Source organism: Platalea leucorodia (genome assembly GCF_965183815.1).
Source record: "Platalea leucorodia genome assembly, chromosome: 3".
NCBI lineage: Eukaryota > Metazoa > Chordata > Aves > Pelecaniformes > Threskiornithidae > Platalea > Platalea leucorodia.
Genome location: NC_138825.1, coordinates 33,283,082 through 33,355,170, shown reverse-complemented (window position 1 = coordinate 33,355,170; position 72,089 = coordinate 33,283,082).

The window sequence follows — 72,089 nt, the reverse complement described above, 5'->3', positions numbered from 1 at the left end:
AAAGGATCACTGCAAAAAAAGATGTCATTCCTTATTCTCACTTATCAAACTCTATTATCTTTTTCTTAAGCAATAATGTACTCGATTTTTTTCATCAGCTAACACCATAGCTCAATGCCACATTAAAAACATAAAAAGAAACTAGTATACAGTGTACACAGCAGTAAGTTAATTCCAACACCAGCAGCACCTGTGGCAGACAGCACATGCAAATTGTACTGTCAAAAAGCAATCTATAGCTCTTTCAGTAGCATGGATTTAGCTTGTTTGATACCAGGCAGTCCAGGTAATAACTGAGGAGGAGAAAGAATATGTTTTGAGGGCAACTGTATGAATTCTGCTTATAAATATCTCAAACTTATTGAGCCATCTCAGGAATGGTCCAAGTCATATACCTGAGGACTCTGTGTGAGTCAAAGACAGCTCTGAATTTACCGGTCAGCAATGTGTTACATATAGTTGTAACAAGTACAAGTAGATGGAACAATATTCCAGGTTATCACTGACATTTGAGACCGTTCACACGTTTTCTCTTTTTAGTCTGAGGTGGGGTTCCAGAGAGAGTTGTTTTCCAGCAGGCAGCATTAAGCTTGAAGTACTCAGCCCAAGCTGAAATCTTCTTAGAGCCTGAACATCTTCACACTGGGTACATTCATTTGACCATCCAGTGCTACTGCTTCTCCCATCTTTCCTTGGCCAAGCAGAAAAATTATCTTGTGGTATCACAAGCCCTATTCCAACACACACACACACACATTTTAGACCAAGAGGGACCCCTCTGTCTGTCTAGTTAATATAAATATCCCTCAGTAGTTCCTGCAGTGAAGGGAACTAGCCTTCCTCACTGTAGAAATGAATGATGTTGAACTCATTTATTTGCATTGCAGTGGTGTTTAGAGACTCCAGAAAAAAGTCAGGGCTTTATTGTGCTAGGCACTGTACACTTATTTAATAAAAGACAGCCCCTACAGCAAACAGCTCACAATCAATAGAGACAAGAGAGGTAAAAGATGGGAGAAAATATGCTTTTATCAAATTCCAGCTTTCAAATGCAATATCCGTTTGGAGTCACCACCTGAATGAAATTTAAGATCTGAAAAGCTACCTTTATTACTTGTATCCATAAATATTTATGGCAATTTAACCTCAAAATTCCCATGTGCTCAGGGCCTTAAATATGCATTCAGCACAAAGGGAATTCAGCATGCATATCTGAGAGCATAATGGTTTGAGTATTCAATTCGGTGTTCCCCTCGAAGAGCTAGAGCACTACTCAACTGAATCCTCTGCTCTGTAGTGAAATACTAGTAATGTATACAGGGACGTATAGCCAGCATATCTTGCCAGAGGCTGGCCATGCCTGTTTTAAACATGCCTGTTGTAGCCTATGCTTTCTTCCAGTCTCTAAAATACCACCTGCCACCCCAGACTCGTGACAGCTGAGAGAGTCCTGATGGAATTTTAAAAATAATAGTGCATATTATTTTGAAATGTATGAAATGCTATATATTAGGATGTAAATAAAATATGTTTGAGTCGTTCATTTTGCCTTCTGCTGCTTGACACATTACAGTTTACAGTCTTCAACTCCTCTATACCCCAAACTCAAGGACTAGAAAATTTCTCTTTATCCATGATGGCTGTGAAGTTTGTGTAATCCTGTGGCTCCAGGAACTGAGACTTTCAAGGGCAAACATAGATTATCAAGAAACTTAAAAGAAAATTGTCCTAACGGTATCATCCAGCAAGTTGCATCTGAAGGGCTTCTTTACAGCCAGCAGTACAATTATCATTTCACAGTTTTGTTTTAATTTTTCAAGACAGTTATTAATAACTGAGATTTAGATTAGCTATTAGGAAGAATTTCTTCATGGAGAGAGTGGCGAGGCATTGGAACAGCCTGCCCAGGGAAGTGGTGCAATCACAGTCCCTGGAAGTATTCAAAAAATGTGTGGATGTGGTGCTTAGGGACATGGTTTAGAGGTGGATCAGGCAGTCAGGTTAACAGGTTGGACTCAATGATCTCAGAGGTCCTTTCCAACCTTAACGATTCTACGATTCTATGATCTTTCTTCTGAGTTTGTTCTACAGTTCAGACATTTTCAAAGAAAGACCAGCTTGGACTAGTGAACCCTTTTAAACCTTGAATGGAAACATAAACTCCCACTCACCAATCTATGTCATTGTCTGTGCCAAAGCTGCTATATATAATTGGCAGGATAGCTTATAAAACTGCTATTCCTTGTTAGTGTCTTGTTAACAAAACCTTGTTTAAATGTAGCCCTGGTTAATACACTATGAGGGTTGCGGTAACTTGCAGGAACAGAGCATCTTGCCATATACCTTGTATTCCCATTTTGGATAAAAAGGGAAACCAACTATTTTCCTTATGCAGCAATAGGCTAATGCCAGTAGAACGAAGAAAATAAATTCCCCTAATCCTGATGCATCACCCTTTTTCTCTAGATACTTTTCTGCAGGCTTAGAAACAAGGGTGGACAAAAATACAGTGAACTTATCATAGGCAACTATGAGGTGTTAGTTAGGAGGGGTTTAGCTGTGTTTTATCTTATAGTGTTAGTGATTGTATGTGACTGGTGGGAGTACTTCTATCACTGAAGTCAGTCAGGTACAGTAAGTGACAAAGGAAGTAACCAAAGGAAGATTTTTCAACACATTGATATCCTCTATATGTGAAATCAGTGGGAATGTTGCTTAAATGCTGATAGTGTTACAGGGTTTAGAAACACAAAATTAAAAACATGTATACAAGAAACACAAGACTGTTAGCTGTTTTAAAAATCAAACTCATAAAACACATAAAATTCCTACACTTGGTATTTTTTTTTTCTGGAGTAGACACTGAAGAGTAGAAATGATAGTCTTTCACACAGATTAGAATATTCCTTAAGGCTTCTGTTTGAAACATTTTCCTCTAAAATTTTTGGCTAAAACAAGATTATTCAAAATTTTCAGATGGCAAAACCAATTTTTCCAATCCAAATGTACTTTTGAGAAATGCACAATTTTCCACAAAAAAAGAGAAAACTCTTTAATAAAAATTCCTGATGTGTTGTAACAAGCTGGATTTAGATCACCAGAATATGCGGTATTAAATTCTATTTAACTGCAGAGTAAACAATTCATTATTCAGGAACACTGAGATTCAGGTTCACGTGGGGATACCATAATTGCTTGCTGTGCCCGTAGTGAGCTGGGGGAACGTTTTTTTAAAGAACCTAAATAAAATAGTCTAAGCTGTGTGGAAAATGAGCTTTACTATCAAAAATCACTTCATTGTCTTTGACAAAGTGACCAGTGGGTTTTCTGTGAATTATCAAGTCTCCTAGATGTCCACATCTCTCAGGGACTGGGACTTCACTTGAGCTGCGCCAGAGGTAAAGTCTGAATGTCTATGGCAAAGATTAAATATCCAGTGAGTGCCAGAAGAAAGCACATACACAGAACCACCAACTCATCATTCAATAAATCTGCTCTTGTTCTATACTAGTTTGTTTTTGCTGAGTTCTGTGGATTTTATTTCCAAAGAAATACATCAGGAGCTGCAATGGGAAAATATACCTGTTCCCTCCACAGGGGAAAACAGAAGTAAAGGAGACAGAAAAGGTAGGAAGGATGAATAGATGGACAAACAGATCTACTGTCATCTTATATTCACTTTCTCTTAGTCTCTGATCCCCAGAGCTGAAGAGTTAATGTGGTTGATATCAATTGCCTTACTAGCTGCTGGGTATTTTTTAATAATAATAATCTACTTACAGATGGAGTGTGAATTGTCTGCAAGGTACCAAGCACCTGGGGCGTGAAAATAAAATTAAGCTTCTGACTTAAGTACAAAAGTGGACCTCAGAGCAGAACAAAAAAAAAAAAATCACAGTATTTTATTGGTGGCAGTTTGAAATACACAGCACAAGAGAAGAGGACAGATTCTCATACCCAATCTGCATTACTGATGTAAATTATTGATCATCATAGCTGGCTACTGATCAAAGACTTTATTCCCCTTTGGGAGGTAGAGGCATGGATTTGTTTAGAAGTGGGGCCTGGTCTGTTTTGCAAAACCCTAGTAAGATGTGTGTTACTGGGAAAGACATTTTGCTTCTGACAACACCTCTTTTTCCTTCACCTACTTTGTGTTTGCTTTGACTTTGCAGACTGCGAGCTGTTTGCAACAGGAACAAACTATTTCTGTTTGTATTTGCAGTTTACAATACAGAGCATCCCTGATTTTGATTGGGACACTTCAGGTTCTGGAGAGACATAAATACAAGAATTTAAAAGACAATTTTTTGCTTCTGTAAGTGTGTGCAACAGTGTTAGTTTATTCCCTGCCCCCCCCCCCCCCCCCCCCCCCCATGGTCCCACATCCATTTGCTGCATCTTGTTACACCTTGAAATGCTGGCATAAACTCTTCAAAGTAGGGACAACTTATTAACTGTTCACCTGCACAACACTGAAGGCATTACAACCTCAGTCTTTGATTTGTGTGACTGCATGCAGCTGGGTGGATATAAAACAAGAACACATAGAGTACAGCAAAGCACTACTCATTTGTTCCAGTGGAAGCCAAAGAGAAGGAACATGAGGACATGGAACATGAGGACATGTCACATACATACTCAAATCCCTTCCCCTCTCAGCTCGATGGAGGATCATCTTCCCCAGAAAGCTCTGCAGCAAGATTAATGAGAGGGGCAGAGTGCAACCATAGAGGACAATATAGTTTTCTCACAAAAATGGGAACTTTAACAACCCTGCTGGGCCACAACAATCAGGCCTTTTTAGAAAGGAATGTGATTTATAATAAATGATGTCCATAAACCCAATGAATTTGCTACTTCATATGCTCCCACTGATTTACATTTGGAACCTCAGTGGTAGCTAGCAAGCCTGGCAGGTTAACAAAGTGGCGTATTTCATGAAGAGCAGCAGTCACGCTCACAGTGCCTATGGGAAGCATAGCTGTCATGGCAATAAAATGATTAGTATACAGAGGAACAGAAGGGCACTCACTAGCCTGGTTTTAATCTTTTAAGTAATTCCAGCTTGTGAAGGTTAAAGGGATTGGCAGCATGAGACACTAGAGCTTTGTAGACATTCAGTTCCCTTTCTTTCTCTGATTTTTATTCTTTGCTTTCCTGATAAGATCTTGGCAAAAGGCAGCGAGAAACAGCTTCACTGTAATCTCAGTAGGTCTGGTCATTTAGGGAGGCTACCACTCATTATGAAGGGAAATGACAAGGCAAGACAGAGATTCAAAGGCAGCCTTGACAATTCTGTCCAAGCAGGAATAGTAGCAAATGAATATATTCATTTGGACTCTGTGCCCGACTCGTTGCTGACCCAAGGTCTGTGAGTATCATGAAGATCGATTTACTATATTTGTTAGTACAAACAAAGTCCTCTTCCTCAGGAAAAAGTAGGAGTTCGTCACAAAGTGGATTAACTTACAACTTTAAAGGCGGGTGGGGTGAGGAGGATGCCATGTGATTTAGTGAGGTATAAGCTTCATCTGCATCTTTTACTCAGGTTTGTCCTTCTAAAATGGATTTCCTTTGCAAGAAAATACATTTGCATTGCAGGTATAAACCTTTCCAGAAGTGTCCCAATGTACAGAGAATTAACATATTTCATAAAGTCCGGGCCGGTCTCCAGATGAGAACATTATTGAAATCCATTTGGTAGGGAAGAGCTCAGGTCCACAGTTCTGGCCAGCTTAGGTGTCTGTCAGCAGTGGGTTTGTATTATTCTGGTACCTAGGACTGAAAAGACACCCAGAGTTGGATTCATCTGGATAGTTACATCATAGCTGCTGACTCAGGGTGCCGTTATGGCCAAAGGAGAGAAGCAGGCAATTCTAGGTCACTATTCATCTTGCTCTAAATAGAAATCTAAAATACATCAGATAAATCACACCTCTTGCTTTTCCCATGTTATCTAAAGGGATCTTGAGATGAATACCAAAAAAATAGACAATGCCATCATAAAATCATTAGTTTTGACATTCTCAAATGAGAATGGGACCTGTACTCAAAACAAGCAGAGCAGTTTCATGAAGGTCCATGTACATGGAAAACAGGAGACCCAGGTTCAAGTCTTTCCTTCAGATCCAGTGTAATTTTGGGCTTAAGTTTCCCAAAGACAAAGGGCATAGACCTTTGACTAATTTGAGGTAGGCAGGTTACTTTCCTTTACCTCTTCCACATTTTCAAAAATAATCTAAAAGATCCAACTTTCATCCTATAGTATTGATCAGACTACCAATGTTTGCAGTAGAGTTGAACTATTGTTGACGTTAAAAGTGCTTGTTGATGAAACGCGCAAAAGATTCATAGAGATGGGTAGGTTTTATCCACCAGTGAAATTAAACTGTCTCATGAGAGGAACATGACAACTGTTTAACAACCCTCAGCAACACTCTGGAATAGTGTAGGACAAGTCCTAATGAAGTGAATGTTTCAGCAGCCTAAATTTAACTCCCTGTATGTGATTCTCCAGGTTCTTTGGTTTCTATCTTAGTTCTTATGAAAAAACCCAGAGGTCTTTAGTTACAGTAAGTAATCAGTTGCTTTCTGGTTCCACCACATCCCTTAATACAGTCTTCAGAGGCCTTGCCTTTTTTCAGTACTGACTCAGAGAGGTGACACATACATAAAATTTGTAGATGTGAATCAAGTAAGGCCCTTTTGTCTCAGCAAACTTGGGAATGCATTTGGGAGCACAGATTATGGTCTCAAATTCTGATAACTCTGGCTCATCAAGCAGCAGCCTCAGCCAGCATTTCAAACAGCAATGTTCAAATAACTAATGTCAACAAATCACGTTCATAAAAAATTATCAGCGGATCAAGATCATAAGGTTTGATTATTTAACAAGGAATTTATCCAACACAAACCAGCCACAAACAATATTTATAAGTGCCTTTGCGCTTTCTCATCTCCAGCTTTCTTTTTCTTCAACGAGCTGTGAATTGGTCTAGCAAGGAAAGACTTACACAGATATATAAACACAGAAGCAGGTTAATTTGGTATGGATCAGGCTCTACTTGAACTAAACATGGTGGTGAGATTCAAACTCCCTGGTTATATACTGCCTCAACGAAATGCACTTTAACGGCAAAATAAAACAGTAAAGACAGTGGGACTGTCCTTCTTTCTCTCTTAGGCATGGATAAGGTCACTGTCAATTTTTGTTACTTCAATTGAGAAAAGCAATGGGCTGGAGACAGTTCACAGGGATGCAGTAAGTACGATCAGAGGCTTAGCGACCATGGCCTATGGGAAACACTGAATGAGCTGAGCCTTGTCAAACCAGAGACGAGCAGGCTGAGGGGAGACATGCTAAAAGTCTGGCACAGAGAGGAAACCAATAACCTTTTTTCAATCACAGAGAGAAGACAAGTAGAGATCTCAGACTGTAACAAGGGAGAGCTAAATTAAACATTTTAAAAGTAAAGATAATGAACTGTTGAAATAAATAGATTATCTGGGGAGTTGTGGAGCATCCATTGGTCCTTGAAGAATAGGCTGGATAAACATCTGTCAGGAATCATTTAGGCAGAGCTTGTCCTGCCCATGGGGACATAATATTTCTGAATGGCAGCTTTCTACTTTCAGTTATAAAAGAAGAACACTTTCTAGTTTCTTATGGCTGTTTTAAATTTTTTCTTACACCAGATGTCTGGGAAGAATGGGGCTTGCTGTGGGAATCAGCAGTTTGGATGGACAGAGTGTGACTGCTCAAAGAAACTCAGTTCTGGAGACTTCTTCAGTCAGCCCTGTTTTAATAACCCTTGTCCTCAGTCTGTCTTGGCCATGGCAATGAGGAGCCCCTGGGAGCCAGACCACGGAGCTCCTGGAACCTCAGGCCCTGTTCACACACCCATGTGCAGGCACACAGTCAATCTACCAGAACGGATTTAATTGAAAAGCGGCTTTATTACCATCCTCCTCTGATTAATTCAGAAATGTGAAACTAAACATAAGGATGTTGGGCCTGATTTTCATTTACACTAATAGCTTTGATACTGCTTTCCTCCTAACAGGAAGCCTTAAAAAGTGGGTAAAGAGAATTTGCTGTCTTTTTATATTGACAAAGTGGGGGAAATTGGCCATAATGCAAATAGGAATTGAGACTACTGAGTACTTGGACTTGGTTCTTATTTTCAGAGTAAAGCCTTTCTACTGCTTTGGTGCTGTAAGGGGCTTTAAGGTGAGTATTAATGAAGTGTAATTGCACTTCGCAACACTCTGCCCACACAAAGAGGTCTTAAAGGAATCTCAGTGTAAATGAGAATCTTGCCAATTATAGCTAAACTGTGTCGGCTTAATTGTAATGTGGTTATTCAGAAACATTTTAATCTTTTCAAAAATGCAGAGGAATTTATAGCTAAAATAGGATTTTAAACTGTTCTTAGCAGTAGGGTAGAAACAGTGCTGAATGAAGAGTCCCTTCACTGGAAGCTTCCATTTCCTGGGATTTGCAGCCCACCGGTGAGCATCTTTTAGTCAATCTTTTCCCTCCTCCGTATTCATCCTTTAGGGAAGAAAGACAGTTTTAGCATTAGCTACTAAGCTTTGACTGAAATTGCTGCAACCTGTTCCTTGAGGTCTCCAGTTTGATCCCAGGCCACTCCGGTAGTTCTCACACTTGTTATTCTTGAAATCCCTCACTCAGAGGCCAAGTCAGAAAATTATTAATATGACTCTCATTTAAGGAAAAGACTCACCTGCTGTGCCCAAGCTGAGGAACTGTGTATGTGAGAGGGAAGCAGCCTCCCTATCAAGGCTGCAGAGAAGCAGTGAATCCTAAGGAATGAGACAAACAGTGGTTTGTAACATCACAGATAATCTGGAGTTGGTTGTTCTCTCTGAATCTGCAAGCCAATGCACCGCTACTGTCTTATTTCTATATCCCCGTGATAGGGATTTCTTATCTGGACTTTGGACTGAGCCCAAAATTTGAATTGTACTGTGCTAGTAGAATTTCTGGGCATTCACTTCCAAAAGAGAAATAATTTTTTGTCCTTCTGTTTTCCTGCAGAACTGAATATCTCTGGATTCAAATGAGAGCACCATCTCCTCATTTTGAACTTCTTGCTTCTCTGGCTGCTTGGTCTCTCTGCAAAATAACCTTCCTCTAACAGATCTAGTGCTATGACAGGATGAGATGGGACACAAAGTGGCTATGGTATCTGCTGGAAGTGGACATGGGGAATGAAATAAAATTAAAAGAAAACAACTGAAAAGTAAATAGGCTGAAGTCTGAGATCTGGTATTTTCAGTAATTTCTTCTCTATATAGGAGACTTCCACTAATGCTTCTAAGCATCACTAGTTAGAGCAGAACATTTGCTAGCATGGGTATGCAACCACAATTATAAATGGATACTGCTCTTTCTGTCCTGAAATGGTGAATTATACAAAGTGTACTGACTGATAATGGAAAAGGAGATAAATCACGCACCAGCCTCCACACAGATGAACAGCTCTTTGCTTCAAATCCGAAAATCCTATTTTAGTTTGACTTTTTTCTTATGCGGGTACATATCCACCAACTCAGCTGGTTTCTGGATTTGTCCCCAAAGAAGAAAGGTAACAAAAACAGAGCAGAGCATTTATTGGCTAGCCCTAGAGAAAGTTCATCCTGGCAAGTCAAAAGAAACTCTAATTGTGCATCTGATTCTCAGTGATTCTTGAAAGTGTTTTACAATCTAAAAAGTGTGGGAGACATGTTCAAAGGCGTAAGCACCAATCAGGCACCCAGCTGCCATTAAGAGTTATTAAGAGTCAGATATCTGGCTACCATTTGTGACTTTGAAAATCTCTTCCTGCATCAATTACACTTACTCCCACTTTAGAGCTGCAGCGCATAGCCAGAGTGGCATAAAATATCCTAAAGAAAATGAGCACCAGCCTAAGTAGGGAAAAGGAGAGCAAGCAGTGATCTACGGAGCTCACGCAGCCAGCAAGTGCCTAGCTAACTAGGGTGCAGTCTGGGAACCAGCAGTAAATAAATGGGCAGGAGAAAGCAATGTGCAGAAATGGAATGAAGGTAATGAAGAGGAAACTGAACCAGAAAGCCTTTTGAGCTGGAAGTGAGTGTAAGTACCTAATGAGTGACAGCGAAGAAGAAAAAAAAGAGTTGCTGGCAACAGGAAGAATGGATGGGTCACTCCAAACGGCTGTGAACATGGCAGGGAGAATCACAAAGCTCTTGCTGGAGATGGGGCGCAGCATGAAGGACTTGCTTGTGGATACACACCATGAGAACAGTGTGTTGGACCCAAGGCCTGGAAACATGACCAGAAGCAGGAACTCTGATCTCCCTACCCTACTATCCCTCTCAGAAAGGGAACAAGGAGAGCTGGCTATCGTTGCTGTGACCTCCATCTGCTAGAGACAGAGAACAGTGCTGGGCAAGGAAATGCTCCTCCATGTGAAGCATCCTTTCTGCTGAGCAAGGAAATTCTGCTCCACGTAAAGCATCCTTTCCAAGTTCAGCCCCCAACACTGTACTTTGTATCTTGATACCCAAACCATCCCATTCTTTTTCTTTCCTTTTCATTTATTCTAATGTCTTCTTTTTTTATTGTGTTGCAACAGCAGCACTGAAGACACAGTAATTGGGTGTCTTTTGTTCCACAAAGAGTCTGAAAAGTCTTCCCATGGTGCCAGAGCCACTCTGTTAAGCGTGAAGGCTCCAGACAGCTGAAGCCTTATCCAACTGTTAGAATGTTTACCTTAAAAATAAAAATATATGTACAAAGACAGAGAGGAAAAAAGTGGGGGTTCAGAGGAAGAGAGAAATGAGGATGAAAAAGAGGAAGACTGGCAAGAGAAGAACAGAGAGAGGGAGGCTGATCTCATCACTGTGAATTCCCAGAGTCTGGTGTTTTACCCACACCTCCATGCACACAGCATTTCAATCACCTGCTCTTATTTGGCAATTCCAAAACCATGTTAGTCTTACTGAATTCTGAGAGAAAAAGGCATTTTCCAGAGATGCGACTCCCAGGGATTCTGTAGAAAGTCAAAAAGAGCACCTCCTTAAAATGCTGAGGCTGCAAGAAGCAGATCAGACAACAAATGTTTATTGCAAAGAAGAAGCAGCACGTAAGGTGGATCTTCTATAAGCAGAGGATTTCTACCATTCAAGGAGGATCTTTCCAAAGCAAAAACCTGATATATCAGTGTCCTTTTTACCTAGGAATCCATATGCAGAGTACAGGCCCCAAAGCAATTTATTTTCCATAACACTAATGTAAAACTGGAATGATTCAGATAATCAAATTAAAACTACAGATTTCTCTGAACTCAAGGCTGGCAAAGTAATTGTGCCATTTTTCCCTTCTGGTGATACTTTCTCTTTCAACATAATGAAGCCCTAATTGTGTAGTAATACTTATTTTATCACAATAACACATACCTATGGTAGCGTTCCAGCTGTGATAAGAGTCCAGTACAGAGAATGAGGCAGCCTCTGTATTTAGGATAAGTCTGAATACATGAACGTAGAGGAAAGATAATCTCCCATTCTGTGTGTATAATATCTTTCCTTATATATATTGTGCCTACACAGAGAGAACTTTTATGATTTCACTTTCTTTGTATTTCTCCCATGAGGACTGCATCCTCCACCATATTATGGGATAATCATACATAACAGCAAGTGGATCTAAATGAAGGCAGAATGGCAATACATTTTCAGCTGAGATTTGGGGAAAAAAGATATCTGAGGGATGACATTGGACACATTTGTCACAAGATTAAAAAATATGTTGTTCAGATAACAGGTAAAGGCTGCTGAGTAACAAGAAGGCTGTGTCAAAAAGGAGGCAGCACTCATGCCACTGGTGCTCAGGCTGTGAGAACAGAGGAGTGAGATGAGCAGAGAGCAACTCACAACTTGTTACAGACCTAGTAGAATAACTGGTCCTGTGAGTAAGACCTCAGACTGAAGCCACCACTCCAAAGTACATCTACAGTTATTTTGCAAGCAAGGAAAACAAATGCAGAAATGAAGGTCTAACCAAATGAATAATTCCTATACTGCAGTGGAACAAAGTTTTCAGTGAACATTTTTTTCTGTGTGCTTTTGGAGAAACAGCTAGATTCAACCCAGAGCAGGTTCTCTTTTTTGGTTGGTTTTGTTTTGTTTGTTGTTTTTTTTTTTCCCACAAGAGAAGGGGTTTATGAGACACCAGACAGTGCAATAATATAGGCTGGATAAAGAAAGGGTGTGGGCCACATCCTATCCAGTAAAATATCTGGAATTAATTGCTGAGCTACGAGTCATGAGAGGGCATCTAGAAGGACTTTCTAAGTGATATGAATGTTTAGGGGTGATAATGCAGCTGGTTACTGGAGTAGGACCCTGCATCTCTCCCCTAACAATTAGAAGCAATAGAGTATGTGATTAAAAAATCTTAAAATACTATAACTGAAGTGTTCAAAAATGTAATGCTTCATGTGCTGTGTAACAAGGGCTGCCTATCTAACTGAAATGTAGCAGTATGCCTCTGCAATATTTTCAGAAAAGCATTCACTCATTGCTAAGCCACCTATTTGTTCAGCTATCCTAAAATGCCCTTGCATTTTCTTCTAGCACTGAGTAAACCTTAGATCATGTCTCACCACTCACAACAAATCTACAGGACACTACAGATTTTCTGGGGGTCTTATATCTGAAGTACTCGAAACCACTGATTTCACACCTTTTTTATGCAAAGCCATATATAATCTCCTCTTTCATTTAAAGTCTTGGCTCAGATCTAATCAAAGCTTGCAACAACAGACGGCAAAACCAAGTGAACTACTCAAACCATAGGCACTGTGCTAGACAGAATAAAATGTCTTTTTATCTTTGTAGGTAGTGTTGAAATCTTTAAATAAATAATTAGTACAGATTCTCTTCTCTCTTCCCCACTGTATGTTGAAGATTTCAGGAAAGTGCATACATTTTTCTCATAGTTTCTAACTGCAGGTAATTGTTACGGATTTGCAGCAACTGTTTATGCAAGGCCGAGGGCCAGCAATATTTTAGAAGTAGTACTTGCAAATTAAACCCACTGAAATACAATGGTGCAACCTTCTAAGGTTATGGTTCCAAACATAAAAGCATTTTGGAAACTACTATTATGTTATAAATCATTTATATGGGTACTTCTAATAACATGAAGAGTGGAACGCAAGAAAGAGGGACATATTTCAGAAAGACTCTAATCTGGTTTTACATTAGAGGTACAAGAATAGAAAGTGAATAACCATCTATCTCAAACCCAGAAGTGGTAGCACATTGTTTACTATGCTAGGAGACATAAGCCCGACATGAACTTTGTTGTTCAAAGGCTTGCTTGCTTGCTTGCTTTATTTATTTATAGTGATAAAGTTAATAGATGCTGTTAAGTTAAGTTACACCTGCAAAGGTCTGGGAATCGCTGTCTGAGTCATGTCATACAATAGAGGCTCTTGATATACTTAACTAAGATCTCATTTTCAGTCCTCCACCTGTCCCAACATTTTTTGGTGACAATTAAACTGTGTAATTTGCTGGAAATTAGCTGCATCCCTCAGGTTCCTCAGAAGTTTCTCATAGGCAGCATTTAAGTACCCCAGAAACAAGTGTGACACAATGACCGGTGGCTTTTCAAACGTATACAAACAGCTATTTCCTCAGAGCAGCTATGCTGGACAATATAGCTCCTCCATCACACAAAGTGAACTGGTCAGGGCTGGAAGGGATCCCACGTCTTTCATTTCAGCTGGCAGCCCTCACTGGAATCAGCCTTGACATAAGCCCCTCACATCTCCTGGAAAGAGAGTGGCACCAGCTGAGGGTATACACAGAAACGTTCCTCCATGCATGTAAATATCAGACCCAGGATTCACCTACACCTCTCTGATACCTTCTTAAGGAGGACTCCTACTCCTTTTGCCTACTGTTAAGTTTCTCCTTCCCCTCCCAGACAGGCTTCAAAAGACTGAGACACTATGACGAGCCTAATCTTCCAACAAAACTTGTTTTAAAAGGACAAACTCAGGGGGGAATCCATCCTCTATGTAAACTCCATCTTGGCTGCTTGCCCAGCCAGCTTACTCTAATTATCCGAGGGTATGAAGAACAATAGATTGTCTCCACCACTAAATCAGTCTGATCAGCAAAGGCTTCTCTTAGCTGTGAGTGACTGCAGTTATCTCTGCTTTGAGGAATCATCATATCAGAGAGATATTTCATATGCCAACATGATAGCAACCCCATAGCTAAGCTGATGAGACCTGTCAGCACCCCAACACTCAGCGGAAGACGGAATTTGGTGCACTTTTGCAGCAAACAGAGAAATAATCTTGAGGGGCTGGGCAGACACTGCCATCCCAGGGAGAAAGCAGCTGGCTCAGAATAGCTGTCTCATCTAAAACCTTTAATAAGTAAATCTCAAATATCCACTCTAACAACTCAGACATAGACCTTCTCTGTATTTTGTGGAAACAGGGTCAAGACAGATTTAAGCCTGAGCTACATTTACAGCATCTTAAACTCCACTGCCCTTTTCAGTTATTCGCATGAAACATTTCAGATCCCACACAAAGCTCCTGGGATCCAGGTAAGTGAGGGAGACGGTTAACCAACTGATTATGCGTAACACAGAATGGATGTGAGCGACTGAAGGTGCCCAGTGGCTTCAGGGGTATTGCTGTGTGCCAAGCCCTTGACATTATCATTGCTGTGCTTGACTTCACCTTTGCCCGACTATGCAAGTGTGCTGTTTGGGACAGGTTTTGGATATGGTGCATCTAACATATGGGGCACTCCAATAAAATGTCTGGTTTCATCATGGTTATTTCAGACATTCCCAAACATTTGATTACTATTCAAGCCCATTTCCAACATCTGTTGATGGACATCTGAATATCTGCTCCCCCTCCCTCCCATGTGCACTCACTGAAGATAATTAGAGAACAGTACGTGAAGCAAGCAAACAAGGAGGGTGATCAAGGGTGCAGAACCTCAGCTGGGAGATGAAGGGCACTCTGAAATAGCAGCAGTGCCCAGTGTTGTGTTTTTATACACTCTGGGATGAGACACTGACCCTGCTTCAATCATGCTATCAGTCTTCTCTCAGAGGACGTCTTTCCATTTCCTCATCTCCACTCTGCGTCTCCTCCAGTTTGACTACAACCTCCTTGAACATGTATAAGCAGAACTGTGCAAGGTGCTGTACACAAGATCCTAGCAGAGCTGTGATGGACTAACGCTTGCTGATATTTACTGTAAATATTTTTCCTAGTACACATTTGCTGTTTCACTGTTGTGCCACACTGGTACGATCATGATTGACATGACGTGATATGACCATGACTAGTTGTGATGTATTTATCCTGTGATTCACTAAAGCATGAAACAATGTTTGGTTTTCTGCCCTTTTTATGGACTGAAATTTGACCTGTTTGCAGAAATCTTATTGTTTCCTTTGTCTGTGCTGTGAATGACTCTGCACCTCGAAGTGAAGTTCCATTTCCATTACTCCAGCCTGCCAGCTCACCCACTTTCCTCTTTGTGCTGAAGTTTATTTGAGCACTGCTTAGCTAATTAGCCAAATATAGTTAGCCAAAACCAACTTTGGGGGTGAAAGTCTTTAAGATGGGTACCAAGACAGATCTCTCATGAGCTTTCTGCTAACCTTCTTCCAGCTTTTATGGATCACATACTGTTGCCTCCATTTTAACCAGTTCTTGCCAAGCTCAAGCTTTGTACTGAATTCTTGTCTTCTCTAGTTTACTTGTGACTCCTTAACAAATGCTTTACTTTGATCCAGCTGAATTAGTTCTACAATATTTTCCTTCTTTCTTTAGAAAACCAATTACTTTAAGAAAAATGAGACTAGGTTAATATGCCACAATCTGCTTTTTTCAACCCTATATCATATTTTCACCCATTTCCATGTTCATACTCATATTTAATTATCCTGCCATTTTAAAATTAGTCTTACAGCTTTTCATACTATTCAGCTCAGATTAACAGTCCGTCACTCCTGGATCACTTTTATTCTCTTTCCTAAGTTCAGACACCACATTTGATATTCTCCAAGAATATAGTACTATCTGAGGATGGTGGTTAACTACAGTCTTACTTTTAATTCTTTCAGTACTCAAAAGGAAATTATCCAATACCCTCCAACATGAGCTCCTAACAATATTTGAAGCATTCTTCTGTGTGGGGTGTGATTGTTTCCCACACTTATTTCCATGAGTCCCATTAGTTTTCCCATTTTACATCATGCTCTCTTTTGGGCATGCAATATTGCTATAATCTCATCACATACATACTTTCAAGTACCATTTGCAGGAAACCCAAGGCAATGGGTAGACTGAATCTTAATATTCCAGATCTATATGATAATGGTCCTGGAGTGATACCTGCTGATTTTTCTGTTCTTTAATTTCACAGAGATGTCAGCTGCACACAGAGAACTTCAAGCCACTCATGGAGCAGACATTGCTCACCCAGCAGCACTGAAGACTCCTGTCCTACAAGAGGGCTGCCCAAAAGAAGCAATGATTTTGCTAGGAACTTCACATAAAATATGGCAAATCCACTTCTGTGGTATTACATTTTGTTTTTATGGAAAGCCCGACCACTACTTTGTCTGTGACTTTACAAGGGTTGATGGATATAAAGACTAACTGTTCAAATATTTCTTGATATATTTTGCAGGGGATTTATCAGGTATCTCTACATTTCAACATTCACCCATGTTAGAGAAGTAAACAGACAGACATTGCACGTTCAGATAATCTGATAAAAATTAACTGAATCTCATGCTTTTTAGAGATTATTTTTAATTATTTTTTTCACTGTCTTTTGTCATTTGATGCTTTTTGCATTCCGTGCAGGTCCATCAGCTGCCTATTTCTTTTTGATATTAAGGATCCTACTTACCCAGCTGCCACCTCTCGTCATTTGTAAGGTATGTCAGCTGTGAAGTGGGGGGACCTCTGGCCCCCACTATATTCTTCAAGAAGTCTGAATGACCTCTTTTCTATTCAGGTTACTGTGACCTAACTCCGAGTGGGTGGAACAGACTTTTAGCCCAGATTTCCTCTACAAGACTGAGAGAGATTCTTCCCTCCCTCCTTCTCCCAAGTTTCTTGCCTTAACTGCTAAACTATTGCTATAATTTTCCCAATGGCATCTTCATTTTAATAAATAGGCTGAGCAAAGAAAGAAGTAAGATATGTATGGTCTGAAAAGCATCAGTAGACCTTTGGTGAACTATACGTGTCATTTATTATTATCCAGGTAACTTGTTACTGCAAGGACTCTGACTATCTTAATAATTCTCCTGAATTTGTTTAACTTCAGAGATCCCCAAAAGACTGGAAAAGGAGTATATAAATATGAAAGGAAAACACTTCTTGTCTTTAACTTTCTAGCTAATTCTTTTTCCGGAAAATGTTTTCAGGAAGGCTGAAGTTCCTATGCTGTCAAGGGCTTGTCAATGTAGGAAGGCTACAACAACACAGGTCTATACTGATACCACTATAACTGTCTTTATAAACACTTGGACAATATGAGAATGTCTTTTATTGCTTGTTTCTTTCTTTCTTTCTTTCTTTCTGCTTTGGAAGTGTTGTAATCTAAAGCAAGAAAAAGAGACAGAAACTAAACTTTAATTCTGGAGTAAAAATGTCTGCAAATATAACCTCTTTATACATAAAATTTTCCCTAGTATCACCCACACTTGGATGATGATCTAAACTGAACAGTAAATTCCTCTATTTACTTTCAAGGATCTGTATTGGCTGCTGTGTGTATCCTTGTAGCTTCTTCCCACATCTGCTTGCTCTTTCTGTGCTTGGGACACAGCCCTACCCAACCAGCAGGAAAAACTAGAAGCACCTGACAAAGGCCTCACTCTTTGGTAGGGCTGTTTTGAGGGAAAACAGATTTTATTTATGAGGCTTGCTTTATTTATAAAGTAGTTATGTGCAAAACAAAACCAGTTGGAGGAGATGGCTGGAGGAAAATGTGAGTGCCCTCTCTTAACCTCTCACTGAGCATTGCAGTGGGGCCTTTCCCTTGAAACAGCAGCTCATGTACTTCAGCCAAGGTGGCTTGAGAGCTGCCTTAGAAATTAAAGGAGCACCACTTCAGTTAAAGATGTGCTGGAGCTTCCTCTTGTCTGAAGGCAATCAAGGTTTCACTGACTGCTTCGCCCAGGAGGTTCTGGCAACATTCAGATTCTCTTCATTCAAGAGGAAAATGTGACCATTAAGATGCCGTGTTTGCCTCACAGGACCTACCTCCACCAACAAGAAGACAAGTGAGCTTCCCACTTGGCTGAATGAGTAAGCCCCATTTGGACAGAAGTAAAGGCAAGGAAAACCTGCAATAACATCCATACCCATAACCGGTAATTAACTGTTGCTGCAAACCGTAGCCAGAGGTTTAGAGGTGTTAACCAAGTGGGTGACTTTGGCTATTTCGTGGAATATACAGGACCTCGGATGTATCTATATGATTTTATTGATTCCAATAGATTCAAAAGGATGCTACAAGAGAAGAGTCTGGTTTCATACCCACTATGTAAAAACACACTCTTATGTGCCACTTATGTCTAAAGCTCTTTACAAAGGGATACTGAAAAGTCATTTTTCAGTTAGAGAAATAGAGGCACAAGAGTGATTTACCCAAAGTCACAGAGGGAGCTAGTGGAAGGGCACAGGGTTATACCCACAGCTCCAGACTGTATGAATGCTTTGGCCTCTTTCCTTTTGTGCACATGCTTGTAGTTAATGAAATTATCTGCTCTTCATTTGCCAATGCTCTGAGCTCTAGGAAGGGAAGCAGGAGGAATCAGATTGTGTTTTGACTCTGAAATTTCATAAGGTACAATTATTTGTGTACTGGGACCTGTGCATATTTTAAGTCTGTTATGTAAACACGAATTACACACAATTTTTATTCTAAAAATTTATACCACATACTGTCTTTCTGAATGTATTTGAAGCTGTTTGATCTAAAAATTTCCCTAGGCTGGGAGGATGATACAGCCTGTCAAAGACATAATGGTAAATAACCCTTTTGAAGATATTTTCCTGATATACTTTCCTTTGATTTCAAAGACACTTGGAGCTTGAAAAGTTTTAAGTTTGGCCCCAGGATGATGTTACATCACTCTAGCTTGTGATGTCAGCTTCTGATTGGTTGTGACACAATATTTTGATGCCAGTGGACTATAACATCACCTGTAATGTTCCATTATTTTCTCTTCTTTCTGCTCATTGGTTTCAAAACAATTAGAAAAATTCCTTGATCCTGAAAGAATGGTTGTTTCATAATGGATGAATAATCCTGCTAGATTATACTATATTACACTAGATTATACTATATTATAAACCAAATACATATGACAAGAATTTAATCAAAAAATTCTTCTTCAATGAAAATTTTCCTCTCTTTTAATCAGATCTATTAATGAGCTTTGTCTTTTCTTAATTTCTCTCCTGACATATGCAAGTAGTTCTTATTTCATGAAACATTATAGCTAGAAATTAGATCACCAGTTCTTCCAAATGAAACACAAGGGATTACATTTTCAGAAGACCTGTTTTTCATAGGATAGCTAACCAGCCTATACTGAAAATGTATACCACTTTAAGATGTTTTAGTGGGGACAACACCAAAAGAAAAGGCTCCAGTTCTTCAGCTGGTTTTTAAAATTTGAACCTATGTTTATGTTTCTTATTGTAACAGACAGTAAAGTAGGAGAATTTGTTTTTCTCAGGGTAGAAATCTCTGCCTGCTGATAGTCACTAAAATATAAGCACCACCCCTCCTCCCAAAATAAACACCACCAGCACCACCGACACCAACACCACCAACAAAAAACCCAAAACCCAAAAAGGAAAAAAAATTAATCAAAATCACATGATTGAAAGACTTTGTCTTATATGAACTATGAGAGAAAAGTGGCGTGGCTGGTTCTGGTTTACACTATAGTCTTGTTTCAAATGTCTAGGGTGTAAAATGCTATTAAATATTCAATAACCTCTCTTGGAATACAGATCTTCAACTAGCTTCTGAGGACCTTATATGCTAGGTCCTCTGCCTCTTTCTACATGGCTGCAACGACAGTGTTGTGTTCAACATCTCATTTCCTTTCATTGCAAGTTGTTCAAAGCTACTGCCTACCACTTCTGCCCTCTCTTTAGACTCTTCACAATTTGCAAGGTCTTGACCGTGCATGTAGATGAACCTAGCCATGACACCTTGCCAGTGCCTGTGCTGAAGTAAGTACAAATGGACATAACCTCAACCATTTAGCGTACTGTATCCCCATCTCCTCCACCATTTCCATAGCTGTAGCAGTCATGGCACAGCACCTGGCTAGTCCTATGCCCCACAAGCTCAAGAGAAGATATTAAACCACTTGGTTAGCACGCGCTGCCTGAACACCTCCCTGGGAATGAGATCTGGCCTGTGAGCTGCCAGCTGGCTTATGCTACGTGTCTTTCAAAACTTAAAAAGACCAGGTCCTTGTAGGTACCTGCTTCACAGTGCCCCTGCACAATTCCCATCACTGGAGATTTTAAAAACAGATCTTCTATAGCAGCAATTTCTAATCAATCATCAAGAACTATGTACAGTGAGGTACAAATTATTTTTCTAATAAAGAGTCTAAGCATTGAATGAACATAAATGCTTAATAGTAAGCATGGGAGAAGGGCTTCTTCAGAAAGATGAACATATCTCAAGCTAAAACACAACTTATTTTGCAATTTATAGAAGTGTTATTATCTGTTTTTTATTACTTTGTATTTGTGTTTGACTTGCTCTTCTTTCATCCCTGACCTGAGGTACGTGTGTATCTCAAGGAGCTAAAAGCCACCAAATGAGGCTGTCTGAAGGGCATACGAAATTTGCCTGGGTGCAGGTAGTAGAATCCGAAATGTCCTCTGTAAGATCACCTCTGCAGTTCCACAAAGGCTGGGTGAGCGTGTGAGCACATAAATATATAACACTGTAGGGAGGAAAGCTGCATAAGAAACTGAGGAGTTTTCTCTGAAAGAAAGTTCCATGCCCCAGTTATCCCATCGCCAGTGCTACGGGTTGCCAAAGCATGTCTGTGTGCTATATAGAGCCTGTACTGCTTGCACTTCACACATTAGGAGAGATGCACTGAAACTCACTTCTGCTTAAGTACCTATGGTGCTTGTGGGGCAGACCATAATCTACTTCTCACTTTGGCAGTCTATGAGACTCCTCTGACAGCTCTGAAAACAGATCTCATTCCCAGCATATTAGCAGAGCCAAAAGCAACAGTTAGCTCTCACCATTACCTACAGCTGATTTCATAGCAAAGGCATCTTGTGTCATTCAATCTTTAAACATGATTCAACTTGGACTTCCAGTCTCCCGGGAAAATGACTTATTCTTACGTCTAGCACTAGCAAGTGCATTGTTTATAGGCTCACAAGAAAAATATAAGCATTGAAAAGAATTCTGTCTATCATGTGGTAACAAGTCCCACTCTTTACTATATCCAGTGTTCAATTACTGATGTGTTCCTTGAGAGCAACCATGTTGTCTCTCAGCATTCATTTTGCCAAGCTAGAAAACACCCTCTTTCCTAGTCTCCCCTCACAAGGTACATTCATGATTACTCCAATCCTCCTGTCCCTGCGGCTGTTCCCACTTCCATGCTTCCTCCCTTTACCTGACTGTGCCTGTACACAGGCATCCACCTATGGCCTGCTAGCTGCCTTGCAAAATGGTGTTAGCAATCCCCTCCCCTCATTGAAAACACCTTACCTCCTGCAGTAGATGCTGACATTTGCTTTTTCCATGCTCATATCACATGGATTATTGACAGAAATTCTAAAAATGACTGTTTATATACAAACATATTTCTTATTTCCAAAGGATGGTCCTGAGTTTATAGGAGAATTTCCTGTTTGCCCCTTGCAACTTTGCATTATTTGCCCATTTCAATTATTTCAGACCTGTTGCTAACCTTTTTTTTTCTTTATGTGAAATTCCAGCCCTTTCCTCTGTTGCTGATGCTGTTCAACCATGTATTATCTGCACATATCATTAGTATACAAGATTATTACAAAACTACAAATTAATAAGTGGTCACAAGATCAGTTCCAAGGGAATCCCACTACTGACTGCCTCCAGCTGAATGCTTCCTCATCCAGCACAGCCTATTTTCACAGCAGAACATTGGCTTAAATATGCATTTTAATGGCACAGTATCTTCCAGCAGTTAAATCTTCTGTGTGGTCACAGGAATTAGGACTTCTCAGATACCAAACACCTCTCTATAGGCTACAGCACACCACACACCACTTTCAGAACACAGTGAAAGACGTAGGCTGTGCAGCATCTCTCAGAAATACACCATTATTTATCTGTACCTGCAAGCATGGTAATATTCTTAAGAGTTTGTATTAACACATACCAGGGCTGTGTCTGATGCAGCCTCCCTTCACTGGGCCTGATCCTGACCCCCACCTACAGGCTGACATCCCAGCCTGTCCTTGGCCAGTCCCCATCCCCAAGGAGGTGCCCAATGCCCAGGACTGGGGCTGCCCTCCTCCCTGGCCGGGGTCGTGGGATGAGCCCTGGATGGTGAGATCCTGCCCTGCCACCTCAGGGGAGCTCCCACATCTCCTGGCCTCCAGTCCTCAGGGAATTGCCAGTCCAGACACTGTCCTAGCAATTACTGGAGTTAAGATGCAGCTCTTTGGTGCCAACTGCTTTGCCCGTTTCTGTCACAACACGTGCTGTGTTCGTCCATACGTGTTTTCCATGGGTCTGATGATACTGCATAATCATTTTTATTGCCCACATTTCTGCATACGGCTTAAGACAGGGTTATGAACGGAACCATCTGCATTTCTACATGCTACATTTCATGCCAGCTGGGGTTTGGAAGTGAAAAATTGTATTTTGTTGGAACCATGTCTTTTACTCATTTTAGCTGTTCTACGTTCATATACATATGAATATGAATATACTATCAGATTTTCCTATTAGTTCTTGAGATATCTTGAGCTATTTTGTTTGAAGTTCTACAGTAAAGGAACTGTGAAATCTAAGCAGGGAAAAATTAATGATAAAAAGCCCAACAAATGGAATGGTTGCATTTAGGTTTGGATGCAAATCTGGTAAAATATCACCATGGTGCATGCGGTGCAGCTGAAGGCATTGGAATACTTTCAGTCTAAGGACAGACAAGACATCTTGTGCATGGGGAACGGCATGGTTTCAAGGCTCCCATGTTGGTATACCATCCAGGTCTGTCCAGCACATAGTCACTGCAAGCAAACATGAACATCATGTGCTCACAACTAGACATATTTCCTGCTTCTGAGAAAAAAAACAGAAAATTGCTGGGTCTAGGCTAAGTGGCCAACACTGAGGCCAAATTTAAAGGTGAAGGATTGAGACCGTCTAGATGTAGGACATACATTCATTGCATGGAGCAGGTACTGACACCTCTTAAAAGTGCATGATTGAATTGTAACATTATGTCCTGTCTTCTTTGTGTTGTTCAGGTGGAAAAAAAAAGTCAAGATTATGCCTAGCCTGGGCTCCATTAGGTATGGCTGCAAAATAACCCTGTTCATCTCTGGGGAGGCAGCAAAGGAAAGGTTATTTCAGAAAATGTACACCAGTAATACCAAGCTTTTGGACTGCTTAGTATCCAGGTTCTCCACCCCAGCCTAGAACAGAGGGGTCCTAAATGCCCCTTTCCCACTTCCCAAAGGTGGGATTATGCCAGGTCAGAGGTTAGAGCAATACCACTTCACTAGGCTGCTCGAGCCACGAAGGGAGGGACTTGGAGCCCAGTCCCACGCTAGCAAATGTTATGAGGGGAAGAAGCTGCAATGGCAGGAGTCAGAGATGCCCAGTCCATCTATATTTCCACCTACTGTGTACGTTGGCAAGGCAAGAAAGGAAAAAATACTCTGCCTATATGTATGTTCTTGCTCTGTTTCAGTTCTACAGGGCTGGCCAGCCAGCATCCTTTGTGAGCAAAGACGTCCTTCAGGTTTGGTACTAGTTTATTTCCTTTGAGGAGGGAGTTCAAAAAATATATCCATTTGCAAATATAAGCTAAAAGCCAATTACTAGCATGCTCAACAGCACTTTAGACAGCCACTTCAAATGCCATCCATTCATTAACTAGCAGGAGGGGCATAAAAAACCCCAGAGAATGTTTTGTGGTTATCGGACAGACTGAACGTATAGCAATCAGTGTAACAGCTCTTTTTGCATATGATGCAGAAAACCAAGAAAAGCTGGTGGATTTCAAGCCAGAACACTAACCTGTTGCTCAAAAAAATCTTTTTTTCTATACCACATATTACATATGGTAACCTGGTTAGTGGATGTGCAAGTATATTTTTGTGGGCAGGCAGTAGGACACTGTTAAACGTCATCTCTAACTTGTTAATTAAAATAAAATGGGCAATTCCTTCCAGCAGGTTGCTTTGCAGGGAGACAGGGAATCTATCCTGTTCCGTATGGCAGCTGACTTCAGGGACACGCTCCAATCAAAACCCCAGTCTGCACCCTGCCCTTGCTCTGCCCTTCAGAGACCAGACTCCTTAAACATTGCAATGCCCTCCCAAAGAGGGAAAATAAGCTTAAAGTGCCACTGATGGTGTCCTGACTGGCACAGAGATACGGCTTCATCACAGTTCACATATTACTAATTTCCCAGAGATCTAAAGGTGTGAGGGTGAAATCAAAGCTGCTGAAGTGCTGAATGCAGCAGCAGACAATTTTACAAAAATGAGAATGCTCATACAATTGCTCAGTTCTTTTGCTTCTCAGTCACACGAATAAAAACCTAGCCTACTGCAACCCTTCTTCTTTCCCCCCTTCTTTTCATTTGCTTCCCTGCTGCCCCCCCATATAGTACAGATGCAGGTGTTCTGGATATAGACTGTGGGCTGGTTACTCAATTATGAATGGGGAAGCTAGTGTTATGCTAATATAGTAAAAGTCTATGACACTGTTAGTGTCACTATTAAACTAATACAGTAAGTAAGGTACTATGGTACTTTTTTATGGACCTCTTTATCTTAGGTGGGTTTTTTCTCCCCCGTATTATTTATACCTCCATAGAAAGAATAGTTGCCTACTATAAAAGTATTCATAAGGCTATAGCTTTTATTATTGTTTAAATTCCCAGAAACATTAGGATGTCATTGGTGACGCCAGTAAAAACTAGCCAAAGCAGGAGGGAAGTAGCATTTTCCCATTATCTGTTTCTTTTCATTTAAATTTTCTATCGGTCTTGAAATGAGAAAAGAACAGTTCTATTCTATCTTGAAAACATTTCACAATATTGACTCTTCAGCCTTGCTCCAAGACTTATTTAAGGATGAAATTATGAAAATACTCCTTAATCCTGTATATTTGCTCATGTAAGTATACCTTCATTGAAATATGTGGAATAATATAATTGTATAAAATTAATCTACCTATCTATCTATATTCAGAATGGAATATTAAGTGAATAATCTTATTACAGTTGAGTAAGTCAGTCCTAGGAAAAAATGTTTCTGATTTATTATGCTATTTTTTCCTGAGCACTGAGCAGCCCATTCTTCAAGTTTATTGTTTCCTGATGCAGAATACAACCAGTGAAGAAGTCTTGAAAGCCAATTCTACAGCTATTTAACTTTACACTTTTTGAGTGGGTTACTGACAGCTTCTTAAGTTCAGCATCACAATAAGACTTTAAAGTCCTAGTCTGGAACTGCTGCTAAGTGACTCATTAAGAATATTTAGAAGTCAAAATTTAGACTGATCTTTAATGTTGATTGATATAAATCATATGATTTTTTTTCAATAAACACAAGTGTGTTCCTAAGTCTACAACTCATAATTGCAAATATAAAATTTGCTTTCTGAATACATTGTATTTTGAGCAAACCCAACACAATTTACCTGAAGATCTTTCTCTGTAGATTCCCTCAGATACAATTTGCTGATATAGAAATCCTTGTCAAGCTCCGGGACAGTGTCTGGGAGAAAGAACAGAGGAATGAATGACCTTATACTCTAATTGCCAAGAAGCATTGTGGTGACTCAAAGAAGAGTCAGCTTAATATCATCTCATCAAGAAGTTAATATTTAATTTTGGATGGAAATATTTTGACTCAGAAAAGTCTAACTCCTCATTTTTTACTTTTCCAAATTAGAATTTTTCTAAGTATTAATTTTTATGAAATTATTTGCTTAGGCACTAGAACAGCAGAAGAAATTGAGATGTTGATGAAATGCAGAGTAATACACAAGGGAAACTTCCTGTGTAAGCAGGCATAAATGATAATGGTTTCTAAATCAGTTATCATCATTCAGAAAATATTTGAATGGTTCTCCGAAAACACTAGCACAAGGTTCTGCAATGATCATAAAGGCAAATCTAATGTTAGAAGTTATTAGGAATTGTATGGGGAACAAAACAGAAAATATCTTTGCACCACTTTATAAATCTACGGCATGCTCACATCTTGAACACAATCCAATTCAATCAATTTGGAAACAGTACAGTGTAGTTTTAAAGTCATGGTAAGGGTGGTTAGAAATACAGAACAGGTTCCATGTGAGTACAGCCCACAGCTCTTCATTTTGGAAAAGGCAAGACTGAAGGAAGTCACCAAAGAAGTCTACACAATCTTAACTAGCAGACAAGCGGTAATTACAAGCTATTTTGAGTGAATATAAGAACTAGAGGTGCCCCAATGCTTTTATTAGAAAGAGTAAACAAATAAAACTACTTTTACACAACTTACAAGTAAATTGCAAAACTCATTATTGCAAGATATAGAGGTGAGTGAGTATTCAAAACTGGCCTAGACTGCTCCTGGGGATAGGTCTGTTGGTGTGGTGTTAAACACGACGGAAGTGATGCAACATCTAGCATTTGTCAATTCTAAAGAAGATGGCTTAGGGCACCAAGGAAGAGCCACCCTCTCTATTCCCTGTTTCTTACATTCATCCTAAGTATTTTCAGCTGATCCCTGTAGGAAGGAACATACGGGCTGGATAGACTTTTGATGTGACCCAAAATGACACTTCATAGAGCCTTAAGAGGTACAAGTAAATTCCTTGGACTTTTTTTTTTTTTTTTTTTTTGAGAGCTTGACTGAATTAATCTCTTAACTATTAATATACTCGTTATTCTAATTCAATTTTGTAATCTCTACCATGATGACAGCAAAATAACAACTGATCAAAGTACTTCTTATTGCCAAAACTTCCAAACATTGCAGTTGTAAAAACAATAACCTAGAACTCTGCAACAACCTTGTTGAACACTGTGTGCTTAAAGCTGCTAATAGAACAGGCTTAATAATTGCTGTACATGTTTTGCAAGAGTTAGGTCCTGGACTCAAGCTGTGCATAGATCATTGCACAGGACATTTTTAATAAAGTCAACTGTCTTTGCAGGGTGGGTTTGCATTTTTCAAACATGTTTGGGGTCTGAAAACGGGTAGAATTCCCTAGTTTGTGCAACTGTAAATTTAAGCAATGGCTTGTGTTATATGCTTTCTGTTAACTCTTTTTATAAGCCAGATTGCTGAAATCAGCAACTTCTGAATACTCTAGTGTGTTACGAGATGCATTTTTTTTCTCTTATCCTTCACTCAGTGTCTGTGAATCAGATCTTCAGATGGAGTAAACAACCCTTCACTGATATCAGTGATGCTACAACATTTTACACCAGCTGAGAATCTGATCCTTCCTGTTAGGATGGGAAAGGGAGAGCGTGGAGAGACCAGTTGTCCCTTACACCTTTACAATCAGTATTTGAAATATTAACATTGCTATTAACAGAATTTACAGTAAGCTTGGTAAAGATGAGCTGCAGTCACATCAGTTTTTCCCAGTGCTGACACAGCTTCCCGGTGCACACTTCATTCATGCAGGGACCAGGGAAGTGCAGGCATAAAACGATTATGACGTGCTTCCGCTTTGAGTTGCTCCTTTTGCTGTCAAACTCAAAAGAAGCAGAGAAAATTGGAGAAATCTCATACAAGAAGATTTTGGCAGGCTTTTGTTATAGGCTTTGTTTGTTCAAGTTTCTTTGAATAAAGGGTTTCTTTGGAACAGGTTAGATGAAGCAGAAGGTGTCCTGAAAGCTGGGATCCAAATCATTCATTTAATGAATGGGGGTTTTATGGGCTTTTGTTGTTCCCCTATATATGAATCATTTGCAAGTCACCAAAACCAGCAAGACAACCAGAAGCAAACCACTCCCTCCTTCCCCCCCCACCCCCCCCCCAAAAAAAAAAAAAACCAAACCAAACAATCCAGAAATTTTGTTCCTCCAAAATATGCAGACTAGAAGGGTCTGCAGTTTGGAAATCTGTATGTTCAAACTTCTTCCCAGTGGGAACCATTTTTGCCAAATGTTAAAAGCAGAGGCAAAGCAAATCCCAATGACCTCCTGTTCCCTCTTAGTCCTGAAAAGCATGGCTAAGTGGTTGGAGCAGCCTTCTGGAAAGTTGGAAAGTGTCAGATGCTAAGATTTCCCCTAGAATCATTACTGACATGTCTCTCATTTGAGGATTTCCAGTGCTTTCACATTGAGTTAAACATAGTGGGAGCTAAGGGCAGCCAACAACTCTCTGAAGAAAACCTCAATGGTTAGGAGCTATGGGCTACAATTTACAAAGGTATCTAGTTGCCTTAAAATGTTTGTAGATGCCTGGCCAGAAGCAAGGAGGCATTCAGCTCCTCAGGCTGTGCAGGAAAATCTTCACAGGGTGCCTGTGTGTAAAAGACTAAAGCTAGAAATCTCTTCTCTGCCATAGCAACATCCTAACTTATACTTCCCTATGACATAGGGACACTTTTCCCAGATGGTGAGGGAATGATTGGGGGACGACTCCTGCAAGCTACTGGGTAGCCCTGCTTCCCACCAAAGTCTCCAATACCAGGGAGAGGAAAACTTCACAGACCAGGCTTCTCATTAGAAAATGCCAAATTCTGAAAGCAACCAGAGCCAGTGGGAGCTCTCCTGGAAGAAAAGATTCAGCACTAACTGATTTATAAATTCAAAGCACTATTTGTTACAGCCTCTATTCACAGTTGGCAGTGAGAAACCATTAGTGGGTAAAAGAACAGAGTCATCTGGCAGCTGCTTTTATCTTTCCAGGGGTCTTTTTGACCCCAATACTGCCAAAATACCCAGTCCTTTTGCTTGATATTGTTAGCGTTTGCAAAATGACAGTCAGGTGTTTCCTTCCACCCACAGGTTTTCTGCCTTTCCTTCTAATATTCTTGTGCTCTGCATTGTGAGAACTTGATCTAATCACTTTTTCTCAGATTTGTCCCTTTCTTTTTCCGGACAACAGCATTAGATCCTGCTGTTCTTGTTCCTATGCAAAAAGATAAGACTTTCTCTCCTGCAACACTTCGTATACCCTTTGATCTGGTATAAACAATGTGAGGAAGAGCAGAAGAAAGGGAAACTCTCAAATGCCTGCTGCACCAACTGGCATCACAAGTGATCTTTAAAAATCCTTACCAGGCTTTACTCAAGAACAAGTGTGTATGAAGTGGTGAAGACTGCAAGACCTTAAAGGCTGTCCTTTGCAGAACTGCCTGACTGCCCTGCAACCCCACCAGTTTCAGGAGTTGGAGCACATGTCCAGGATTTCATCATGCTTTCCGGGAGAGAGATCCCAGACACGGTACAGCAAGGGCACCACAGTTTGCAGGCCTTAGGAAGAGCTGTGCTTGGGTAGGGAAATGCTCCTTCACGCTCTGCCCCTGCTCAAGCACACACAATCTGTCCCAGCAGGGAGCACAGCCATGCACGAACACGCAGGGAGGAGACGGGAGCAGTTGAACAGAGCTGGCGGCCGACGCCCCAAGAATCTCCCCAGCCACGACAACGCCCCAAGAATCTCCTCAGCCACGACAACGCCCCTCGTCGCCCCCGCGCTTCCTCCGCTCGGCCAGGCCCTCCGCGGCGCCTATTGGGCCGCCAGATCGCCGCCGGCCGATCCCGCCTCTCGATTGGCTCTCTCGTCTGTCGTTTGCGCTTGTCCTCGCCCCCTTGGCGGGTCCGCCCTCGCCCACCTGCTGCTTACCGCGGCTCGGGGAGTTTGCGTGCCCTCGGGGCGCGGAGGGATCCGGCCGGGGCCAGGGAGGGAGAGGGTATTGCGAGATCCGCGGAGGGATCTGTGCCGTGTAGGGCTGCGAGGCAGTGGGCGGGAAACGAGGTCTCAGAAGAAGCTGTTGTAGCTAGAAGGACTATTTATTGTTCTTCAGTACCGCATCGAGTCCACCCCAAACGTGCTTGTGGCTTTTTGGTGCTGCTCCCTCCAGTCAAATGACTGCTTTTGCCACGGCAGGGCAGGCCTTAACTTTTCAGAACATTTCGCAGAACCAACAGAAGTTGTTCTAAATTGTTCCCTGAAAGCCCCACTTCAATTGCAGACGTTTCTAAGCTTCATGCCTCCTGGGAGAAAACAAATACAAAGCGTGTGTTCAGCACTGGTGGCTCGAGGGCTGGAGGGCAGATCAAGTGAGGATTTGTGCTAAGCTGGGTAGGAGGCTTTTAGAAAAACAGGCAGTGCCCCCAAAGCTGCCGAAGGGTGGTCTGTGGTGCCCTGCACCCCCGGGGACAGTGAGCAATTCGATTGGTCTACACAACTGTGTTGTAACATGTATAAACCCTGCTTTCCCCTGTATCGGGCTAAGGATATCCTTAGCCTTCTTTGTGGCAAGGGCACGTTGTCGGCTCACGTTCAACTTGGTGTCCACCAGGAGCCCCCCACGTCCTTCTCTGCAAAGCTGCTTTCCAGCCGGTCGGCCTCCAGCATATACCGGTGCATGGGGTTGTTCCTCCCCAGGTGCAGGACTTTGCACTTCCCCTTGATGAACCCCACGAGGCTCCTGCCTGCCCAGTTCTCCAGCCTGTCGAGGGCCCTCTGGACGGCAGCGCAACCCTCTGGTGTATCAGCCACTCCTCCCAGTTTCGTATCATCAGCAAACTCGCTGAGGGGTCTGTCTGTGTCTACCCATCATCCAGATCATTAATTAGGATGTTGAACAGGATCGGGCCCAGCATTGACCCCTGGGGTCCACTGCTAGTTCCTGGTCTCCAACTAGACTTCATGCCACTGATCCCCACCCTCTGGGCCCAGCTGTTCAGCCAGTTTTCAACCCACCCCACTGTCTGCTCATCCAGCCCATACTTCATCAGCTTCTCTATGAGGATCTTATGGGAGATGGTGTCAAAAGCCTTCCTGAAGGCTAGGCAGACAATATCCACGGCTCTCCCCTCATCTACTAAGCCGGTCATTTCATCATAGAAGGTTATCAGGTCGGTCAAGCATGACTCCCCCTTGGTGAATCCACGGTGACTACTCCCGATGACCGTCTTGTCCTTCATGTGCCTGGAAGTGGTTTCCAGGATTAGCTGCTCCATCACCTTCACAGGGATTGAGGTGAGGCTGACCAGTCTGTAGTCTTGAAGAGAGGGGTGACATTTGCATTCCTCCAGTCCTCAGGCACCTCTCCCAATCACCACGATTGATCAAAGATTATCAAGAGTGGCTTCACAATGACATCTGCCCACTCCCCCAGCGCTCACGCGTGCATCCCATCAGGGCCCGTGGACTTATGTACATCCTGTTTGCTTAAGTATTCCCTGACCAGATCCTTTTCCACCAAGGGTACGTCTTCCTTGCTGCAGACTTTCCCCCTGCTCTCTGGGGCCTGGGATTCCTGAAGGCTGGTCTTGCTAGTAAAGACTGAGGCAAAGGCGGCATTTGGTCATAGGATCAGAGAATGGTTTGGGTGGGAAGGGACCTTTTAAAGATCATCTAGCCCAACCCTTCCGCAACAGGCAGGGACATCTTTCACTCGACCAGGTTGCTCAAAGCCCCGTCCAACCTGACCTTGAACACTTCCAAAGATGGGGCATCCACAGCTTCTCTGGGCAACCTGTTTTCCAGTGTCTCACCACCTTCATTGTAAAAAAAATTCTTCCTTATTTCCAAGCGAAACCTACCCTCTTTCAGTTTAAAACTGTTACCCCTTGTCCTGTCACTACAGGCCCTGGTAAAAAAGTCTCTCTCCATCCTTCTTATAAGCCCCCTTCAAGTATTGAAAGGCTGCAGTAAGGTCTCCCCAGAGCCTTCTCTTCTCCTCATCCTTTCGCCATAGGAGAGGTGTTCCAGCCCTCTGACCATTTTCGTGGCCCTCCTCTGGACCCACTCTTAACAGGTCCATGTCTGTCTTGTGCTGGGGACCCCAGAGCTGGACGCAGTACTCCAGGTGGGGTCTCACCAGAGCGGAGTAGAGGCGGAGAATCACCTCCCTTGACCTGCTGGCCATGCTTCTGTTTACGCGGCCCAGAATTCAATTGGCTTTCTGGGCTGCAAGCACACACTGTCCAATTTTTCATCCACCAGTATCCCCAAGTACTCCTCTGCAGGACTGCTCTCAATCCATTCATCACCCAGTCTCTACTGATATTGGGGACTGCCCCAACCCAGGTGGGGGCAGTGGAACTTGTGGAACTTCATGAGGATCGCACGGGCCCACTTCTCCAGCCTGTCAAGGTCCCTCTGGATGGCATCCCTTCCCTCTAGAGTATCAGCTCCACCACTCAGCTTGGTGTCATCCACAACCTTGCTGAGGGCGCGCTCAATCTGACTAGCTATGTCATTAATGAAGATATTAAACGGTATTAAACAGTACAGGGAGACCTCATCGCTCTCTACAACTACCTGACAGGAGGTTGTAGCGAGGTGGGGGTCAGTCTCTTTTCCCAAGTAACAAGTGATAGGATGAGAGGAAACGGCCTCAAGCTGCGCCAGGGGAGGTTTAGATTGGATATTAGGAAAAATTTCTTCACCGAAAGGGTTGTCAAGCATTGGAACAGGCTGCAGAGAGAAGTGGTTGAGTCCCCATCCCTGGAGGTATTTAAAAGACGGGTAGACATGGTGCTTAGGGACATGGTTTAGTGGTGGACTTGGCAGTGTTAGGTTAACGGTTGGACTAGATGATCTTAAGGGTCTTTTCCAACCTAAACGAGTCTATGATTCTTTTTAGACACTTCTGTCTTCTAAAGTGCTGATACTCACACAAAACCATCATGTGCTAAATGCCCCCTGGAATGAGTCGCTTAAAAGACAGAAAATTACTTGACACATGTCCAGCTGGAATGAAATAGAAACACAACAGCACTAGTCACAGAGAAAAATACATGTCCAATATATTCGTTCAGCAGAATAATCATTGGCAGTGCTGAAAAAGAAAAGCAATTTGTTGCAACCAGTATTGTCAGGGATTTCCAATGTAATTGTCAGGTAAGGGCCCAGTTCTTATTGTTAGACCATAGGCTACACATGTCTTTCACAATCCTCTCTTCCATTCATTGTTTTTTTTACCTGGACAATGCTTGTTTTAAATGAAAACAGTACTTAAATTTTAATATTTATAGTTAATAGTCATCCTCTTGTTCACAAATAAGGTGCTGAGAAGACTGAGGGAGCGATCCAAGAACGGTCCAGCCTGTGGAGCAACCACTGTGTTGCAGACAGGAGTGGAAAAAATCAGTTCTGACTAGATGATTTCAGTCCCAACAAACAATTCTTTTTCCTCCCCCTCTTGTTCCCTTTAAACGATGCAAAGAAAGGATATCTCAGACACAATCCCTTGAAACCTGAGGCAATCAAAGTAAAGCTAAGCTATGTCAAACAAGAAGAGAATGTAAAAGAGCCCATTGCACAAACTACAAAAAAGGGACAGGCACAGGACAGGAAGAATCTCCTGTTTGCTGCATGTTGTTTTTGTAAAAATAATATCTGAAAAAATGTGTGTTTCCTAGGTTTTCCACATGCACTTATTGCAATTGTATATTCTATTCAAAGTTCCCTTTTCGCATTATATAGGACTGGCACATAATGTAATATACACGTGTTACACACACACACACACAAAGATCATGAGGTCAAAGCAACCAAAATGCCAGAGAATACTGGTTAAGGTTGCCTGCACAATTTTAACATGGAGCACTTGGGTATATGGATTAGGGCATATTTCCAGTATATTTCCACACATTATCCACAGCTTTACTCATCCAGTTTCTGTCTTCTCTTCTTTGCTTTCCATTATTACTTCTACTATTCACTTTTCCTTTTTTTCTTAACATATGTTTGATATTTACATCACCTGTACCTTGCTTTAGAAGTCCCATTAGAGTCTGTCACCCTCTTCTCATTCTGCCTTTATCTTAATCTTCCAAAGAACATGCATATTTTCTCGTTTCTCAGTTATGTGAATGTGCCTGTAGCTAATCCATCCATGTAGTGGATAATAAAACACAAAACTAGAGGAACAAGAACAAAACAGAAAGAGATACTCTCTTGCATTTTCCCTCAAACTGAAAATTATTTTACTCAATTGAAAAAAAAAAAAAAAGAAAAAGAAAAAGAAGGATGCTATTGGCAGTCTAAAATGACTTTCAGGAAAGTATTGGTTTGAACGAAAAGAGATTTGAGGATGGAAACTACCCAGAGACATGAGTTTCAGTATTTTTGACCAGCATTTCCTTTATAAGACACTCAGCTCACATCTCAAACTGATTTGAACATAAGCAGCTAGAGATCATCAATTGGATTAAGATGTTTTGGAAGTTAATTTAAAATAGGATATTTTGGGCATATCTATGCTGCATTTAGACACATTAATAATACAGTTTCGCTGTCTTGGGAAAATATCTTTCCATTCGGTTATATAAAGACTCCTAACCCTCATAATATTGTATTTCATTTCAAAGGTAAATCCTCCTACCCCTTTTGAATGAGTCTGGGTTTGAGACCTAGGTTGTGTTAGTCCCTATCCATGCAGTATATACAGGTAGTATAAAGGCTGTATAGATGGCAGTATTAAGAAATATGCTTCAGATGGGATGGTCTCAACCTACTGTGAATAATCTTCTTGCAACTGTTGTGAAAAGTCTGTGGGTAAGCCCCTCTAAGTGGGCTTTTAAAATAATCACTCAGTTTCTTTAAAGACCCCGTTTTCCAAGTGTGTTTTTTTTCTCCTTTCAAGGAATAGGCTATGTTCAAATAGAAGGTCATGCAAGTGAAAGGAGCTATACTGGCAGATCTAGATATTGCCACCCTCTGTTCATCTCCAAACTTGGATAATCACATTGGAAGGCTTCCTTGTACCGTACATCCCCAGGCACTCACTCGTTATCAGAGCAGGCCAGCACCACCTGGATCAGGAGGGAAGATGCTCCACAGACCGTTGTCCCTTTGGACTCTGTGAGGACTTTCTGCTGAAGAACAGAATAGAATCACAATAGACTTTGTGATGAAACCTTTTTTATTTGTTTGATTTAAGGTAGCATCCAGAAGCCTGAAATGTGTACTTGAAGTTGCACAAGTTCAAAAGAAGCCCCTGCCTTGGAAAGGTTAAGTACATATGACAAGAATACGGAGAAAAGAAGAGTATTCCTATTTCATAGATGAGGGGCTTAGGCTCTAAAAAAATAAATTCAGATTTCTAAGGGTTCTTTGACATCTAAAGGCACTAGAGAATTGTCAAAATTCAATGGTTCATCAAAATCACTTAGATCCTCTGCATCTCTAGGTGTCTGCATACTTTTACAACTTCTATCCACAAGTTTGGGTACATCTCCCTTAAGTTTATGCATCTAGAAATGAGTGTGCAGCACAAGCTCTCTGCCTGGATTCCTGCTATAGGCTGTAAGGACAGACAAATATCCTCAATGGCCAATTCAGACAGTGCTGTGTTGTTCAGCAGAAAGTGACTTGTGGTTTCCATTACCTAGAGAGGTTTGCCAAACATAGAGGAACAGATCACACCTGTATCCCACAAATTCCAAACCATTGACTCATTTCATAAAGAAAAGTTAGTAGTCAACTTCCTATGGACACAATAGCATGGTGACTCCATGCTGTAAACCATACAGATGATAGGCAAAAAATTTGGTTATAAAAACTCAGACTCGAAGTCTTATACATCACTAGGCTTTAAGGACAAGCAATTTGTGGTGTCTAAGCTCGTTCGGAGACAGAAGCACCAACAAGGCAGAGGTTGCACTAACCCTTTAGCCACATGCAAGGGAAAAAGCCAGTGAAGCATTTGGCTTTAATCCCAGTGGTGAGGCTGCCATGCATTTAATTAGTAATTATATGTCTGGGCTGTCACATACTCTGGGCAAGAGTGTTGGGGGACTTCACCTGTGATCCCCCAGAAAAAAACGTGTCTTTTTCCATGGGCCACAATCAAAACTTGATCTACATGTAGCTGCTAAATTGTTCCTGCTTGGGTTTGGGTGTAGCTCTCAGCCCAGGCGCTGGGGCTCCTGCTGAAGGCTGGTTGCTCAGCGACACAGCTTTCTCCAGCAGCAGCCTCCCCCAGCAGAAGCAGCGGCTGAATTTTATTGTCATTGCTGCTGTATGTTTATTTTCTGTAAAGAAGGAACCTTTTGTTTTAACCTAACTCAGTTGAAAAACAGACATCACTTAATTGCAGTTGAAAGCGCATCATACAAAGAGGCTGGAATTCTTCACTTGCATCACAGAAAAAGCACCTCTCCTTAAAGATAACTTAAGGCATATCACCAATAACCAGGTTAAAACCCTCTTAAAAGGAAGGTCACCACAATCCTTATTGGATAGAGCAAATTACTCTGGTGCCTTTTTCATTCAGCTATGATTTTGTGCACTGACTTTGGGAAAGCATGGTCAAATAGCCTTTAGCAGCAGTTGTAAAGCATAAGATCATTGCATGGACACTGATTTCATTAGGCAGCCCTGTATAAATTAGCATTACTTACTGGGGGTGTATGCAGCTAATGGTACTGAAAAGAGGTGGGGTCTCTTCATTCTGTGTGCTATGCCTGTAAGTGAAGAGAAGCCTTCCTGTCTCTCTACAGAGACACAGCTGCCCTTCTGTGCTTTGCTGCAGATGTGAGATGTTACACAGAGTGATTCCCTGTGCGAGATTTTTTTTTTTCCTAGCAAAGACCATGCAGACCATGCAAAGGAGAGAGTAGCAGCCATGGACTCTTACAAAGCTACTCTGATTTAGCCCACGTGAAGATCTCATTCACTGTCAGATTTTGCACCCTCCAGTAAAAAAACCTCAGGTCAGATTTGACCCTTCCTGGTGTCTGAGCACCTTCCAGGTAAAATGGAACAAGCAACAGTGAAGTCCCTTGTAAACTCCTAGGAGTCTCCAGCATCTCTCCATCAGAGGGAAAATCTGCCTGGGGTTTGGTCTTTCTGGCTGTTTTTTCTTCTTTTAGCTTGCTAGGTTTAGGCATGGGAAGGGTTTCTATTCTGGCAAGTGCCGTTCTCATGATGGCAATAATTTTTGAAGCAGAAGGCTTGTTGGGCATATCCTAAAGATTTTTAGAGCTTAGATTTACCTGATTTTTTTTCTAAGATTATTCCCCAGCTGAATCCCATCCACTAAGACTGCCAGCGCTGTGCTGGCAAAGATGTCCTCTACATAGCTAAGCTCCCACCATTTAAATATCTCTAAACCTTTAAACACCCTGAAATCGCCTAGCAGTTTCAGATTTAATCTGTTTTAACAGATGGATTACCATTCAGGGTCACTTAGTTTTTATGGACCAGTTTGCTAATCTCCCATGAGAAAAGTTAGCTCTGTCTGAACCTCAGGGGAGGGGGAAGAGAATGAAAGATTAACAATAAGAATAAAATTAATCAGAGAAAAGCCTAGGTAATGAATTTTAAACAATCTGCCAGTTGTGGCAACTGTAGAATAGTTACTAAAATTATGGAAGAGAAAAAAGCACAGTTCTGATACAAGCATTAAAAACGCCCGTTTCAGTCGCAATCCTGACACTCAAACTTGTTTAGCTCCTTTAAGTGATCCTCTAAGTCTGCCCCCTTCTATACTTCAACAAAACAATAGGAACTAGATGGGAGAGGTGTACTCTGCTACACAGTCCCTTCCCTTTATCGTATTCAAGAAGCTGATGGCTGTCAGGCCCCACAAAGAAAGTTTGAAAGGCTCGGGGGTGTGTTTTGTCTTCAGTAACATTGACTGGAAACATGCCCTATATACTTTCTCCAGTGGCTTCAGGACCATCACTTGGAGCTTTGTTATCCATGCATGTAAAAATGATATCTCAAAAGGCAGCTTGACATATTTTCTGCTACTAAAGAAGAAGCAATTTTCACTCTCTGCTTTACTTCCCCAATGTCAAACTTGATCCATGATTTAAAGTAATGTAATGGCAGAAGAATTATCTTCCTTACATATTTATGTTTGCTTTTAGAAAGTACTTAAAAATGCTGGCTGCTGTTCTTGCTCTTGCTCTTTCAATTCAATTTCGCTGTGGTAGTGACAGGTGAAGCAGGGTACTTTAACACAAAACCTGGGCACATACAAACTTCAGACTTTGAGTTCACTTAAGTACCAAAACATGCCTGAGGAAGAAATCTCTCTTCTCCCCCCTTCCTGTGGATGGGGAAGCAGGAGCAGCTGGAGCTGGAATGGGGACAAAGGTTGAAGTTTGCTGGGTCCTGGTCTCTGTATTTAGGTGAGAGGGTGACCGAGGAGCTCGGGCTTATCCCGGTCTTTGGCTGCAGCAAATGTTACCCTCTCCTTACCTCTATATTCTGTAGCTTGCCTTGATCTAGGATGGGCTTTTGTCAGTGTCTCCGTGCCTTTTCATGGGCAAGCTAAAGAAATGCAGCCCCTATCATACTATTGTAAGAAGTGAATTAAATCAATGTTCTTTAACTTAAGTTTCAGTTTGGATCTATTTGCAACTGAAACCTTTCCCTTTAATTCCAGTTTGAGATCCACAAAGCTGCCCAGAACAGTTAAGGTTCACTTGCACTTCAGGAAAAAATCAACAGTTTGAATCAGTTTAGTCTGAGGCTAATTAATGACTTCTTAACAATAGTTTTGGTTCAGCTTCAGTTTGAGAAATGAATCATATTTCAGAGTTTCCTTGAGAGGTGGGCTCACCACATACTCTGACTATTAAGCAATGTTCATGCATTATTACAGATCTGTCCTAGCAAATTCTGATTAGTAGTCCTCTGTCATACTGGAGGATGTCTCAAGTGTAGTTTCAGAGAGTCTGGTACTATCCTGCTGTCTGTACTTCCATTCATAGACCCACTATGGAATAGAGTGCACTTACTAAATTTGCAGACAACATAAAGCTGAGGGGGGCTGCAGCACTCCAGAAAACACTAACAGAATACAAACTGATCTTTGCAAAAAGGAAAATCAGTCTGGAATTAAAAAGGTATCATTGAGTAAGCTCAAGTGCAAGATAGTTCAGTCAGGCAGGAATATTCCGCTTCAGACAGGACAGAGAACAACTGGACAAGTGTTCACTCTGCAAGAAACGTTCTTAAGACAGCAATGGGTCACAAAGTGAATTTTAATCAATCGTGGCATATTATGGAAATCAAAAAAAGTTCCCAGACTATAATGTCACCCTTAGGTATATGAACAAGGATATGACACTGATAATAACCCTTCTATTCATAAGACGTCAGCTGGGAAACTGAGTCTGGTTTCAGGCATGGGATTTCAAGAAAAGTATGGATCATTTGGCATGAGAAGACTGAAGAGAATCAGAAGGCCAGAGATCTAAAAAAGTGACCCAATTGAGGAAAAAAAAATAAAGGAAAAATTGAATTATCCAGCTCAGAGAAAAGATGTCAGCAAAATATAATGTGGAATGCAAAAGCGTCCTGCAAAGAATAAGGGATTAACCTGTCTGTACACCTGGTGGACAGGACAGGAAGTAATGCATTAGGAAGTAAGGGAAATTTTCTAACAGTAAGGTTAGTGAAGGACTGGAGAAGTTTCCCGTAGGAAGCAGTGCTGTCTTTTCACTGAAGTTCTTGAAGAACAGATAAAACAAATGCCTGTCAGAGATGCTTTGGGTATAGCTGATTCTGCTTTGGAGTAAAGAGATGGGTTAAGATGACCTCTTGAGGTGGCTTCCAGCTCCCTCTTAGCTCTAGTTTCTGTTCATTCCACCATTTCCATGTACCTACAGCAATATATCTGAAGGCAGTTAAAACATTAAAAAGCACATTTCGTATTTTTTCCTCCTAAAACTAGCAAATTAATGATACTAATAAAAATGGTTTGCTCACCGAGCTCCCTTAGTGTGCTCTAATTACAACACTCTGAAATATTTGTGCTTCATATAGGAGCTCTGCTTACCATTGAGATCCAAACTTGTGTCATCTGCTTTTTCATAGCTAAATCTGCAGGCAGCAGTAGGCACAGAACCCAGTCCAATCTTAGTGAAACTAACAAAAAGGAAATGCAAGCTCAGCCATTAGTTATCTTGGCATAAATAAGTATATATCTTTCCCAGACTAGCAAAAGCAATCATGGATACATGATACACCATCACAGCTATTAGTCTGCCTACCCTTAGCTTGCATTGCCCTTTACCAAGCGTCACTGAGCACATTAGCCAAAACTCATCTTTCCTGACATTTCCCAGTGCAACTCAAGCAGGTAATGCCCATGGTAAATCAGGTTCTTTCACTGGAAATGTCTGCTGGGTGCCTGAATTACAGCAGTCCCAGAGTATTCCCAAGCCTGCTTGCTGGGACTCCAGCCCCCGCAGGGACTCAGCCAGCCCAAGCTGTTTGGCTGCTGAAAGCAGGTTTTGTCATCTCAGCTATGCAGCAAGTGCTCCCACATTGGCAGGATCTGACTCTGGCACACATGCCCAGGCTTTTCCTGGTTATACTTGCAAAAGGCTCCCAGGATGGTGCCTAGATAGAGTCAGGTTATTAATGCAGAGCACGGGCTTAAGACAGCATGGATGTCAGAGCAGCCCTCAGGATGCTCGTACAATGGGCATCCCTGATCAGAGGCCAAGCCTTGTTTGCTCTGTCCCAGCCTGTGCTCTGTGCAAGAGACCATTCCTGGCTCCTTGTCTTCTGCTCACACAGCAGCTTCAAGTTGCCAGCTATCCTTGTGCATGAGTCTACATTTAGTCTCTCTTAGACGACGACCTTCACAGAAGAGCAGCAGTTACATCACCCTCACCATGTCACCTCGAGGCAGGTGTTAGTTGCCTCATTGTCAGAGTGGAAGAGGGAGATGAGGGTCCCACATGTGACCAGGCAATGAATGGTCCCAGTTCTGTGTTCAGCTCACAGGGTCCTGCTCCTGGCACCCAGAGCCCTGACCTTTTGACATAGACATTGGTTTGACCTGTTTACTGGGGTTAGCAGCAATAATTTTCCAGCCCAAATGAAGCCAATGCTTACAGCGTACTCACAATATACTCACAGCATACTCACTGAATACTCCCAGCACCTAGTGGGGGATGATATCGAGGCAGTCTTCCTGAACCTCTTACAGTTAACTGCTCACATACTTTCAGGAAACAAAATACCTTTTTGGACTATTATCCTACAGTTTTGCGCTATATCCAGTACACTGCCTGGCCAAGAATAACAAGTAAAAGGAGAGGATGTATGAATCTTTTATATCTGGAAGGAGAAAGAGAAGAAATAAAAAGAAAATAAAAGCAACTGTTAACTATTCCAGCCCTTCTGGCAGCCAAAATACAGAGTAAATGTTGTGAGGGCACGCCTCAGAAGTCTTTTATATGGAAATAGGGAATGTGCTGTTAAGACTAGATTAACTGGTCTGAATTAATAAAATACAAAACCTGAACATTTATTCAACATTCAGGCCAAACTTCAAGCTGCTTTGAGGTTCACAAACAAAAGCAAAGATTTGTACTACCTCCCCTTTATTTTATTTTTTTGTTTTTGCCCAGCAATGAAATACTTCAGTGCCTGGGCTCTGTCTAAGCAAAACCCAGTCACGCTGGAATGCCACCAGAAAATCCTCATGCATCCATCCAAATTTTGCACTCTTGGGAGATTCAGCTAAATGGGATAAGCCTTCGGATTCTTTCACCTTTCAGAACCTTTCTTGTCTTCAGTAATTTTTCATTTTCTGAATATTTCTCTACTTCGGCACAGAGAGCAAATGCTAAGGATGTGCCATACATATTAACCACTAGTGAAACTAGGTTGAAAGGGAAAGCTTTTATCGATTAAGTTGCAAGGGGCATTAAGAGAAGACAGCTCCTTTTAATCAGGGGAAGGAAGGAAAATTGTCCTTCGTTTCTGAACACCAGTATTTTAATACCGATAGTAAACCTCCCAAGACCATGGAGAATTATTAGCCTATAGCACTCATCAGTCAATGGTATCTTTCTTGATCTAAGAAGAGTGAAATAGGTTCATGGTATTCTCTTTTTCCAAAGACTATTAATACAATGTCTTATAGGGAACACATCAGGCTATCCGCCACCCATTTACAAAGACTCCTTCTCTTGCAACATCCTTTCCTATTCTATACGCATCCTCCTGTGGGAAAAGAAAGCAAATCCGACTTTAACAGAGAGTCCCCACCAGAACCAGCAGCAGGAGAAATGCGTGTTTCTGCATATACACTGAGAGTGGGGGTGCCAGATGTGAGAGAGTGTATCAGAAGGAAGAAATCACATAGAATTTTCTTTTAGATTTAAATATAATATTACTATTATACTAACATATACATTGCCCAACATGGATCACAATTAAAACACTGTTTTGGATAATAAATGATCATGTTTACTAATTTTACTGCTTTTAAAAGTCTAATACATGGGAGTTTTGAGATAACTTGAAAGCCAAAGAGTGAGAACTTAAAATAATGTCTTTGCTTTTCTAAATGAGACTGTCAGTGGCTCACAAAAATGAGATTTGTCACAGTAACTGACTGTGGAAGAAAGTTTCTGACTGCGGTATGAGAAAACTTAAATATTATCCATTGAGTCGCAATTTTCCCTCAATGCTTTAATTTTAAAAGATATCAGGAGGTAAAGTACACTAAAACATAAAATACCAGCTACCAGATCTTTTTCTTGTGTGGCACAGAAGACAAACGTTTCATCTTGTGAGTGTTAAGGATTTTAAGCAATGCACAGCTTTCTCTCAGCTCTTGTCACCTCCTCCACCATTTCCTTTCACCCCCCAGAATATCCTAGTACCTCTGTTAATGACACAGGTCCTCTTGCATGTTGCCACCGTAATCACGTCCATGAAGGCTGTATGAATCAGCAGCCATCTTATACTGGCTACAATTAAAAGGCAAGAGTGTCAGGAAGTCTCAAAGAAATTTCCAACAATAACTATTCTGAATATGTCACACCCCCTCCTCAAAGATCTCAGAGTATTTTGGGGGTATATAAGTTTAATATCTTATTGTACAGATAGGGACCAGTGATGGTAACGCAGAATATCTGTTGGAGCTGCACTAGGACTCTAGTGCCTCACCATAATTTCCATCTTTAACCCTAATATCACCTCATTTTTATGAAAGAAAGAGTGAGCATTTCAGATGGACCAAATTAACAGTGACTGAAAATTGCCAAATTGATGGCTTTTGGTGCAGATCTTCTATTATTGTGGTTCTCTAAAACATCACTACAATTTTGATGGTCAGAACAAGGAAATTGGAGCTGAAAGTTATGAGAGCTGTGTTGCACAAGCAACAGAACTGAATCACTTCAGAGGGGATGATAATAAAGTATAGTCAGTGCTATAGATAACAGATTATCTCTACCATAATGCCCATTTTTGAGGCACACCAATACAAAACTTGTTATCCTAATTTACAGAAAGCACTGTAATGTCCATAATAAGATGTGCTAACAGATGAATGCAGATAGCTAATCCTGAATTGTAGTGCTGCTAACAAGACAATAAAATGAGGAACGGCAGGATACTACGTTTAACAAAAGGGAAGTGATGTATGTGCAGATGGCCCACCCTGAGCTGGGGCACCACTAATGGGGCAGCGTGTGTAAAACTGTAGGACACTGTGTGTAACAGTTGGAAGGTGCAAGCTTGGCAGAATTGATAACCAAGGTAGGAACTACCAGGGCAGCCCTTTCATAAATACTAATTAAAGGTATATAGTCAACGAAACCAGTGCTAGAGGGGAAAGAGTAACCAGGGTTGTGCTTCTTTGGGGAGAGGGTAATGGGAAAGACTTGGTGGTGAGCAAATGGAGAAAAAGGGAATGTAAACTGAAGCCACTCAAATGATTGGGGCTGACCTGCTTCTTTGTTCAGGGCATATGAGGTGCACACCCTAATGTTAACCAAGGAGTCTCCAGAGGGCATGGACAAAACACCCCAACTTGCCAGTTCACTCCTTTCCTTATTTCACAGTTGCCAGTGTACTGGTATTTGAATGCGTACTGAAAGCAATGGTAGATGCTGTTTGTTTGAAAGCCAAGGGCACTGTACCAAAGAGGCTGTGCTAAATCAATAAATGGTTTGCCCACCCTAAGAAAACTGCATAAAGTCAGAAGCCTCTTAGAGCCTGAAAGATGCCAGTAAATTGGAAAAGACTCAGAGAAATGCAACAACAAATGATTAAGAGACAGATGGACTCCTGAAAAAAAAATAATATTAAAAGAACTGAATAGTTGGGATAAAAGGAGGTCATGCAAGGCAAAGACTGTAAATAACAAGGATAAAATAAATTATTTAAGACTGTAAAAGGAAATATAATCAACTGTCACTGAATAATACTGAGCAGAGAAAAATTCAGTCAGCAAATCTGGAAAAAAATGTTTCTTTTCTGGTCCAATAGGTTGAAGAATAGCCTCCCAAAGGACATGATGGATACTGTATGGCCTGAAAAAATTTAAACGTAGAATCACAAAAATCAAGAAGAATAGATGACAGCAGGGGTGGAAAATCAGTCTGGAGATAGTGAGCAAATTATATGTGCTAACAGACTTCCCTATTTCTCATTTGTCTTTTTTACATCTTTATTGTGGCAACAGTGGGGAAGATGATTGTATATGTATGTTTTATTGTTATTATTATTTGGTGTATGTCTTGAGGACAACTTCCTTAACCTGCTAGCTAAATATTCATCAAGAAATTGTGTTTCCCTCAAAAACATTTGTATTGTAATGATAATATTTGAAACATTTTGAAGTTGAGGATTGATCACAAATATTTTGAAGTTCAACCTGAATATCTTAGAAAGGTTAATGGTTCATTTTCCTTGATTGGATGATCACTTGCAATGCAAATAATAGTATGTGAGGATTTAAATTTCTGAATTTTGGAAAAATGTATGCATGTAGCTTTGAAATTTGCCTTTCAAGTTTGTGCCAGTTGCACAACAATCAGGTGGCAACACCAAGTGAATACACAAGAGAGCTGCACTTAATCTTAATAGAAATAAACTGATTAAATGTATTTATTCACAGAAACTTTCTTGCAGTGTTTGCCTTGTTCTAATTTAATTATACAGCACTCTCATTCCTGCTGACCAATAAAGATTGCTGCAATTTTTCAGTAGACATACAATGAACCAGGATGTTCAGCATTGATTTTGGGGGGGATTCTGGAGTAGGCCCTGTGGCCACAGCTCAGGAAAAAATTAAAATCCATGCCTTTTCAAGGGAGCAAAAATCAAATATTTTCTCAGAATGAGAGATACTTTTAATTGCCTCCTGAACAAAGGACTTAGGACTGTAAATTGTCACGCATGGGCAAATGGGCTCTATGAATGCTGGATCCCACCATCATACTCTAATATAATAATTAATAATATAATAACAATGATATGCTGTTAAAACCTTCTTCATGGGAAAGGCACTTGAGGAAAGCACATCTCCTGAGGAAGCAGAACAAGAGTTTGTCACTGTAGACTTTGTGCAAAATGCTTTGGAGGATGGTGGTAGGGGGTGATATCACACAGAACTGCTTCTCGCCCTCATGACCACAAAGATGCTCCCTGTAATTTCTCATCTGTATCCCACAGTCCATAATAACCCAGCCACTTTCCTGAACCGGGGTGTGTGCCTGCGCTAGACGGCAGCACTGTCAGCAGTAAAGGAACAAAGGATATGGGAACAGTTTTCTGTAAGAATTCCAAAGGTATATTTATGCTGTACCTACTACATCAACTAAAATGAGATGGACAGTCTGATGCTGGTCATTTTAACCAAAGAGGGTTTAAAGGGTAACATTAAAGTCTTATTTGAAAGAATTATTTTCTCAGCTCAGGCCTGGAGTCCATTGTTCAGTTGTCACCTCTAAGATTATTATATCCCACATGGCCAAGTGGTTTCACTGTTTCAGGATCATATGTTTCATTTTAAGTGTAAAGCATATTACTAGGTGTAATACAGAAATGACTTGTCAGTGCTAGCCTCCCTGTTCCCTTAAATTAGCCTCTTTAAAGTATTCTTTAACTTTCCACTTAGGCAGCAAAAAGCCACTTTCTGTTCTCATTTGCCTTAGGGTAAAGTCAGAATTACTCCAGCAACTTTAGCAGAGTTACTTCTGATTTCCATCAGTGAAACTGGAGGCAAGATTTGGTCCTTGAGATTCAGATACTGTTTGCATACAAAGGAGTCTACTACCTCTACAACACTAAGGCACAAGAGAAATAGTTTATACTGTAAATAGTAGCAATAACTCGATAATGAGGTCTCTATAGCTAGATTTGGTGTACAGATCTTTCAATAAGAGTACCTCAAACACTTGCAGACTTAGATAAAGTGTCTCTTCATCATTGCTGGAGCAGGTAAGCAGAAAGAAGTAAAATTGAAACTAAATGGCTGGGGTTTGTTTTCTCTTTTCAAGTGAATGCCTACAGTTAAGTCAATGAGAAATAGGATTGCACATCGTCTCTACAAATCAGCCCAGTTATTTAAATCCCTAATTTGCATTGTTTCAGAATTTGGGATACATGATTTGCCTAGGAACATAGAATGAAAACACCAAGCAAGGAAGTTGCATTTTGGACATACACTAATTAGGTCTGTGTAAGCTGTTGTGTCTACAGACCCCTGAGCATCACAGCCCGTGTTAGTCCAGGCCTGGAAGCAGTACAGTATTTTCAGCATGGCCCTCCATGCAGGCTAAATCAGTCCAGCTTTTCTAATTGTTTCAAGAGTAGCTGACAACACAGGGAGGGATACACTGTGCTCAAGACCCACATTGGCTCATTTAGAGACAGATCAAAAACCCATGCACAGCATCATTTTGCTCAGCCTAACCCATGTAGAGTGCCTCATCTTGGGAACTGGGAAGCTGGGAACTGAACTCAGCTGCCCTGAAAGCATAGACCAGTAGTTTAAGAGTGGACAGCTTAGTTATTTCCCTCTTTTATTCAGTCAATTATTTTGAACAGCTAGCTGCTCTTTGCAAAGCTAGGAGTGGAGATGGGTAATTTCAGCACTGCAAGGCTGAAATGTCTGTAGCTTGGTATGCAGCGTACTCTCTGTGTGTATGTATGACTGTATGCAAAGGCGAGGAAATGAGAAATGTATTCTGGAGGAGCTATTTAATGGCCAAAGCAACATCATGTTCAAACAGCACAAAAGCTCAATTTTTCTCACTATGCCATGATATTAGGGTAGGGACTGACTGACAAGGAAGAGAGCATCCGACTGAGTCATGAGCAGCTCTCTCTGCATGAGTCTCACGAAAGCTGGGCTTCCAAAGACTGAGCAGTACCCGTGTCATTCATCTCAATCATGACTGTGACAGCTCTTCCCTTCATAGATTATGGTTAACGATGGCTGAGCAAACCAAAGGAACAGAATAATTGGTTCGCAGCAGGCAGAGAACTGACCTTGTTTGGAAGGGTAATAGCAAAAGTGGTGGCCACAGAAAAAGGCACCTGAAAACACAGTAGCTCCTTTAATACGGCAAATACTACGCACAGGAACTAACATGCATGTACCTGCATTTGCTGCTAATTTTTTATGGGTGGCAGAAAGGATTCTCCAAACTTTCACCTTCCTAGAGCCTGTGTTGTGGTTTAACCCCAGTCAGCAACTAAGCACCACCCAGCCGCTTGTTCACTCCCCCGTGGTGGGATGGGGGAGAGAACCAGAAAGGTGAAAGTGAGAAAACTCACAGATTGAAATAAAGGCGGTTTAATAGGTAAAGCAAAAGCTGCGCACACAAGCAAAGAAAAACAAGGAATTCCTTCACTCCTTCCCATCGGCAGGCAGGTGTTCAGCCATCTCCAGGAAAGCAGGGCTCCATCACGCGTAACAGTTACTTGGGAAGACAAATGCCATCACTCCAAACATCCCCCCTTCAGTCTTGTTCCCCCAGCTTTATATGCTGAGCATGACGTGATATGGTGTGGAAAATCCCTTTGGTCAGTTGGGGTCAGCTGTCCCAGCTGTGTCCCCTCCCAACTTCTTGTGCACCCCCAGCCTGCTCGCTGGTGGGGTGGGGTGAGAGGCAGAAAAGGCCTTGATGCTGTGTATGCACTGCTCAGCAGTAACTAAAACACCCCTGTATTATCAACACTGTTTTCAGCACAAATCCAAATCATAGCCCCATACTAGCTACTATGAAGAAAATTAACTCTATCCCAGCCAAAACCAGCACAGCCTGTTAGATGATGAACTGATAGTTAGGGCACAGCTTCACTTATCCCCCCACATTCAGGACACCAGCATAGTCATGTTAAAGCCCTCAGGACTGAGAAGCCAAGTGGATGAACAGATGAGATCAGATCATTGCAAAAGAGCCATCCACTTCTTACTATTTGCTGCTCCTGGGTAGGATAAGATGTGTGAAATAATCAAGAGGGTTAGCTTTTCTTCCCAGACAGTAATGGATTAAGTTGCCTATCTGAAAGCATTACATCAGCATGCCATGTAAAGAAAAAAGCTTGTTTTAATCACTGAAAAAGAGATCTTTTTCATTTAAAACTTCCATGGTCCATTGCCTTCCTTGTTTCTTTATGTATCCAGATGCATCTAGAGCTGTCTTGAACACTAAGGGAGAGGTTCATTTTCAGGAAAATGTCCTGTGCCCTGTGATTCTAGTTGTCAACTCATAGCCCTGTTAGTTGCCTCTCCAAAGTGCTAGCCATGATTTGTACTGCAGTCAGGAACACTGTTGCAAGAGGAAGCCGTCACCTACACAGCAAAGGAGATGTTATCGTGGGATGGCAGGAAAAGTGACAGAGAGCTATGAAAGGCTGCATCTGGACTGCAGTCGTAAGTGAAACTCCTATTGCCTCCAGCTTGGCTGGGCTTTCCGCTTGCTGATAACAGGGTAGTTCCCCTCTTTACCAGCCTTATGTGTTCAGCCCCTCCTTGATGTATTTCTTAGTGGGAACATGAGATTGGTTTGGCACTGAGCCACAGAAGTTAGAACCATCTCTGATGCACAGGGATGGAAATGGAGGTTTGATGAAGGTGTCAATCAAGCTGGAAAGTTCAGTCTCATAGGGAGATCTAGATAGCTTGAAAGTTCAGATGAAGTAATGCCTCTAAAATCTAAGGATAAAACCATAAAAAAATACTATGCTTTGGAGGGGGAAGGAGAAGCAGAGGGAAATAACCTAAAAATCTGTTCCCTGTTAAGATGATTTTAGAAGAAACTTCAAAAATAACACTCACTTACAAAGAAGGAGTAAAAGAAGACCCAGCTTTCTGTATCTTTGAGAGCTAATGGACTTAAGAGAAGTGACAGGCAGAGTATAGTTTAGAAAGCTGTATTTTACTTGATATTTTATTTAAAAATTTTTTGAGTGTGAAACATCTATCTATAGAATGCCCTTTTGTATAAGGCCATGCCTGTCTGCCAGATAAAGCAGCATGCAGGACAGAGAAAAATGCTTTGAAGCCTCCTAAGAGAAAACAGTTCTACCTTAATGAAGTCCATTATGGAGCTCTGCTTTCGGTGTGGGAAGGCACTTTCAAAATACATCTAGCAATGTAAATGAGACTCTCTCATGAAGTGTAAAAGTTGTGACAGGCCAGGTACGGATGGAAATGACAAGGTTTTGCCTTCCACAGACAGCTCAGAAGACATCCCAAAGTGTACTGGAGCCACAAGTTGTTACTGGATTTCAATCAGGGCTCAGTGAAATCAAGTGCAACTGAAAATGCATTAGCTGCATCATGCATGTATTTAAAACAAAGTAAGAAATACATGAGGATGCTGCTTTCTTGGCATTATCCCTTCAAATGTTAGAGATGCAACTACCTGACTGAGGCTGGAAGATTATTTATGTAGTTAGGATGGAGGTATAAGACTCAGGAAACCAGGTTTGCTTTGCAGCTCTATGCTGCCCAATTCCTGCTTGACCTTTTGGACTTTTTTTTTTTTTTTTTGTATGCTTCAGATCCCTCTCTGTAAAGTGAAGACAATACTGTTTTATTTATTTATGTGCTTATTCTGGTATAGCATGGGTTTTCTTCTTAGTACAATGGAAAATTTGCTTTATCTTGAGGTTTCCAGGTTAATAAAGTGGAAAGAATAAAAGAAGTGTAATAATATTCTGAGTTAATTCAAGATGGTGCCTCCTGCTGACTTTATTACCTCTTCTGTTGCTTGAAACAAAGTGAAATCACCCTCAGCTGAGAGTTACTTTTGACATTTTGAAGACACAATTGTTGAAACCTGTTATAAATAAAGAAAAGCCAAGCTGATCTAGGTTAAACAAGACACCCATAAAACTGAATCTTTTGGCAATACTAGATCTCACTAGATTTGCAAAAGTATCCATCACATCTGTTATGCCCGTAACATTTCTAGGTCCAGGTGGGACCAGTAGGCAGGGAACTGAAATCCCCAATGGAAAAACTTTCAGTCAGATGCACAAAGGGCTGGCACTCTCTCACTTGGAAGGCCATACTGATAAGATTTCAAATGCATTGCTGTGTGTTTTATAGATTTGGAGTGGGTTCAAACAATGAAACCCAAACTCCAGCTGTATTTTTGCATCGTCAAAGAACTAGTGGTTTGAACCTGCCATGGAAGGAGAGGGTCCTCAGGTTCTTGCACGTGTCCAGTATGACTGCACACATGATTTGTACTCTTTTCCCATCTGTAAAAAGGTGATAATAGCTTTCTACTGGGCTCCTGTGCATCTTAAATGAGTGCTTTGAGAACTCTTCTACCATCACAATCTAGAAATGCCTTGCTTCCAGAAAAATGAAATGTGCTCTGTAATTCTGCTCTGAAGTTCATACAACATTGAACTCAGATACCTATGCAGAAAATGACTATGACTTTTATTTGCGGCAAAGATCCTAACGCAAGGGTTACCCTGAGAGATGCTTCTGTATCTGAAAACCAAAGGAAAACAGAAAAAAATGTCATCTTTCTGGCTGCTGCAGATCGGTCTCTTCAGTTTATCCATAAACTCTAACCCTGATAGTGCAAAGACGGACTGATTTGGGACATTAGAATAGCCGTTCTATGCTTCTAGAAATCCTTTGCATGGTAATTCATCTTGGTTCCTGCTGTCTTTGCAAGCAGAACTTAGCCTCATAATTTCTATTAATTCTCTCCTTCTCTTTCCCATATATTATCTTCATCTTCCAGACCTCTAAACCCAAGTAATTTTATTATTGATGAACAGCATTTGTATAATGTTTGTCAAGAGATTTGATCTGAAAGATCACAAACTCCATGTCATAATTTTTTCAGCCAGTACTGATACGCAGCTCTCTCCAGTCTGGAACAGAGGAGTGGTCTGAAGATGCCTTGCAGATTAGGGGTGAAACAGAAGAAGCTTGCAACTGAAAGTGACTATGAAAATTAGTGCTATGCAAAAATCTAGTTATTTATTCAGACCCCAAGTTCAGCAGTTTAACTAAAATACCCCGAGTTTTTCATAAAGTGCCAAGGACTTTTATCCAATTATAAAAATTGTATAATGCTTATTCTGCAGACCACATGGCAGCGCATTCCCACAGCACCCAAGCAGCACACAGCACAGAGACATCCATCTGGAGGAGGAAGGGGAGCTCTCCTCATCATGGCTCATGGCCAGCCTGCAAGGCTTCCCTCCACAGCATCATTCCCACAGCTTTAGTGGGAGGTTCGAACTGAGACAAATGCCTGAACATATCTAAACTTTCTGTCACTCTCGCCAGTTGATGCTGAAAAGATGATAGGGAATTTAATTGGGGTAGAAAGAGGACACAGTTCCTAGAGAGTCATTTCTCTGAGCTCACAGCATTCATTTCCTTCACCCAGATCTCCTTGCCTGTCAAACCAACCAGCTATTGCACTTATCAGTGAGCTCTGAGGCAGAGCATCCTATTGAGTAGAAGTCCCCAGGTGTTTTTGGAGGCAGCATACATACAAGCACTGACAAGACATCCTCCTACTGAGGCTCTCTAAATCCCTATGGCTAAATACAGGAGAGCCAGGGAGAATGTGCAGCCATCAGATTGCCATGAAATCACCCTCTGTAAGTGGTAGCATGGTGCCCTGAAATGGTTTTGGCCACTAGCACTCTCCAAAATCATGGTGAGGCATGGGTCAGGGGTTAGCACAAGGGCCAGGAGGGAGCATGCAGCTCAGGCGACAGAGCATACCAGGGACTATCTCCCATACTTACTATAGGCAGTTTTGGCTCCTGTCTCCTTACAAAATCTTCCGGCACTGTCCCAGGTGGTTTCATGCCTTCCATGGCCAAAACTTGCCTCCACCTAGAGCCAAGTGCTATGAAGTATGGATGCAGGCAGTTTGTGCTGTTGCCCTTCAGGCCAAAAAATGGTCCCTGGAGATTTTATTTAGCAGTAAAAATGCAGATTCTGAATTCCATCAAGATCACGGTCCAGCTGGCACAGTAGTGAAGGGTCTGACAAAAACTTTGCATTAGATTTCTTTGAATCAAGCAAGTAGATACAGAATTCATTTTTCTCCATTGCTGTCATGTTTGATGGATAATCTCAGCTGATGGTGGATTTTCAGTTGGATTTAGGAGATTTACTTTTGTTGTGATAAAGGGATAATCTCACTTAAAGCTTCCCTCTCCTCATTCGCTGCTCATTCTCTTTACATAGCAAGCAGAAAAAATGGAAACTACATTAACTTACAAGAAAATGACAGTAGTAATAATTATAACAACAACAACCACCAAACAATATGGGGGCAGAAGGGAAGTAAAATGGCTCATGTTTAGTTTTGATCCTCACATCGGTAAGGAACAAAACAAACAAGAAACAGTGGAGTTATCTTAAACCATGCCTCCATGTGCAACAGAAGGGAAAAGTCACTCTGAAATCTGGGTTAACCAGAAATTTATTGTGTCAGGAAATATTTGGTCTAATACCTAGTGCTCATGTCAATCAATTTAATTTTTTCACATACATTGGAAAATATGTCTTTCCCAGGGTGCAATATTTAATTAGACTTTCATGAGATTTTAAAGCAGGCTCCAAGGATTTTCGTAACTCCATCATCTTGCAAGTTCACATGCCAAATTTACATAAATGGAGACAAAGAGATTAAAAAAGCAGGGAATGTAATGAAAAATGCTGTCATCTAAAACCTTAGGAGGAACAAAAGGGATAAGAGGAAAAGATCCTTAAGAAAAAAATGATGAAAAAAGAGAATTAATAAAAGAAATGTGCATGAAAAAGATACTTAAAGAAGAAGCCATACCTTCTGAATGGCTAACAAAAATAATAGACCTTTTAATTTGTAGATCTTTTACTTCACAGCGTAAAGGAAAGTTCATTATTGTAATTTTACTAAAAGGAGGAAGTTGAGGTATCAATTTTGGTTGGCCCAAGGAGGGCTGTGATCTACTCAATGACAAAACCAGCATGTCAGCTGCATATAAAGAACGATCTCCCTGATCTCCCACGTGTCACATCTGTTTCCTGCTGCTTGCACATCCATGCTGTCTGAAGACTTCTGTCTCACTGAGATGCTGTTCTTAGTGGTTGATTGCAAAAGATTTCAGATTACATACCTTGCGTAAATACATTTATAGGCTATCCAGAAATGGTCTGCCTCATATTCCTTTAATCCTAAACTTAGTTTCTCTTTGAATTATGAGATCCCTCAGAGTTAAACTCCTTCTCAGGCCAAAGCTGGGGCTGCCAAGAGAGATCATCTTATTTCCAACCTCGGCAGATTGCTTACAAGTGACTTAGCATGTTTAGTCTTCAATGCAGAGCCCCACAGAAGCTGGAAACCCTTTTCCTTCTACAGAGTCTGTAGCCCTGTCACTACATAAACCATGAATAGTTTTAGGTAGACAATAAAGCAGAAGGTAAGCAGAAAAAGTAACAAAAAAAAGACTTGAAGAGACTTGGATTTGGGCTGAAGATGACACTGTTGTAGATGCATGATCTTCCTCCACTACACCTCAGAGACACCTCTCAGCACAGTACCTGCAAAGGGGTGACTGCTCTTCTCCTTTCCCTCTCCAGCATGTAATCCCCTTTCATTCTGAGTCAGTGTTCTCACTTATGCCTCGTAAAGGAGACCAAAGAAGACTTCATCTTATTATGAGGTCAGTGATAAGCAGCAGTAAAAGGTGGACAAAACCCTGCTGTGTTGATATCAACAGAGATGCTGTCCTAACCTGGTGCTGCAACAGCAGAAAACATACTTTGCTTCACTGCCTTATCCTTCCTCTTCCTGTTGCTAAGTGGTTCCCCCACCCTCTTGCTTCTCTTCACAAAAACAAGTTCTAATCACCAGCTTCTTTCAACACTATCTCCAGAGGGGAGATCAGAGTTAAAAACTAATGTCCAGCCAATGACATTGCCCATTGTCTCCAACAGGGAACTTTCTTCAGGTCTACAGCTCAGCTCACATCTGGTATATAGCTCATGCAACAGCACGTTAGACAATTAGAGTCAAACTACCTCCACATTTCTCTCTCAGTCCCCAGAAAAGATTTTAGACCATTTGCTCACTCCCCTCTAAACATAAAAGGAGGCATGCATGGTGACTATAAAGCAGGACATGATATTTTCATGTTTTCCCTGCCACGTAGGGATTTTTCCTCCACTTGAACAAAGAGGTTTTCTACGGCTTTCTTAGTTCAGGAACAGCAAAGAAACATGCTTCGTTTGGCTCTCTCCTCCCACTGGCTCATGCTGGGATCAAATATGTATAAAGCCAAATCCAGGTTTTTACAGAATGCTCTCACTAGGCTGAGTTCTTGAAAGTCATTTTATGCTTCTCTTCAGGGTGCTTTCAGCAACTGAGTCATCACTGGTGAAAAAGATGGGGGAAGCGAAGGAGAGAAACCTGCAAAGAGATTACAGAACATCTCATAAAATGTATAGGTTTTTTTTTTAAATAGATTTGAGAGGTAATCATTGTCATTATGGACACTGGAGGACAGAGGCTGAGTTCATGAAAGAAGGTGTGAAGCAATGAATAAATAGTAGAGTTCAAGCAAGAAGAGGAGCAGGTGAGAGCTGGCATTTGAGCAGGACCATACTCTGGAGAGTCAGAAGGCAGAATCTGTGTTGCAACTCTAAATACTCTGCCACGTTCCTACTACCCTTATCCCTCTCTCTTGGTATCTCAGCTGTAACAGAGACTTATGTCACTGAACAGCATGAAGGAGAAGTTCATACAGGATTGTCAAGGAACAATGATTTTCACAGCAGCATGTTGCATTGCCTGATATGGACCAAGACAAAAGAAACAAAAATGACACCAGTCTAGGTGAGAGGCAGTAAGAGCTGAGAAGGCTGTTAATAGGTTAAAAAGAAGATTTGCAGTGATGCAATAAGGAAAAGCAAGGCAATTTTGTGACTAATGATTGAAAAAGAAAATTAAATTATGTTGAGGAGGAAGAAACAGGTGCCTATAGACCTGTTCACCTAGGTAAGATGTGTACAGTAGGGAAGTAAAAACCAGCTTTTCTTCAGCCTGAGCAGACCTTGCCTAACAGCACAGACAATAGAGTAGAAGGAAGATCCAGATTTTATAATTCATGATGATAAAATCTCCCATAGCATGTCCTCACTGGCCTTCCCAAACTGGGGAACTGGAAGCCAGGCCATCTTTTTTTCCCTGGGAGAAATGGACAACAGGCAAGTTGCCACTGCATTTCTTTGTATTTTGTGAAGGTAGCAAAGAGCCACTGAGTTTCTCAGCCATCCTGGGACTTGTCCTGACCACTGGTGCATGAAGAAAAAAAAAGAGATAGCCAGGATGGAAAGCAGCTCCATCTGAACATAAAGAAAACCTTTTTTACTGTGAGGGTGACTGAACAGTGGCACAGGTTGCCAGAGAGGTTGTGGAGTCTCCATCCCTGGAGATACCGAAAAGACATCTGGACATGGTCTTGAGCAGCCTGCTGTAGGTGGCCCTGCTTGAGCAGGGGGGCTGGACCAGATGACTTCCAGAGGTCCCTTCCAACCTCAACCACTCTGTGATTCTGTGAAAAAAGTTCATGAGTGTGTGGAGATTTTTTACTTATGTGCCAGCTTCTCTTATGGCTCATTTTAAGTTTGGGCAAGTCATTTCATCCCTTAATGCTTCCCTTTCCTTGTCTGCAAATGAGGTTTAATTATACCTACTTCCCAGGGAGGCACACTTCATTAGGAGTGCAATCCACCCACATGCAGAAAACCTATGTACCATTTAAACCCCTAAGTGGAATGTAAGTGATGTCCAGACCTTGTGGCTAGTCCAAGGAGCTGGGATAAATATCACTCTCCATTTGCAAAGCCCATGGGATCCTGAAATCGGAAGAAGTGTTAGCAGTGCAAAACATTCCCTTTGTTCTCTGTGTGGGCTGAGGAATGCCACAGCTACCAACACTTCATGATTCCAAGATATTAAAATTTGTCTGTTGTCATAATCCGTACGCTTGGGTTGTTATTCTGTGTAGTTAAAACCCGAACATGCTTCTCCGCTGCAGCTAATTAGTGATATGCACATGGGAGATGTTACAGCTCGTAGGCTAGTCTTTGCTGTGACAGAGTTGACAGTGATGGCAATGCAGTCTGTTCCAAAGAGGGGGAGGGGAACAGTGTTATCCGGAATTGATTTTTGTCTTCATTAAAGTCTATGCTTATTCACTATTTTCCCCTAAGCATACCTACTGCCCAGATTTATTTGAAAGAGTAAAATTAACTTTTTACTCGTTCTATTTTATTGGAGGTTTTTTTATGTATTTTAATATACCTACTACTCAAATTGAAGCCTTTGAGAAAGCTAATTCTACATCCATCTTTTGATGCTGTCAGGGTAAACAATATACAAGGAGTTCAGTGTTTACTTCTGGACACCAAAGGCTTACGTGTTCTAAAAGATGTGGGATATCAGTATGCAAAATACTTGGGTTACAGCAGCTTATGAGGACAGCTAAATCAGAAAGTTGCAGAAATAGAAGTAATAGTTTTGGTAATTCAGTTGAAAGGGAGAGTGAAGTTGTGATAAAGGTTTTTTGCGATGATGATGTCATTATGCTGCTAAGAATCTGCTCCAGCCTTCCAGTCCAGTCCCATCTCTTTTCTCTTTCTTTCTAAACTATCAAAAACACAGTCCCATTTAGATCTTTCTTTAAGAATAAGGTAATCAGACTTCAAACTTAGAGATCTGTTCCTGAGACTCTAAGAGAACTACAGGAGAGTCAGATGCTTTCATGGAGAACACCTTTTTTTATTCCAGCTACTGGACTGTGCCTTCATTTTCCAGCTTCTGGGAGGACAAACCACAAATCAAAATGCATATGGACATTTATTAAATGTTCCATGCACCAAACAGTGAAGATTTTGGATGTATTTAGACTTTTGTAGGTCAGGGACGTAAAGATTTTTATTGTATGAAGTTTGGCATCTGTTATAAAAATGTCACGCACATTTAGCCAGAGGAGAATATTTTAATGGTCCATTCACATGCACTTTATGCCCAGCCAACCAAGTCCATTTTATCACTTTGGTCTGGTATGTATGTTAGTGATCACATTTGGAAACAAGATAATAAACCTGATATGCCTGTTGTGTGATTGATTAAGCCACACTGAGTATTCCCATCCACAGAGCAAAAATGTGATTGCCTAATTTTTACCCGTTCAAAACATGCATCCCTTATTTCAAGGAGAGTTTATAAACGCTGCCATACCCAGTGCCCCTCTCTGTATGGTGGTAGCTATACAGAGAAGCCCTCCCGCTCCCAGGCTACCAGATCCATCACGGTTCTCATACCTTGCAATATGCCATGTACTGTACTCTGAAAATGAATGGATCCTTCTGTCCTCACTGCTTCCCCCTAGAAGTCATGACAGGTTTGCTTTACTGCCAATGTAATCCACTTTCCAGTTCCTAAAGGGATTAACCCCTTCATTTGCAGGCAAAAAATAGTGTTTATCTTAAAACCTGAGTTTCAGGTCTTGGAATATTTGACCACAGATGTCCAGAGCCTTGACATTACACATTATGCAGCCGTAATCATGATTCAGCTGTAGTTCATAGCTGTAGATCACAGCTGTGTGTCACCTACGCTTGATGACTTCACAGAAAAGCACCTTCCTCCTCACCTTTTTCCTTGTTTTTGTTATCCATTTTTATATGCACCCAAAGTTTTCTGGCTAATTTTTATTCCATCTCTAACTATAACTCTATTGACAAAGCTTTTCTTGTCACTCACATATTCAAAACTGACTCAAAATATACTATCTACTTGCAAAACACTTTTTCTGTGCTCCATGAGGTCTTGGATAAATGATCAAAAACACATCACTCATTCTTATTTTTCCAGTATAGCTATCTGTGGAACACGACTGAGAAAATGAGAAACTGCTGCCCTCTTAAGCTTCACAAAGTACTAACTGAAGCAATACCCTGTCATACCTGAATATTACCAATGACATCCAGCCACATGATATAATTGAAAAAAAGATAAAGGAAAAAAAATGAAACCCAACTACTATCAGAAGAAATGATGCATTTTATGCACATGTATTAATCGCAAATATTGGCCTCCAAGAATTCAGAACTAATTACTAGAAGCAGTAAGAAAAGTTGATAGAGGTATAATAGCTGTGCAGACTTCTTTTCCTTCTCAACAGGATTAGCTGAGCTGAGCATAGCATAGCATTGTACATGATACCACAGTACAGGATCAGTGCTAGCACTAGAAAATCACCTCTTATGTGGAGAGGCTTGACAAAGCACATGGTAGGATGTATGGTACGCGTGCAAATTCAGGCTCAAGGATTGACAGCAAGTTTTAGAGCTCCATGGTTTGGTTCATGTAGACATAGGTGGCATGGTGGATTAAAAATGGCACAGAACCAATACATTATCTTTCTTTCAAATCCAAGTTTCTGACTGCAGCTTCTACCTCTGACTGTTGAGAGATTACACATTTCTGTAACCATTCTTTAGAAGAATTTTGAGAAATTTTTTTCCTTTTTCAGAGGCAAAAAACCACCATCCTGAGGAGCCTAGGACACATATTTTGGGAAAAGACTACCACTAGGAGAGAGCAAGAGAAAAGAAAGAGAGGGAAGAAAGAGATGTCAAAGAATAGGAGCAGAAAAACAGAAAAAAATATGAAGATTTCTAAAGATGCATAGGGAGAGGGAATATTTTTGTGTAAGCTTTGTGCTCATCCTTTCATTCAAACAGAGATGTATCCTCACAAGCGGGCTTTTACTTTTCTGTGGACTCTGTTTTTCAAGGGAGTGAAGCCAAGAGGGAAATCAAGTGTTTTCATGCCATTGGAGTTTCTTCTCTCCTGTTCTGGGTAGAAGTGGCATTAGACATGTTGCGCAAAACAGCAGCTCATGTGCAAAATCACAGCCAATTGTCTTGTGAACAGACAGAAGTTCAGCCCGTGTCCACATGAAATTGTAACTCCCAGAATCACCAGAGCTATGCAATGGAGAAATAATATTTGTTGTTTGTGGAGGGGAGGGAGTGGGAAAAGGAAGGGAGAAGACAAAACTAAGAGCAAATTTTGCCCTTTCTTAAAGTCACACAGAAAGTTCAAGCATTTCACTGGCTTCAAATGAAGAAAAAAACCCTGTCCTGAAATTGTGGGGAAAGAGGATGCTTCTCATTTCCCTTTGCCTTAAAATTTCCCTTTGAAATTGGTTCATACCAATACCATCAAAAACATTGCAAACACAGAGCCAGGGACAGACATGAACCAGGTTTATAGTGAATTGAGGTAGAAAACAGGTGAGGATGGCTTTTTCCCTAGTTCTTCCCAGCTTTGTAATGAAAGGTTTTCTGAGCTCTAATTATAAATCAAAGCTCAAGTTCTTCTGTGAATCAGCCTTTGAAGGAGCTGCAATTTTGTCCTTTAAAGCATTCCCTCAGCCAGACAGTTGGATGGGGGAAGAGTGATTTTCCATGTTTTATAAGGTGGGCAGAGAAGGACAGCCAGCTGCAGAGAATAAGGCAGCGCGGATGCCCCACATTAAAGAGAGGCATGAACAGCTATTCAGCTCAGCCAGGTGGATTTATTTTTCTCCTCACCCAACAGCTATGGTAAAACACTGTAGGCAAAAATAAGTTTCACTGCTAAAAAAGAAAAAAAAAAAAAAGCTGTGTAGGTGTAGTCCATGACACAAAAATGTTGTGTGGGGAAAGGACAGATACGCATAGGGGATCATTCAGCTGACTCAATGGAAGCAATATGACTCGGTCAGTGAGTTGCTGGGTGATGTTAAGCACATTGCCCAGTCTTACTTTCATTTTGTTTTTCTGGAGAGTAGGCAGTGGAAATAGTAACAAGTTCTAGTGCTGGGGTGCAGTGAAGATAAGATCTATGGAGGGTTATGAAGCATTCAGATATTGAAGAAGTGAGAACAGAAACTTTTAGCTATATAGAAAAGGAAGAGGATTAGCTGCTCTCTTTTACCACAGGAAGCAAAGAATTGCTTGAAAAAAATCTCCGTGATACTATCCAGGTGACTCCATCTCCTGTATGAAACTCAATAACATCTGGGCAAAACCTGTCATAGTTACATGGGATTTTGGCAAGCTTTGACACTTCTGAAGGTCCTCTGTGTTTACAGAGCCCACTCACTGTGTTCCCATAATGCTGTTTTCCTCTGCACTCACTATTGTGAGGACCAAATCTTTCAGATCATTAATTATAGGACAATTACCACTTTAATGATATTGGGATATTGGGAGATAATGATATTAATGATATTGGGAGTAAATCTTCCTTGTCATTCAGCTGTTTTCCTCTCCCCTGCTTACCAGAAACTTATCATCATCATCATCATCTCTCTGGAAAGGGAGTAGACAACCCCCTGAGACCAGGTTTCCCTCTGCCCCAGACTGGGTGTCAGTCATGAACAGCTTGACAAAAATCAAGAAAGCAAACCAGTCAATATGAGACAGGTAATCAAACTCCATGCTATTATACTTTACAAAAACTCAAATATTGTTGATAGTAATTACTGTGTGTAGCCCTATATCAGCTATGATGTCTTGGATTCATATAAACATCAAGGGATGATTCTGAGTTACCACATCTGAGAAGCATTATGAGAAACAGCAGTGATTGATGCCTCTGCTTTAACCTGGCAATTTCACACATTTTAACCTCTTCCCTAATTGCTTTCCTAGACCTCACAAGCTTTTCTCATCACAGAAGCCTTGGGAAGAATTGCCCCACCGGGGCAGAGTTCTGCCTTCAGGATGGTACGAATGCCTGTTCTCAAAGCTGTGCCCAACTGTAGGCGGTATTTCCATACAGCAGGAAGAAAAAAAAAAAAAGAAAAAAAAGGTTTCCTTGTCCACATCATTGATAAGGAGCCCCCAGGAAATACTTGGGGAAAAAGCACATTGTCGTTAGTACAATCTGAGAAGCAGAATGATTGTATGAAAATCACGCTCAGTCCTGCCATAGAGACAAGCTTTGGCAGGCTTAACAGCCTAGACTCTAATATGTCTCCCATCTGAAAATGATAATTTCATTCAAGGGGATAAGCCAATTAAAAAAAAAATGTTATAAAATTGATTAGAGGAAGGGCAATGCATGTCTCTGCTTTTGCAGGGTTTCTTTTTCTCTCAAAAAAATAAATTAATACCAGAGCCTTTATTTAGACTAAATTACAAAGAGAGGAAAATTAAAAATGTGATGCAAGAGTTAGAAAAGCTAAACAGGAAAATTACTTGATGTGCATTGCATATTGAGTGTTCATATTTCCACTGTGAGAAGAGGAATCAGTCCCACAAGCAACAGAGAATAGTGCTGTTCAGATGGCTTCAGGTGTTAGTTTCCAGCTGGCGCAGAAGTCTCTGATTTACTTAGTGGCATAAAACACATTTTTTCCAACATATTAGGGTCTAATCAATACCACTGGATCACAAAAAATGTCATCCCGTTGTGCTGGAGAATACAAGCAAGTTGATTTCATAACAACTAGACACAGTAAAATAAATCTTAATGAAAATTTCTTTTGATTCATAGAGACTAATTTTTAAAATATGTTGTTCACACTATCTATTTGCCGTTATTTAATATGTGATTTATGTGCACTTACACACCTATGGACAGCATGGCTTGTTTGCTATGAGGTCTACTGACTCTTGCAGATGTGTGTATTCCTGTGACATGCCACCTTAGAAAGGGTTTTAAGAAGAGTGCAACACCTTTTAAAAAAGAGCGGTTGAGTGGACCTCCTCCTTGTCAGTATAAGCTGTGCTTAAAACAACAGGGCAGAAAGACAATTGTTGATTGTCCTGCAGACAACAAACTCTTCACAGTCTCCTCATGGTAAGGGCTGGCCCCTGACTTGCAGAAAAACAACAGCCAGAAGATATTTTTTTTTTCTTTTTTTTTTTTTTTTTTTTTTTTTTTGTGGAGGAGGAGGACCAGGGATACCAGTATAATAGTAGCTATGAAGCTTGAGAGCCCAATATTTCTGTAAAAAACGCTTCCTGGAGGAAGTCCATCTGAAATCTGCAATTACCAGAATCTGCAATGCCAGCAGTTTCCACAAACACTTAATAGTACAAAATCATGCTTATATTAATTTTAGCATAAAAGCCGTGCTTCTGCACAGGGCATTCGAGTTTCAAAGTGTAAACAGCAACTGTATAAAGAGGGGCAGCCAGTGGGAAAGATTTGTTCCTGAAATACTCATGTCACGCTGAGAGGCCCCATTCACCCCCAGCTTCTTCTGTTACGCACGCATGTTCTTCAGACCAAGGTGCTCATAGAAAAAAAATTCCTCCTAGTTGCACCAGTGCCTTCATTAGGGCTTCACTTGTCCCTTGCTAAAGCACAGTGACCGGTCCTGTCGTATCTCCAAGGTGGGGCATGGGAACTGCCACAAGGACAGAGGCTGGGCAACACCAGCGCCAGTGTCTCTTCCCTCTTTCTGCTTTCAGCATCCATGCACTGCTGTACAGCTCCCCCCAACAAATCCAGCATTCATCACACAGAAACGGAGGCAGCCAGTCCTTTGCCATCACTTCATGTTGGACCAGGCTGGCAAATCTATTTCCTTTGTGTCACTACAAGAGTGTTCTGCATCCCCAAGCACTGTGAAACTGGAGCTGGTTTCTTCCCACTCAAGCTTAAATGAATGATCCTTTGTTTTTACTTGGTTAAAGTAATTTTTAAAATGCATTGTCCCATTAAAAAAAAAATTACTTGCAGTTGTTAAGGAAATTTTAATTTCCACTTCAGAAAAAGGCCAAATTATTTATTAAAATTAAGTGCCTGTAACTTTTAACCAGACAAACAGTGGGCTTAACGTCATTTATTGCCCTGGTACAATATAACAGAGTAATTGTGGAAATTGTAATACATTTCTCACTCCTGAATAATTATTTTACCTGGAACAAATTGGGAGAAGAAACTTCTCCCCTACTCCCTTCATTTCTACAGATTTCAAGGTATATCTTTGAAATGTGAACATCTTCTATTTCCTGTTGTTTACTTTGAAGAGGAATAATAAAACCCTAGATTTACATGACAACTTTCATCTAAAACAGTATAAAAGCTTTTTATAATGATACAGTGCAGGTTATGACATGGTGGGGAGAGAGACATGTAGATCTGTATGGATACTTATACAAAAGCATACATTTATAAATGCATCCACATATATACATCATGCAAATTGATGTTAATAGACAGTTATATTTGCAATAGACATCATGCAAAGTGATGCTAATAGGCATCTATATGTATAATAGAGTGGACAAAGTCTTTTAAAATAAACCTATATGAAGAAGTAAAACAACCAAGTAACTTCTCTTCCTTTTGCAACACACATAGTGGGTGCACAGATGTGAATGTCCCCCATATGGGTGAATTTCAGTGGAGTTTAAAGGAATTAATAAAAACCTTCAGGAAAGGATGATGAGAATGAATCTGCAGTATATGCCTGCACTCTGAGCGCCTTTCTTCTCTCTGCCTTGTATCCTCTCCCCTCAGCCTTTTCCCTTGCTCTGCTCCCCAGAGGCTCCTACAGCACTCTTTCTGTCTTTTGGCACATGGCTCTTATGGCAACCTGCCCTTGCTGTGCAAGACAGTACAGGGCTACGCTCTTCAAGTGAGCACCCAACAAGCTCTTCCCTGGAGCCAGACTCTCTGTAATTGCATTAGGACATTCATACTGCCATAGGAGCTGACATTTCTATATGGCATCACCTTCGTACAGAACAGGCATGCCCACGCTTGCAGAGATTGCTTATGGATCTCTATAAGGGCACAGAAAGAAGTGCTTTTAAACAGACCCACCAGAAGAGAAGGTCTTGGTCTTGCCCACTCTCTGTCTCTCTGTGCCCTGCAGGGATCCTGCTCTATTGCCCCTTTCAGATTCTTCACGTTCCTCCCCAGGTCTCCGGCACACCAGAAGAATTTGCTTTTGCCTTCCCACATTTCTTACTCCTCCTCAACAAAGCCTTCAATCCTGTAAGTCTTTTAGACCATGCCTGGCAGAAATTTGAAGACTTGCTGAAAATCGAAGATAATGAGCAGAAGCAGGAAGACCGACTGTGGAGAAAGAGAGCAGGCCTGGAGGCAAGCTCATTTATGCAAATCCATTGCAAAATGTTCTCTCACAGCTGGGCTCAAGTTGCCTGCATAAGATGTCCCACCCCTAGACAAAACTAGATTTAGGGCCCAGCCTCAAAAAATAAAAATAATAATAATAAAAAAAGACAATTAGAAGAGAATAGTGATTTGAAGTCCATGCTGATGATTTTGTCCTTTTCAATTGCCAGTTTGTTTTTCTGAGACAAAAGGAAGCTTCTTACAATACCAGCAATATGTTTTTTCAATAAGTGAAAGCTTTATTTATGAGACACAGTGAAACTCATCACGTATGTCGGGCCCTTGTGTCACATGTCAAAGCAGCTAGGAGCAACAATAGATGTAAGATGTTCTAACAGTAAGCAAAAAATATATCCACTGTGTTTCAAAGTTACAACAGGGCTTCACTGCTTTTCTTCAAATTAAAAGTTTTGGGGTTTTGGTTTGGAGGTTTGGGTTGTTTTTTTTTTCATTAAGTACAAACCTGCTTATGATTTTTCTGACTTTTTTTCTTGAAAATATATTATTCTCTAGGAACTGTAAAATCTATTGGATAAAATAAAATCAAGCCAGACCCACAAACGCAAGCTGAACCCAAACTTAATCAAGGTGAACAAACACTGGGTTTAGCAAGAGATCCAGACCTGCTATGAAAACACAAGCAAGTCCTGATGTCCTTGCTCCATTAAATGGTAGCATGTGTATCGCAGAAGCAAATCTCTGAAGTCCAAAGAAGCCACCAACTCTCAGGTGAGTCTGTGGTCCCGACCCTCCTGTCAGACCAAACTCTTAGACCACTGACAGTTCCTCGATGTTAGAAACCAGCCTCATAAGCAAACCAGGGAAATGTGTTCTCAAATGAATGCAAAACTACAGTTTGAAGAGTTGACTCATGGTCAAACTGGAGGGGATTTTAAAGCATTATCCCACAGGCATTTGGCTTGGTTGTGGTTTTATTAATGATTTTAATTGACCAGAACAAGGATCCTTACAAAAATTGTGTAAAAAGCAAGCTGGACAAGATTGCAAGTTCTTTGGAAGACAGGATTGAAAATAAAATGTATTGAAAAAGTGGAAAGCCACTCTGAAATCCATAAAGTGAAATTCCATAGGCACAAGCCCAAAGTAAACCAAGTGAACAAGTGACTAGGTTGACTGCACAGAGGAGAACCAGTGAGTACAACAGATCACAAACTGCATATGATAAAATTAATAGGATGCTGTTGCAGAAAGGGAAGGGCTCATACCAGAACATATTACGCAGGAGCGCTCTGCAGAAGAAACCACAGTCACGATTCCAGTTCAGTTCTTGCTGGTACCAAGGCACAAATGACTATCGGCAGATTTGGATGACACATTTTGAGAAAGATAAAAGGAAACTAGTATGAAGAGAAAAGCAACAAGAAAGATAAGATGATGAACAGACATAATCTATGAGGAAAGGTTACAGGAGATTAAACTGTTTAGGCTAAGAAAGGGAAGATATGGTAACTTTCTTCTATTTTACAATTAGTTGCTATAAAAAGATCAACAGCTCTCTAGAGCCAGTAAGGATAGAAGACAAATGAAGAAGGAGTTTGTAAGAATTTTATTTGGTTTAAAAAAATTATTCTTTCAGTTATATACTAAAGAAAATCTAAACCAGAGTGAAACATGGGAATAGACTCTGCAGGGATTGCTGCAAGAGATATTTCCCTGGATCTTTATAAGAATAGGTTGTACAAATACCCAGTAGTTATGTTCACAGTATATTTAATGTGAGGTAAAGCAGAGAGACATTTTGGTCTCTTAAGGTCTTTTCCTATTCTGCATTTCTGTGATTCAGTGTTCACAGGTATTTGGAAGATTATTTTTAATGAACAAATCTCAGCTTGTGGATTTGTTAAAAATCATTCATTGTTTTAAACAATATATATTGGTCATCTCCTGTTGTACATAAATCCTATAGTATTATTTCTGTTCCCTGATAATTCAACATTCTCAAGTATTGTACAGTGAGCTTCTGCTAGAAATATATTTCTGCTGTGTGTTTGAAATTAATTTTTTCTGAGAGATGATGAAAATGGTGAATGCTATTGTATGGAAATATTTCTATAAAGATTTTAAAGTTCTGACAAATTATAAGCATCTCCATAAATTGTTTGAAAATGATCCTAGATGCTTATCAAAATCTTATGTTTTTCATAAATATCTGGTGCATTTTTAATGAAAAAATATCAACATGTTCATACTTTTTAAATGAAAAAATGTCAGCTCTACTTCATGTAAACACAACACTTCTCATGCAAATGTTCATCAAAAGCAAATACAAATTGCTACAGGCATGGCAAAAGCAGAATGTTACTTGCTCCAGATGCTTCTAATCCATTTTTCCCCATATCAATCCAGTTTCCTTCATAGCAGAAGCAAAAGCAAAAAAAAAAGTAGAAAGAGAAACAAACATAAAAATGCCACTGCCTGGAGGAATCAAGGTTTCCCCTACTTACAGTTTTGTAACGGCATTTTAGTAAGCTGTATTGCTATTTCAAAGCCAACCCCAAGAGAGCATTACTTTTAGCACGTGGAAAAGTGTTCCCGCAAAAGTGTATGTACCTTTGTAACAGCACAATTGCCCATTATGATAGAAAAAAAGCACAGGTTTGCCAGGATAGCTAGATCAACAGTAGAATGAATGTTAGTATAGCTAAATCTACCTGGGATTTCTCTTCTTCCCAGCTCATATCTACACAGCTGTGCTAGCATAAGCCTGAGGTGTTGATTTGGCTTCAGACATTCCACAGTAGGCACCTGACTCACTATCTGGAAGTATCTATTTGTCTCAATAGCCTCTAAAGGAAGCTCAGTACGACTGGATTGGAGTCATATAGCAATCTTTTAGATGTACAAATGAAATTGCACTCTTTTCCCCAGTCTAAAATGGAACAGGAATTGCTGTCACTTTCTTAATATCAAACCTCACAAAATGACTGTAAAATCAGAACAAAGCCTGGAGGACTCTTAGAAATGTTACCGGTGGAGTTGTGTTTCTTGGTGAGGACTGCAATCATTTACTTCATATAGTTAGAGTGAAATAAGAAAAGACATAGCTCCACAAATGTACCTGAATACTCATTTTCATAGTTACAACCAATCCCTTAAAATAACAATAAAAAATAGTTTTCAAGGAAGATTCCGACTCCTTTTCTTAATACAAATAGCAGAAAATGTCCTGAGGCCACCAAAAGTACCTAAACAGTATTCCTAATGGCCACTAAGTCTGTGACTGCTGATCAGTCCCCTCTAGTGCTGCAAGAGAGGACAGGATTGTCACATTGAGTCTAAGCCCACCAAGGCACATCTGTAGAGAGGCATCTCCCCATCACACAGCAAAACCAGAATATTGCACACCGAAATGGCCCGTTCCATTCATTTTTACTGCACAGTGTCTTAAACTAAATTCAGATGAAACCACCTTAGGATTCTGACTGCTGATGCAGACAGCCTCAAGAAGCCTACCTGTCTTAATGAGGGTCCCTGATGTGAGCATTGCACGTGGTGGTTGGGTGCAATGAGTTATTTAACATTAAATGCTTGAGTGCGCTGAGAATTGATTTGTTCTAAAAGCAATACAAAAGAGCAAGTCAAATACAGCCCTGGAGAGCAGGGGAAAGCTGCCACTCCACACCTTCATACCCTTCATTCCTCCACACTGTAAATGTCTGCTCTATCAAAAGCCTGACCTGCCTGGTGCTCCTGCCAGCTCGTGTGCTTTGAGATCTCTGTCAGAAATGTTTGATCCTGGGGGTTTAAATCAGAAAGCCTTCCGCATTTTGTGACAGGTGAAATTGACTTATTTTGAAGCCCGGTCGATTTATCAAGTTGTTGGAATGGCAAGATTGTCACTTGTTATTATCGATGACATACAGTTCAGAGCAAAGCTGGCCATCAAGTTAACTGCAGGCAAATTCACTGGGACGCCAGCTGCAATACAAACAAAACCCACCACCCCATTAATTGAGGTATTGAAATGTAAGTGACTTCTGGCTGAAAGCATGAAAAAATTCATAAAGCTCAGGCAGCTGAGGAAGAGAAGGTGAAGGAAATTGTGACAAGCTAGTTGTAAGCAGTGTTTACAGTCTCTCTCTATTGTGTCTTGCTCAGAAAACATGAGTTATGACAGAGGACATCAGCACTTGATAAGGTTGTGCATTCCCCTTACATTTTTCAACCTGTGTGTTTCTGCAATACGACAGATGTCAATGAAGTTGCACCAGTGCAAGAATCAGTCCAAGTAATTTCATGAGGTTTGTTTTGATGCATTTAGAAGGCTCACACTTTTGAACCTTTCATAATAAAAGCAACATTGTTTTCATCAGCTTTCTGCATTTACAAAATAAATAATGACCTGTACAACCAGGTACCTGTGTACAACAAGCATAGGGGTATATTCATTTTGGGGTCTGTTTTATTTGAGGGAAATATATTTCTGGGAATACTTCATCTGTAAAGGATGCGAGTCAATGGAAAATTAGCTCAAAATATCCCCGGTATTTTGAAATGTAAGTTAACCTGATATTTCAGTTGTCAAAGAGCACAGTTGCCTTACTGTTAGCTAATTCCAGTCCTAGGCGTTAGTGACTGGTTGTGAAGCGTAGGATGCCTGTTGCCCCCCTGGGGAACAAAACGTGCTTTAAAAAATGGCACGACTCTGCTTCACTTTTAACTGAGAGTGATAATAAATTACTCCCTTAAAAAAGGCTAATGAAGTTTACCCATGTGTGTTTTAAGGTGCTTTCAATTCCTTGGGTAGAAAGATATAGCTTTGTTATTGGTGAAATGAATGCAGATATGTGAGAACAGAGAAGCAGCTAGTTAAGCAGAGAATATTTCCCAGGTGAAGAGGCAAAAAGAGCAACCCTCTCTCACAAAGGTCTCAAGATACTCAGTTCAACCGAGGCCTCATTATAGAAAGCTTAATAATACTGCATTGTTAGGACTGGATAACTTATCCTTCCTTTTATCCTAGAGATACTATTGAAAAGGATGAGGATGTTCCTGAATTACACACGTAACTTTCCAGGAAGATAGGGGAGCAGGGCTACCTGACACAGGTGCGAGACACATTGCTTGCTACAGCTTTACTACAATGCCAGAACTTGATGAGTGGGGAAATAGAGCATGACATATGAAAAGGAGATATTTAAAATTCTTGTACATTGAACTCATCCCTCAGAAAATGTAACCATGCCAAATAAGGAGGTATAGATTGTCGCACTTTTTCAAATTAAAAAAAAAAAAAGCAGAACGTTTCTGTGCTGGATTCAAAATTAAGTCAGAATTGCTCATTATTTTTTTGGTTTTTTCCCATTTCCCTTTTTTTCCAAGTGCAACCTCATAGGAAATAAAACAGAAAGTTGCTGCTATGCATTTTGTATTTCTCTGGGTTACATCATGTGAATTATATTGAAGAAAATCAGTAAGATTTTCCATCTCCACTTCTTTTTAAGCCATCATTTTAAAGGCAAACTTATGCCCAGAGGCCAGTTTGTTAAGCGTTTCCCCACACACACACTCCTGTTGTTATGTGTCATCCCCCTTCCTCTTGACATTCTCAACTTTTATTTTTGTTTGACATCTGCGTCAGCTTGTAAAGGCCATTACCATGCTGCTGGACTCTAATCAGACGAGGCATTGTCGAGGTGAGTAGAAAAAGCATCATTTTCATCAAATGTGAGAAATCACAACCTGGTTTGCTGCAAAAACACCAGGGTTTTCCTGTACTAATACTTCCTCTCTTTCCTTGTCCAGCTAGCATAAGAGCAAGAAAACAACTTGGCAAAGAGGAATCAGTCTGAACCTAAGCAAAAAAAAAACAAAGAACAAACTCATCAGCCCTCCTTTGCTACAGCTGAAATACCTGGTTGACATTTTCATTAGTTTCTTTTTCTCTTCCGCAGGTTGCTGCATGCCATTAATTACAAATGCCACCCAGATTCATTGCAATGTATGTCATTCCCAGCCCCAGGTGACTCTGTAGGTGCTGTTCTCATCTTCAGAAGAAATCCTTGTGAAGCATGAGAGAGAAGTAAGGAGAAGTTGGGATTCATCCTAGTATGCCATCACTTGGTTGTGCTGTGAAGGCCTGAGGCTCAGATCTGTTTCACTCCCCTTAGGTATTTAATCTGCCAAGTGTTTATGGTCAGCCTGTCATGGAACTATTTCTGATAATCCTTAGCTTACTTGTCAAGAAATCCTTCTCCCACTCTCCCTGCCCATCCTTGCACTGACTTTTTTTCTTTTCTTTTTTTGGGGAGAAGTTATACTGAACTTTGGTGAAGACCTTCCTTACAGCATCATTGTCCCAGATTACCAGGGCTCCCACCTTTGGCACCAGAGAGCAGAATCCCACTCCTCTGCCTGAATGCAGCTCACCCCTAACAGAAGCCAAAGATTAACTATCCGTTTCAAAGGCTTTCTTCCTGTCACCAGCCTTCAGATCATATTGAGAACTCATCTGTTTCAGGCTGCTGAAGATGCAAACATTGTTCTGTGTCTACATACTGGCAAGGCAAGGAATTTTTTTTTCCTCCCTGCCTGATTGTGCAGAATTATTGTAGACTGTGTATTTCGCTCATACTTGTCAGTACAACTGTCTCATGCTTTTTAGCAAAAGGAGAAAACTTCTAGCTGTTTATAGTACTTGGGCTATTATTTTCAAAAGAAGGCAAAAATCACTGACTCTTTCATGCCCAAGAGTCCAGAAAGAATGCATCAGTGAATTTAAATGTAAATTTTCAAAGCAAAATGCTTCTGTATTAGATAAGCATGGTAGCTAAAACACAGACTGGTAGAGAGATCAACAAAAAAATACTTTCCTTTCGTTATGAAAAAACAGTAATCTCCACACTTGGTTTGAGCATGTATCACAGGTTGAGAGAAGCTCATTCTTGTACAGAGAGTGGTTTTGATAGAACTGCTCAAACCCAACAGCAACCATGCTTGCTAACACACTTATTCTTCCTAGAAGCAGAGAAGAACTGCAAATTTTGGAGGAATCCTTGTTTCTTCCAAGCAGCTCCATCTTGAATTATAGAGGACACATCAGCAACATTAAGACAGTTGATTTTGTAGCACAAGGAAGTACTGATTGCTAAGATTTTTCTTGGGAAATGTAGCTGCAAACGCCTTCTGTCAGTAGAGGCCAGAGGAAAGGACAGGGACAGATTCTTTC